Source organism: Quercus lobata, chromosome 1 (genome assembly GCF_001633185.2).
Source record: "Quercus lobata isolate SW786 chromosome 1, ValleyOak3.0 Primary Assembly, whole genome shotgun sequence".
NCBI lineage: Eukaryota > Viridiplantae > Streptophyta > Magnoliopsida > Fagales > Fagaceae > Quercus > Quercus lobata.
Window position 1 is genome coordinate 4,513,295 of NC_044904.1, and position 58,152 is coordinate 4,571,446.

General features: G+C 34.6%; 8 protein-coding genes across 9 annotated transcripts; 5 read left to right on the top strand and 3 right to left on the bottom strand.

The window, feature by feature from the left end:
• Positions 1-2,508: 2,508 nt before the first annotated feature.
• Positions 2,509-4,751, top strand: LOC115994016. The gene is made up of 3 exons (XM_031118031.1): positions 2,509-3,022; positions 3,468-3,751; positions 3,888-4,751. The coding sequence occupies exons 1-3, from the start codon at positions 2,509-2,511 to the stop codon at positions 4,533-4,535; spliced, it is 1,446 nt and encodes a 481-aa protein (XP_030973891.1). The 3' UTR covers positions 4,536-4,751.
• A 2,073-nt stretch (positions 4,752-6,824) lies between these two features.
• Positions 6,825-9,750, bottom strand: LOC115975306. The gene is made up of 3 exons (XM_031096041.1): positions 9,645-9,750; positions 7,328-7,437; positions 6,825-7,240 (listed from the first exon to the last, which is right to left on the bottom strand). Exons 2-3 carry the CDS (start codon positions 7,428-7,430, stop codon positions 7,095-7,097), a joined length of 249 nt encoding a protein of 82 aa, XP_030951901.1. The 5' UTR covers positions 7,431-7,437; positions 9,645-9,750; the 3' UTR covers positions 6,825-7,094.
• Positions 9,751-12,713: 2,963 nt separating this feature from the next.
• LOC115975316 (pentatricopeptide repeat-containing protein At5g11310, mitochondrial-like) lies at positions 12,714-17,348 on the bottom strand. The gene is made up of 3 exons (XM_031096052.1): positions 17,183-17,348; positions 15,285-15,923; positions 12,714-14,182 (listed from the first exon to the last, which is right to left on the bottom strand). The coding sequence occupies exons 2-3, from the start codon at positions 15,919-15,921 to the stop codon at positions 12,954-12,956; spliced, it is 1,866 nt and encodes a 621-aa protein (XP_030951912.1). The 5' UTR covers positions 15,922-15,923; positions 17,183-17,348; the 3' UTR covers positions 12,714-12,953.
• Positions 17,349-20,016: 2,668 nt separating this feature from the next.
• LOC115975324 (myosin-10-like) lies at positions 20,017-24,165 on the bottom strand. 2 transcript variants are annotated; one of them, XM_031096070.1, is made up of 5 exons: positions 23,314-24,165; positions 21,983-22,279; positions 21,289-21,456; positions 20,784-21,002; positions 20,017-20,559 (listed from the first exon to the last, which is right to left on the bottom strand). In XM_031096070.1, exons 1-5 carry the CDS (start codon positions 23,803-23,805, stop codon positions 20,146-20,148), a joined length of 1,590 nt encoding a protein of 529 aa, XP_030951930.1. In that variant the 5' UTR covers positions 23,806-24,165; the 3' UTR covers positions 20,017-20,145. The 2 variants fall into 2 exon arrangements, with proteins under 2 accessions (XP_030951930.1, XP_030951923.1); XM_031096063.1 differs by having other exon boundaries at positions 21,289-21,465.
• A 13,072-nt stretch (positions 24,166-37,237) lies between these two features.
• LOC115994027 (receptor-like protein 46) lies at positions 37,238-38,308 on the top strand. Its single transcript, XM_031118039.1, has one exon. It carries the CDS (start codon positions 37,238-37,240, stop codon positions 38,306-38,308), a length of 1,071 nt encoding a protein of 356 aa, XP_030973899.1.
• A 58-nt stretch (positions 38,309-38,366) lies between these two features.
• Positions 38,367-39,716, top strand: LOC115994036 (receptor-like protein 46). The gene has a single exon (XM_031118050.1). It carries the CDS (start codon positions 38,367-38,369, stop codon positions 39,714-39,716), a length of 1,350 nt encoding a protein of 449 aa, XP_030973910.1.
• An 11,906-nt stretch (positions 39,717-51,622) lies between these two features.
• Positions 51,623-53,250, top strand: LOC115994056 (receptor-like protein 46). Its single transcript, XM_031118073.1, has 2 exons — positions 51,623-52,462; positions 52,558-53,250. The coding sequence occupies exons 1-2, from the start codon at positions 51,623-51,625 to the stop codon at positions 53,248-53,250; spliced, it is 1,533 nt and encodes a 510-aa protein (XP_030973933.1).
• Positions 53,251-53,316: 66 nt separating this feature from the next.
• LOC115994063 (receptor-like protein 46) lies at positions 53,317-54,003 on the top strand. The gene has a single exon (XM_031118084.1). The coding sequence runs from the start codon at positions 53,317-53,319 to the stop codon at positions 54,001-54,003; it is 687 nt and encodes a 228-aa protein (XP_030973944.1).
• Positions 54,004-58,152: the final 4,149 nt, after the last annotated feature.

Genomic DNA, 58,152 nt, shown 5'->3' on the forward strand with positions numbered 1-58,152 from the left:
AAAAATAATATAATTATATAATTTAAATCTTTTTAATAAATTAAAATTTTCATTGTATTTTTGTTGATTTTTATTAAATGCAAAATACATTATACGTTCCATTACATAAAATTTATAAAAATATAAAATATTATTAAATAATACATGCACTATTTTAATCACAAATTTTACATTATATTCTTATAAAACAATCATATTATATTTGTATTGGTAACTTCCTGAAGTCTCCTTAACTTGTTATCCTTTTATATATCACATTTTTCAAGATATAATTATAAAGCAAAGCACATGAAAAATTAAAGAAAAGACAGATTCCATCATCAGAGGTCTAAACAAATCCCACGTTAGATTTACAATAACATCTCTGAACAAAAAAATAACTTAGTCTTATGAAACCCTAAAAATTCAAAAACTGGACAATAGAACTAAATAACTTCCCACCTAGCATAACACTAGGGTGACTATATAACATTAGAAGCAACAAATGACAACACAAACTGAAGAAATTAAGACTAATGCAGAGACTCCAAGTGAAGAAACTGCAACATGGGAACCAGATGATGATTTTCCGCCACCACCAGATGGAGACTCTTCCTCATGTGACATCACTTTTACGATCATCCTCTGACCCTTCTCGCAGTGCCCGGATACTCCACTTATGAAGTAGAAAGGACCCGGCTGATTCAACCTGAAAACTACAATTGATGATGCTTAAAAAGAGGAATACAATAATAAATGCTTACTTTTAGTTTTAAAATTATACTCAGTCCATCCCGCGACGTTGGCACTTATGGTGGTTTTATTAAATTTTTTTTACAATTTAAACTTAATTTAGTAATGAGTAATGTATTTCTATTATATTCTTTATTTATCATGAGAACAATCCCAAAATATGAAAAAAAAACGTAAACTAAAAAAAAAAAAAAAACTTAACAATGATTAATTGAACCAATATTAGGATAAAATTTTGTTTTTGATAATCTATTAAGGTTATTTTCTTTGTAGAAATTATAATTTTGGCCACCCAAAACATATTATCAAATAAACAGTTATTAGCAAAATCTAAGAATTAAATTTATATACATGCATTGTTATAAAATAATAATAATAAAAATAAATTTGCAAAAGTTAAAAATTTGTCACCTATCCAATTATTTTTGTTTGGCTAACCTTTACTTTTCTTTAAATGAATGACATTATAGAGTACTTCTAATATAACTATTAAGAGTATTTTGTCCACCACAAAAGATTAGAAAATAAACAAAAATTAGTAAAGTCTCATAGTCTAACATCTAAATTGAGCACTTTAAAAAATATGATATGTAATATAATAAATACCAAATTATCCAAATCATGCTATGTAATAGAATAATATTATATTTTTATATGCTATATTTAATTCTTTAGAACGCAATAGGATAACATTAACAATCAAAGAGAATAATTAACAAAAAAAAAAAAAAAAAAAAAAACAAAACAACAATTTAAAAAACAAAACTAAATTGCATTAACCCAAAATAGAGTTTTAAAGAATATAAAAAATTATCAACCTAAAGTAGAGATGCGAGAAAAAAAAATCCACCAAAAAATTTAGAGAGAGAGAGAGAGAGAAAGAACCATTTTTTTTGTGAGGGAAAACTATGCATAGAATAGATGAGATAGTGGCAAATTTATAGTAAAAGAGTGTGAATAAGAAGAGACAAAAATAAAGGAAGATGAAGGGAAAGAGGAAGAATGATATTAATGTAGATGGTAGTGGGGAGATGAAAAGGTAAGGGAGGGAGAAAGATTGTAGAAGTAGTGGGGAGATGAAATGGTAAGGGAGGGAGAAAGATTGTAGAAGTGTAAATATTAAAAAAAAAAAATTGTTAAAATAATTATAGGAAAATTGGAAAGGAAAAAAAAAAACCCTAAAGCTTGAAAGGCTTAAATGTTAATGTTTTTTTTTTTTTTTTTTTTTTTTTAAAGCTGAAAAGGTTCACATAAAACCCTAAAACTAAACAAAAAAGTTTCGGATTGGGCTTGATAGTGGAACTAAATAATTAACAGGTAGGCTGAATTAATTATATAAATTTATTATAGGGTGATAGTAGAAGTAAATAAATAAGTAATTGACTGTATTTATAGGGCTGAAAATTGTAAAAACCATTTTAAAATTGTTGGACAAATTATATATATATATATATATATAAAATGATGTGACAGCTGATATGGCGCAACGTGATAGCAACAATATTAAACGCTACTCTTCAAATTTTAGTAATATATAGATAGATAGATATATTGATTTTTAAAATATTATCCAAATTTTATTAAACTTGAACTTATCAGATAAATAAGTCCGAAATTTTCTAAGAATACGGAGATTGAATTAAATGTGGGATTATCACTTTATCATCAGAAATACTATCATTCCAAAGTTCTTTTCTAGGTAGGAGACTCTCAACCCTATTTTAGTGATATAAAAAGGAGAAAGAGAGAGTGTTTCATAGTTACGTTTTGGTAGCAATGTCTTCTTCTCCAGAGAGCGTTAGGGAGCTTGATCATGAGCAAAATGAGCCGCTTTCGATGGTTTCTGGTGTAACAAACCAAGTGATACACAATATAAACCATGCAACAGACTTACCAAGGCGCAATGCAATACACAATATAAACCATGAATCACCAAGGCGCAATGTAATACACAATATAAACCATGCAACAGAATCACCAAGGAGCAACGCAAGTGACTCGGTGGTTGATGCTGACGATGATAAAGAGCAAGAGGAAGAACTACAAGACGAGGAAGAGGAAGTTGCTGTAAACAGTAGTAGCATTCAGGATTTGATTCAACTTGATGACAATCCAAACCTAAATTACTGCAGTTTTGATGATCTTGATCCTCCACCTGGGTATAAGTTCGACCCAAGTGAGTTCGAGCTCATAATATTTTACTTAAAGAGGAAGATCTTGGGAGAACGCCTTCCTTGGAATAAGATTATGGATGTTGAACTATATAACCACAGCCCTGAGTGGCTTACAGGTTCTTTTTGTTTTTTTTTTTTATTTAGAAGTTTTGAATTGAATGTTGCATTACATGATGTTTAAGTTTCTTTAGCTAATTGTTATCATCCTAAACTGCCATATTTGATGAACTAATTAGTAATGTTGCATGATTTGCATGATTTTCATGGCTTTGATATTTGTTTTTACTCTCTTTTTTGCATGCATCCACCTTTTGGTACAGATTTGTTTCCTTGAATTCCCATTGTTTTTGTACTCCTTTTTTTTGCATCACAATAATTGATGTGCGTTTTGATATTGTAAAGAGATGGTACTCTATGTTTGGTACTATAAAAAAGTTATATTCATATAAGAAATTCTCTTCTTCTTTTTTTAATGTTTTACATGAACAATTTTTAGCTTGCTTTTAATTTTTGACACCATATTTAAAAGAACAAGTATAACATATTTTGGACGATTAACAGAACAATATCCGCAATATGGAAAACATGAATGGTATTTTTTTACTCCGAGGGAGCGAAAGTATAAAAATGGAATTCGTCCAAATCGAGCAGCTGGTGATGGATTTTGGAAGGCCACTGGAGCTGACAAGAAAATCAATTCCAAGACAGGAATCCTAATTGGGTTTAGGAAAGCACTTGTTTTCTACAGAGGAAAACCTCCAAAGGGTGAGAAGACCAATTGGATTATGCATGAGTATAGGATTAATCATCCTCCTCTAACTAAAAGGAATCCAGATGACATGAGGGTGAGTAGAACTTATCTTTTTGTTTTAGCATTTATATAATTATGTATTCTTTAAGCTTATGTATTTTATTTTTCCAATTATCATTGTTTTCATCTCCATTATTGATCTAACTACTATTGAATTTTGTGTCATCCAGTTGGATAAATGGGTTCTGTGTAAGATTTATTGGAAAAGTGAAAGCAACAAATCCAGCAAACCTCAACAATCTCAAGATGAGATTTGTTCCACATCTTCTCAAGATGGAGATAGAAAAGCTAGAAATGAGGCAATGATAAACCAGTCCCACCAAAATGTACCTAATCTTGATCATATGACCAGCAGATTGGCTAATCAGTTTCAACCAATGGGTTGCAATAATTATGGTCCTCCTCATCGTGCTCATATGCCAAGCAGGTTCTCTAATGAAATTCAAGCATTGGCGGGCAATCATGGAAATCCTCCTCAAGCTCCTAGCTTCCCTACTCAGCTTCAACCAATGGCTACCAATTATGGAACTCTTCCTCAGATGGGAGAACCATTGTACCCTCTATATGATGAGCCGCTTTCAAATATGGTTGATCACTTTCCCAATATGCCTTTTTCTGGGCAGTCGAACTTTTCTACAAATGAATTGAGCGGATACATGCATTTGATGCCTTCAGATTTGATGCCTTCAGACTTTCCTCAAAATGAACTGAGGGGATATCAAGAGACTTCAAACCTTATGGATTTATTCGACGATTATCACATGGATGATAGTGTCCCAAATAAGCGTATGAAGAATACAGATGATCATCATCCATGAAAATGATTATTTAGCAACTTAATTAGTGTCTCTTTGAATGTTTAGTATGATACTAGCTAGCTAACTAAAACATTCTTAGAGATTAGTTAGTGAGAGTCTTAGGAATTTCGGAATGGTTTATTTGAACATTTATTTGGTTTCATTTTCTTTTTATTAATTCTAGGTACTTGTTTGTTTGAATATTTCGCATGATCTACTAGCGAAATTAATGATGTTTTTAAAAAACTGGTTGGTACAATTAAATTAGGAATCTGAAATGGTACTTAATATTTACGCTATGTTGAATTTCGTTTTGCTTGTATAATTTTTTTTTATTTCTTCTAGATATATATATTATTCTTTTGTTTTTTTTAGATTTATGGTGCTGTAAATTTAGATGTAGAGACGCGTTTTGAAATATATGTTTTATTTACCCCGGAACACAATACTATACAAATGTATTTCTTTGCCTTAGTAGTAGTCTCTGTCTTCTTTTCTCTGTCGGTGTCTAGGGGGAGAGAGAGAGAGAGAGAGAGAGAGAGAGTATTAGCTTGTTGATGCCAAATCACTAATGGGCACAAACATATGTTAATTGAAGTTTTAGTGAGTTTCACTAAAATTGAAATGACCAAATTTATTACTTAAAAATTAGACTAGTTAAAAGTTTATACTTATATCAGAGATATTCAACAGAAGATTGAGTTGTATATTACACGCATTCTACTATTACATTCCACTACTAGTAAATTCAGAGGATCCAAGGCACCTTCAACTATATAAATAACTCATTACAAATGCACATTCAATGATTAAAGAAAAAGTTAGAGAAAATTAATTCATATGTCCAACTCAATAACAAGTTATTAGGTATTAGACTAACTTGAAATTTATACCTAATGAGAAAATTCTTTAGAAGATTGAATAGAACATTTATGGATGCAGAGGTATACACATTACAAATTAAAATAAATAAATATTCAGATTTACAAATATGCACAATCATGGATTGGAGAAAATATTTTGTACACCAAGAGAACCATGTCAGTAATGTCTAATGGTCCCTCCACTCAATAACATAATGCCATGCGTTCAAACAAATTGATACAGCTCCTAATCACAAACTTTTTAGCATCGGCAAAGTCTCCACACCACAGGTTTCTATCACTTGTTCTTGTGGGTCCTAGTCTCCCTCTTCTATCTCATCTTTCTGGAATTTACTCTATTTCTTTTCTTGAGGTTGTGTTCCAATGGAAAATTCCTTAAAATTAATGCGTACCAATACAAGATGTTGGCATGTATATGCTGTAGCACCTCAACAAATCGTTGGGTCTGGAGACTTGTACACTGTGTTTGGTTGGGGTGAAAATTGGATGAATGGAAAAGGGGAGGAAAAAGTGGAGAGAAAATTGATTCTTGCAGAGAAAATTGATTCTTGCATGCTAACATTTATTGTACTACGCAAGTCCATAATTATGATGCAATATCTCTCACATAATGTATGGAAAACATGCTAATTGACCCCAAACACATTCAAATTTTATATAAACAGACAGGTGTTTTCATTTATGGGTTCAAAGGGTGAAAGAAATTGAATACCTGCTTCACCCTTAAGAGACTTCTAAGCCATTTAACACTGTATCACTGTCGCATGCAAAATGCAATGACTTCATTACTGCCTTGGATGGTGTAACTCCAAGTTTGGCCCGAAACAACGAATGGGAGAGCGGGATCAGGTGTAACTAAATATGAATAATTTGAACAAAAGAAGAGCATAGGTAATACGAATTGGTACATCCCGTTTGAGTGTTTGCTCGTAGGTATCATATTTCCATGATATGCAGTTGGGAGCTTAATCATTCCACACAACTTGTTATTCTATTCAGGTACTCATAAACTCAGACTATATAGAATAAGAGCACGTGCTAGCGAGAAGTTTGTGTTTTAATGTACCCACAAAATAATAGCAACAAAGCTAGCCGTGCACTAGCTAATGAGGCTCTTACTAGACTAGATGATTTTACTGCTTGGATAGAGGAATGTCCTAAACAAAGAGCACATGCAGGGCTAAAAGATAACATATTGAAGAGGAAAAATGGGGTACATGTAATGTGGTAAAGTTCTGGATGGATGAAATTAATTACTTTCAATTCATAAAGTTCTATGCTTCCACTCAATAGAAGAATGGAATCCCTAATTTCCCTATCCAGCTTTGTAAATAATAGTGCTCAAGTTGGAGTTAGTAAATCCTGAAATTTGAAGCTAAAAGGTAATACAAAATCACATCCTATAGGAAAATAATACTTTCTGATGGTCAAAACACAACCTATGTAATAGACATATCCTGAAATTTGAAGCAATTTGGCTTACAAAATCAATTATCAAAGACCCAATAACATTAACAAGAAGATCATTCTGCCAAAGAAATACCCCGGCAGTGGTTATTATGATCAGAAAAGATTTGAAACACAGTCCAAATTACCAGATATAAGAGTGCACAATCTAATGGAATACAGAAGAATTTATAAGCATGGCTTTGCAAGGCCTAACAAGGGAAACATAATGAACAAACGATGTGCTTCACTATTCAGGTTGGGCCTTGACAATAAAATTCTGGCGACGGATGGGATTCATCACAACAGGAGGCCCTGCAACACGAGGCCAAGCCTGGAGCTTCTTATCAGTTTCTTCATTCCATTTCTTGTTTGAAACAGTTGAGGGGGTAGTACCTGGTTATCAAATTAATGATTTGATCAAACTGAATGAAGATAGATTGTGAACTAATTTATCAAGAAATTATCATCACCCAAACTGACCTCCAAATATCTTCTTGTCAGCCACAAGATAGTCGCAAGCATATGAAATTGCGAAGGCTCCAGCAATAGCTCCTGTTATCTTTGCTGCCATGTTTGCTGCCATGTTTTGACTGCACCAGTTAAGAATCAAACAAGTCATATAATGCGTAAAGAAGATAATTCCCAAAGACAGAATCCCAGCAGTCCCATTCAGTCAAGCATAAAAGTGAGTGCTGATATACAAGATTAAAATTTTAAGAATGACTGAACATAATAAAAAGGTTGAACACACACAGAAAATAATGCATAAAAGGAGAAAGATGCTAATGCAAATTGGTGCCATCTATCCTTCATCCAATCTCTTTTTAAAATGATAGTTAATAACCCATTTTCAAGATAGAACAGGTGTATTATATTAATTATACTTAATGGACAAAACTTGGTTACAGTACCTTAGGTGTCGTTCCTTAGGTTCTTCTATTAAGATTCAGTCATGTGGCTACTTAACTAAAAAATACACTTCTATCTCATGAGAAAAATTCACATAGCAGAATATTAAAAAGGGAACCTAAGGAATAACTCCTAAGTACTGTACCTAAGTTTTGCTCATACTTAATATATATAGCTTGGACTTAAAACATCTAAAACTAAAAGTAATGATCAAACAAGCTCCAAAAATAATTTTACTATACAATTAAAGAAAGAAAAATGTTGAACAGCCAGAAATCACCACATAAGATTGGAGTACATTGGTTCTAATATCTAGATGAGAAAGTCAGATAAAAGAAACATAATTCAAGGTTTTGGCAAAAGCTGTTGTGCCTTTAGCATACAAGAATGTTCTATAAAAAGATGAAAGAGCAAAATGAGATGTGAATAACCAAGACACCAGAAAGTTAACACAATGGCTTGTACATGTAAATTAGTTTTGATCAAAGCCGCTTATACACAAGTTTTTAGTTTGGCTTTAAAAAAGAAAAAAGAAAAATCCCTCGAATTTCAAAATGCGATCAATAGTTCAAACACATGTTCTATATATATGAACTTGAAGAGTGTAAATTGGTTCAATGAAGAGCCAACTAATCCAACTTGATAGCCCTTCAGCTCAATCATATACAAATTGCTAAGTTATGAATCATGAAGCCATATTCAACATCTCAATCACATAGACCACGTTATAAATCAATTTTTGGCTCATTTTGAATCTAATAAGTAAAAGATTTCTTCTTTCCCTTTTACACAAAAGGAAAAGGCGTAAAGTTCATAATTAAAAAAAAAAAAAAACACATACACGCACAGCATGTCAAGGACAGAAGCAAGTACATGCAGTACAGTTAAATAGAAAATGGTTTTAAAATGAGGCACATCTAATAACATACACAAGGAGTCAAGGAAATCACAGAGGATATGATTTTGCAGCAAACAGTTGACCTGGAGTTGGTAAAGGTGTTTATGTCACAAAGTCATTGTTTCATGTTGAATTTCCAGCTTCACACATACATCTTTTTAAATTGGTTTCTGTAGAACATATAAGCACTTTTCTCCAAAAAGCAATGATCCAGAAGTTCACAATATTGAAATATTTTAACCCGTCTTCACAAACTTCCCACCCCCTAATTTTTATTCTCTCTTTACTAAATTCATCTCTACCTAGGTTCCTTCTCCAGCTTCATAAGAGTTCACCTTCTATCTCCAATAATACCATGTCTTATCTATCCCCATGTCTAAAATTAGATACTCCAATACTAATAGCATCAATCAACATAGCATGACTAACATTTCAACAAAACCCCCAAGAACAGAGGAAGAATAACCAGAGATTATTAGATTAATGCTTTCAACTTATTGTGGTAAACAATATATTTGTCACAGACAACAAAATACTATTGCTTTTTAATCAGAACTCCAGACAAATTATACAAAAACAAGTGCCCTCCATTTATAACCAATAAAATACTAGAAAGCAAAATATGACAAAATGAATCTAACCCATCTGGAAATTTTCTAGTAAAAACCCAAACCCAATTTCCTCTCTTTGCTCACATTTTCTTAGCAACCAAACAGATAATTATTTGCCCGAATAAAGCACAATACAATAAATTCAAATAAAACCCATTTCAACTCACACCATAACCACTTGAATGCATACAAGCAATCAAAAACAAAAATTGATGGCAACCCATAAAATTAAATAAATCCAGTGTCTAATCAAACCCCAGAAAAAAAGAAAAGAAAAAAAGGCAGCTTATATTTAGACAGAGCCAAAAAAGAAAACCCAGAGAGAGAAAATGAAAGACAGAGTTTGAGAATCGAAATCCCAGGATGAAAATGAACTCACTGTGACTGGTTTTCGATCTGAAACCTGTTGCGCTTCAACGTTTGTGGGCTGAGTCTGGGTTGCTCAGCTATTCACGACCCTTTTTATAAGCTGTCAATGCAGAACTAAGTTGGCCAATCAGATTCGACCACGTGGCGAATCGGTTTGGTACAGTCCTACCTAATAAATGTGTTTTTTCCTTTTGGGTAATTCTAAAAATTTAAAAGAAAAAAAGAAAAAAAAAAAGAGTATTCGTTTGGATAAATTACAAAAAATAATATTAATATTAATAATAATAACCTTAATAATTTTAGTCGATTTATAATATAATTTTCTAAATTCTAAAACTGAACAATAAACTCCTCAATTTTCATTCAAAAATGTTTTTTTTTTTTTTCCCGAATACCTCTTAATAAATTTTAAAAAGTCTCTAACAAATAACTCCTTAATTGTGTATTCGAAAGTGATAATTAATTGTTATTGTTGATGACCATTTCGGAAGTCCAAGTGGAAGGGAGAAGCCCAGCAATACGGACAGAAAGGAGTTGGCAAACGGATAAAAAACCCATTAAGTTCAAGCGGGAGGAATAATGGATCACAGACCCATGAGATAGACAAATGGGTTTTGAAGAGGTAAATGATCTAAAAGGAACTCAGAAAGAGAGAAAAAGTAAATCATGGGCAATATATGATGTGGAAAAGTAAGAATGGATCGCGGCAGGCCCAAAGTAATGAAAGCAAAGAAAGTAAGGGATTAATGGGAAGCCCATTAATCCCAAAGATGAGAAATAACGTAATTGGGCTGGAGAAGCCCAAAGAATTTAGTAAAAGCCCATGGTAATGCGAAGTTAGAAAAAGGGTCAAGGAAGCCCAAGGAAAGCAAACGGGCCCAGGATGTCCAAGGGAAAACAAATGGGACACAGGAGTTCGCTAGTAATGTAACACAAGAACCAATGGCTTGTTGGGCCATTAGGGGAAGAATAAACGGTAGGCCTAAAGGGACCCAACCAAATTGAAACAAAACAATTTCGCAGTAGGAATGATAGAGTGGTATGACAGGAGATAGTAGCAAGAAGAAGGATGGGCTGAGGAAAAAGCAAAGCCCACCATCAAGTAAGGCCCAGGCTCGAATATGGCAAGTCATAAAGGAAAGGGAAATCAGAAAATGGTCAAGAATGGATGGCAGACTGTGCAGACCAACCGCGGCAGATGTATGAGCAGTAAGTAAATTTTGGACATATATGGAAGAGAGGCACGCCCAAGGCCCAGACCTTACCAGCCTGTACCCAGCCAATACAGGACACAGTGAGGTCACGGGTCAATGGTAAAAGGGCATGGTTTGGTGGTGGGGAGAGAGGAAAACCTATTTTGAGGTTCCTGTTATGGCTCTTTTGGGGGAAGTGTTCTGCTGGGATGACATACCACCCAAACGGGCAAAACTAAGCTGGAACCATTAGGTGCATGCCATAAGGGATAAGGAAAGAGAAGGCACCCACACCGTAGTAGGAAAGGGTGCCACAGTAGACAAACAAACAAAATAGCTTTCTTTTGTCTGGTAAAGAAGAATGGCTCACAGTTGGACCAGTGATGGTCGGCAGGTACACCCAGATTAGACAAAGGTGGTTAAGGGCTAAAATAATAAAATCCGGTCACAGCAGGTATTATAAAGAGGCCCTTGCCGTGTACAGGAACAAAAATAACAGTAAGCACCACGGTATTGAAAACTTGAAAGTCAGGAAATAGAAACAAGGATTAAAAAAGAAAAAAGATAAGAAAAAGGGGAATATTAGAAAAAGGAAAGAAAAAGATAGAAGGTTAGAACGGCAGGAATGCACCAATAGGTTAATTCCTTCTCTCCCTCTCAAAATCTTGCCCTCTGCTGGAAACGAAAGGTGCTCCTGTGTACCAACCATTTAGGTCAACTTCCCTCAAAGTGATTAATTTCCACGGTAGGATCTTCCTGAGAGATTATTCACTTTGAGAAGAGGTGTTCTTCCTACTCTAGTTTGGTCCTACGGGTTAGACTTGATCTAATTTATTTATTTTCTCAATCAACTCACATGCTACCCACTTGTTCCCCTTTACTTTTCTTATAAAATAATTGTTGTTAAAGCTGTGATTATTTTTTTCTTAAGTAAGGTTTATTTGTTCACCTTAATAAAGATCTCAAAGTCTTTGATATTATTATTATTATCATATTTGCCTGCCGCAACTCACTTGAAACAGTTTTGCCCGTTATAAGCGTGTTCCTGGCAAACGAGGCATAATTTGTGCACAAGCTGGACCAAGTTAAGTTGCAGTTGGGCTGGTCTCAACTCCCATACCCAGAACACTCGGGCCCAATACCGCAGAAGGCAGCCCAGTCCACTTTAACCAAAAAAGGCCCACCACAGTTATCTTTAATTGTGTATTCGGAAGTGATAATTATTATCGGAATTTGAGGTTAAATCAACATTTTAAATTCAACAATAGTTTTTTTTTTTGGGGTACCAAAAGAGATATGTTAAATCATTCTATTACAAAATACTAGCTCTATTGTTTAAAAAAACAAAATAAAAAAGCTCTATTAAATTAAAAGCCAATAGAGATTCCACCAAAGACGATGAGTTACCAAATACAATATAGTTAGCAAATTGTGTCGCACCGAATTTAGCGAAAGAGTCCATATATTGATTAGTTTCACGAAAGATATGCTTAATAGCTGAATTGAGATAAGTCCTCAGAGCCTCCGGAGACTCTTACAATCAGTGAGAAGAAGGTTCCATCATAGAATTGTTAATAGAAATGCTTTTGAGCAAATGTATTGTTAGTTCAACATCTAGCTGCACAACAGTGGATGAATATCCAAGTTGTTGAGCTATGGTAAGTCCATCCTTAAGGACCCAAAGTTTAGACATAGAACTAGGAGTTATCCCCAATGGCCTTGAGAACCAAGTGCTACCCAAGTTACAAAAAGAGGGGTCACATAAAGTAGTGGGTTTGGTCCATTTGAAGAAACATAAATCTTAAGTTTGGACAACTTATAGAAACGGGAAATAAATTTCTTCTTGTATTATTATTATTATTTTTATTTTGGAAGAAATTTGTATTCTTGAAATTCAAGCTCCAAATGCCACAGAATAGGTTTTTTCTTTTTTCTTTTTTTGGTGACAACAAAGCATGTTGGGAGACCTTCCTCTTCTCTTTTTTGGCATCCCAATTTCACTATCTCATTTATCCACAAAAGATCTCCAACTAGTTATAACAATTAAAAATATAAACTCATCTCACTGCATGTGTATTCACGAGTTAACTCAGGCTAGCTTTTATTTTTAAGTAGTAGTAGTAGATTCATGTCTTGTCGGCCTTTTTCTTAATATCCTCTATCAACAGGTTTGCACTTGATACAACATTTTCAGATGAATTACGACACTTGACAAGTTCCCTTGGATCTTTACAAGTCTTTAACAAATCAGACATTGCCTCGGCTTTTCGCATTATAGATGTTCTCCTTGCACGTGATGCATCTCCATCTCTGCTATATGTATTCGGCAACTTCATTGAATGAGGGACAGAAGACATCATGCCCCGTAGTTTCTGTGCCATTTCAATCATTCCTTCTTTCTTTAATGCATCATTCATTCTCTGAAAGGTAAGATACTGAGGAACTATGCCTCTCCGAATCATGTCCTCAAATTCTGTAAAAGCCTCTTCAAAACTACGCATTTTACAAAGCAAATGAACCAACATAGTACTTGTAGCCAAGTCCATATCACATCCCCTAGCTCTCATTTCCTTGCTAACCTGAACTGCCAAGTCCAGTCTCTCCTCCTCACATAACATTTTCATCAAAAGATGGTAAGTAAGTCGGTCTGGTGTGTACCCAGATTCAATCATCTTGGTATAAAGGTTCATCCCTTCCTCAATCTTCGCATGTTTAGAAAAGTACTTAAAGAAATAGTTATAGGTTGTAGGAGTCGGGACAAAGCCCCTACCTATCATCATCTTAAGGATCTTACTAGCCCCTGCAAGATCTCCTGCCTTGCAAAAACCCTTTACCAGAGAATTGTATGTCGAGATAGTGGGGCCTGATTCTAGAACCAAAAACCGCTCCAACATCCGCATTGCCTCCTTAAACCTTTGAGCTTCCCCTAATGCATCAATTATTGGATTATACACAATTGCATTTGGCTCAATTCCTTCTTTCCTCATCTCATGCACCAATTTAATTGCCCTTTCAGCATATCGCATCCGACAGTACCCTTCTACAAGAGTACCATATGTCACAACACTTGGTTTCACATCATCCATTTTCATCTCCTCCCAAAGCTTCTCTGCATGTTTAAGCTTCCTCGATCGAAACCATCCGTTCAACAATATATTATAAACCCTTACTGATGGAACCCAACTTGGTTCCAACTTCCTTTTCTGATCTAAATATTCTGAAGCTGCCTTTACATGTCCTTCCTTACAAAGGGAATCCAACAAAATCTCAAACAAGCTCATCTCTGAATGTGATTCACGAATTGGATCTAAATTACATGCAAATTCAAATGTCCGTATTGCAGGTTGGGTCATACCTACAAAAGTTTACCATAACATTAGGATCACAAATCTAACAGCTACAATTTCAATTCATATACCAAATGTCACCAATAAAAGCCTTTCTTAAATGCAGAATCAATCTCCCCACTAAAATAACACAAAAATTCAAAAATCTCAACTCAAATTTAATGCAAAATTTGGTGTCCTTATTTATATTACTTGTGAAGCCATGTGCAAATTGAGACCTAAAAAAAGCATAAATGTGGCACAACACAGCACAAGACACAGCATCAATGCAATTCTTGAAAAATTAGGACACGGCACAATGAGGATAAGATAATTAATTAGTTAGTTAATACATATGGTATATTTTATTTATTTTTAGGCATAATTTTTATCTTTATTTTAAGCTTAAAAAAATAACAACTATCAGAATATTTAAAAAAATTTTTAAAAATCATAGGAAATTTTTTTTTTTTTTTTTCCCAACACACTAGGGATGTGCATGCAATTTGGTGTCCTTATTTATATTACTTGTGAAGTCATGTGCAAATAGAAAATTGAGACCTAAAAAAAGCATAAATGTGGGCACAACACAGCACAAGACACAGCATCAATGCAATTCTTGAAAAATTAGGACACGGCACAATGAGGATAAGATAATTAATTAGTTAGTTAATACATATGTTTGGGTATATTTTATTTATTTTTAGGCATTATTTTTTTCTTTATTTTAAGCTTAAAAAAATAACAACTATCAGAATATTTAAAAAGATTTTTAAAAATCATAGGAATTTTTTTTTTTTTGCCCCCAACACACTAGGGACGTGCATGCAAGAGTGTCCTCGGCATGTTCAAGAGGGTTTGGAGTATCCATGCTTCTTAGATTGAGGCATACCTATACAAGGTTACATAACATTTCATAAATAGATCAAGCATATGTACCATCATAACAAAAATAGGTTAAAGAACATGAATATTTACATATCCACAATTGACCAGATACAGTACAAAAGGGTTAATTCTATAAAATGCAATGCTTAGCGAAAATTACATGACCAATTCAAATAAATCAACCAGGCCAAATCAATAGAAAGTTCAATCTTTTAACATTTGCAGTAAAGTAGATATATATACCTGCACGAGCATATCGTCTGATGATGATAGCAAATGTGTCACCTGAAACCAAAGCAGCCCGATCAAGAACCAGTGACCATGCGGAATCAAACTTCTTGGATTTTGCAAGCATATTGATCATTGAGTTGAAGAGAGTTGCAGAAGATTGAAACCCAGGCTGCTTCTCAGCCCAAAAAAAGAGTGTGTACAGTAACTTGGGAGACGAATCAAAATGGTCAAACAATGCCTGTAACAGAATTGGGTCTGGTTCAACCTCGGTCTGGTCCAAGGCAGCCTCAAAGGCTGGACCAGGAGAGACATTGGGGTCAGTAAAGAGGTTAGAAATGGTGGAGAAGTCATTTTGTGAAAATTTGGGGTCAGGGTTATGGATAGAAATAGGATTGGGGATTGGGTGGGATGGAGGGCAGTGTGGGTGGTGGGACTGTGAGGGCCACTTGATGAGGGGGTTTCCAGGAACAGAGAGCCATGATTGGTCAGAAAAGAAACGGTGAATAATGGTTTGAAGGTAGGTGGTAAGGTTTGGCTTGAATAAAATAGAATACGGAGAGAGAAAATGACGAGATCTGTGTGCGGGCGTTAGTGAGAGAGCCACTGTCAACTGTGAGTGAAGAGATGATGTTTTCAGTTTTGGAGGCATACCTGTCAATTTTATAGCAAAAGTAATTATTAGAAGAACTGATATCTCAATGTTAGTTTAATTAGGGGCTGCCATTGATGAGGTCCAAATTCATTTACATACACAACTAGCTCTTAATTCATTAGCTAGCCATAGATTAAACATCTCAATCACATAAAACCATGTTATAAATCAATTTGGGCCATTTTGAATGTTAAATCAAAAATCATTTTAAAAGACAATCTCCCCCCACCAACTAAAAACAAGGGGGGGAAAGGATTCTAAAAAGGGAAAAAGAGGTGCTAAAACTCCAGACCTAAGAAACACACTCCCCCCTGCCCCCATGGTGGCCCGACCCACCCACAAGAGAGAGAGAGAGAACCTCAAATGAAATAGTTTGCAAAGGTTTTAGAAACAGATATGGTTGATTCTGAGTTAAGACATTGACAATAAAAACTAAGGTTAATTCATTTGCGATTATAATCAAATGAACTCATTTAGCCTTTTTTTAATGGTCTCCTGCAACCGAATCCTATACAAATGACTTATTTTATATAATGCTTATCAAACTAAAAAAGGCCATGAGATTGGCTGAGAGCAGCATTTTCTTGGTCTGCTGTTAAATGGAAACAAAAATTTAGGGCTCAAAAGCCTTGAACATAATCCCATGGTGTGCCTAGTTATAAAAGTTGAGAGCTATCTTGTCCTAGTAGTCCAAAAATTGCCAACAAGCCTAGGTCAGTATTATCTCTGTGTGTGTGATTGCAAACAAAGTTGAGCCAATCCCAATACTTTAAAGGCTCAATATTGACAGTCTAATAGGGAAATCAAAGGTTATAGCTTTTACCGCTTGTTGCATTTCTTTCTCTCTCAAACGCTAAACTACCTTATTATTGGTGAATGACTGTTTATAGATGCTAAATGTGAGGCTTGCTTCCAGAATAAGATGTTCCTCAGTTGAGAGAAGAGTGTAAAGGCACAGCCCATTTGACAGCCTCTAAAGCTAGCTACTTAGCTATCCTTATAAAGCTTATTTCCATATACCGTGGTATTGTATTTCTAACTATGAAACTTACATAGTGTCTGTGTTATACTCGCATACACAAGCATATTATAAGCTTTTTTGCCAAACTGCTTCACACAGGCATTTTCACAAACAGGTTCAAGGCATAATTTAAAAACAAGGTTTCCCCCCTATATCTTATACACCAGGAACAAACTCACGCAACACCAATCCACGCGGAATGCCCGGAAAAACAAACATCTATGGAAATTAACTTACCCGGGATGGAATTTCCGGTGATATCACGGCTGGGTGTGATCGGAGATGCAGGCAAAGGTGGAAATTATAAAGTGGGGGAGTGTTCGAAGCCAGAAATGAAGACTGGGATTTGTATAAGAATAAGGGTCCACCTAACATGCTTGTTAATGGAATTTTTTTTTTTTTTTTTTTTTTTAAGTTTTAATACTATTTTCTTAAAAAATATAAAAAACACTATTAAAATCAGTTCTTTTTTTTAGTAAAAGGTTTTTAAAAATATTTTATAATCCAATAATCGTGACCCCGTCCGTCCCCATCCCTATCATCTTGTCAATCTTGTTTAAAAAAAAAATTTAAGATTAAAAAAAATTAAAAAATTAAGAGAGAGAGAGAACCAACTTAAGACAGAATTTTTTGCCATACCCATAATATTTAAATTGTTTATATTTATGGTGCACTTTCTTTTGTTCCTTCTTATAGTTTAGGGTGGATGTTTGCTTGACGAACTGTTAATTTCTATAGTAATATAGATGTTGGGTGAATATTAATACAAATTAACATTAAATTAGAATGCTGACTAAAAAATTTTGAATTTTGGGTATGTACTACAAATACCCCTATTGGTTGGGGTGGCATTTGTAATTAGCTAGTAATATTAATTCTCAGTACACAATTTTTTTTTTAGTAGTTATTGAGATGATAAGTTACAAAGGGAGATAGAACCAAAAGCTACAAAAAGGTTGGGTTGTACCAGCAAAGGTTTATAGGCACTCAAGTTGCCATTTTAGCTACAGACCATACAAGTTTAACAATGAGATGGGGCACTAAAAACATATTGCAGATAAGTCCTGTTTGAGTTAGAAAATTTAGATCAGCCAATCTAGTATTATCTAGCCAATCTGGTGCTTTTTTCTTCCTAAAGGCTTGGACTAGTCTTCTGCTATCACCTAAAAACAAAACTTGTTGGAACCCATGGTTTCTTGCTCTGATGTCAGCTTCCACCATAGCTTCAAACATTGCCCCACATGTTAACCTGTGGCTGCACTACCAGCTACTCCAAAGAAAATACTGACTTCCTGCATATTAACAGCTTCATTGGCAAAAGAACATCTTTTTGGCTTTTTGCATCTTGCTCCTGCCATCTTTATGATTAACTGCCATTGACCTGCTGCTGGTTGCTGTTCTGCCTTTGGTCTTCCTGGACTGACAGGACTGTTGTTATAGGTTGGCTGATCATAGAAGGATTCTTTGTACCTGCAAGACAGAGATTGTGCTGCTAGAATCACATCCATAGGATTAGGATTTATTCCTTCATGGACCACCCGATTCCTATGGTTCCATATTGTCCACAAAGTTGTAAAAATAGCCTGCAAGTATTCCATAGAGTGTGCTTCTCTCTCTCTCTTTTTTTTTTTATTTTTATATCTATTGAGAAGAGAAGCCAGCCATTGTTGGATTATTGTGTTGTTGAAATCAGATGAGTGAAGGGCTAAAGCTGAACCATGCCAGCAAGCTCTTGTGAAAGGGCATAACAGAAATAGATGTGTGGTAGACTCATCCTCTGCATTGCAGAAAGGACACAAGCTTTAGGTTGTGATTCCTCTATTATTTAGGCTAAGAAGGGTGGGCAATCTGTCATGCATGAGTTTCCACGCAAAGGTATTAATTTTCAGAGGTACTTTAACACCCCAAATCAATTTCCACACCTCTTCTTGAAGCTGAGTTTGCCTCTGTGTAGTAAAGCAGTCCTTTACCAAACTCTCATATGCAGATTTTGACCTTGTACTCTCCATCATTTGAATATTTCCAGAAGAGTTTTGTCTTGAACTGGCTCGTCACTAGTACCACTCTTATCATGTATCAACCATATCATGCAACCTGATTGTGAAAGAAGGTAGATTTTAAATGTTGCAGTGGTTTTTTTTTTTCTAGTAATGTTAGGTACACTAAAAAAATTTAGGTTAAATTGCTAATTTAGTCCCCAAATTATTGGATAACAGTTTAATTTGGTCCTTCACTATTAATTTTGTCAATTTAGTCTCCCAACTTTTAAAATTAAGTCAATATCATCCTTGGGTTTTCTCTCCATTCAATTTATAAAAATAAAAAAATAGTTGAATTGATTTTTTTTTTTTTTTTTTTGCTGAAAATAGTTGAATTGATTTAATTTTAAAATTTTCACACTTTTCACATAACACAGGATTCATTTGCAACATTCGTCAATTTTATTAAAATTTAAATGAAGATTAAATCTAATGATGAAATTGACTTGATTATGGAAGTTGAGGAATAAATTTAAAATAGTTAATAGTTTTGAGGGACTAAATTGTTAAAGTGGCATCAAAGGATCAACGGATGGAGGCCAAATTCCCAAATTTCCTTAATGGTCCAGTTAACGGGTACCAAGTTATTATCATCATCACTTGTTTCAGTATAGAAGAACATAGATTTAGCCAATGAATCGGTAGTCCTTTGTTCAACTTTTGCAGATTGTGAAGATGGTCACATGCATCGTTTACATGTAATAGCCTGAGTAAATAAATGCTTCTATTGCAACAATTTATTACACCTCTACTTGGAAGGATACATGTACATTTTCGCTTAAAGTTGACATCTTGAATATGAACCCAAACTAGTAATAGTTTTTCTTCTTTCAGCTGTCTTCACTAATTGCAATCGTATGCAGTTTTGAGATAGAAAATTTTCAAAATTTTAAGCATTTGTGAAACACATTTAACGGATTTTGTTAAAATAGCTTATCTTGCTGGTCTTGGCTCATTGAAAGGTTACTATTGCCAGTAGGTATCATCAGAAGGCAACAAGCAAAAAAAAAAAAATTCAACCAAAGAAGAAACTACCTGCAAACGATACCATCTCGGGTTTACTAGTAAAATCTTATAAGCTAACTATTTTAATGTAAATTGCGACTGTTAATATAGTTAGACAAGAAGAGAAGCTCCTAGCTGAATCCTAGTTACTGAGAATCACTCTCTCAAAAAGTTCTCTGTACTGGAAGCAAGGGGGGAATGCAGAGGGAAAATGGCTTTGCTATTTTGCCTCATCAACAATGATGAGTTGCCAATATCACGAAAAGGTGATCGTTTTGGAGCCATGAATCCACCACTTGATGTGTGTACTTTTCTTCTTCTATCCCTTGAGACCTCCTTACCGGCATTATCATCGGCTAAATGATTTTCCTTCAAGCGACAAACTAGTACTCTTTTCTCCATCTCATTTTGTGCATCCTGGGTAATTCCTGGTGAACTTTTGGCCCTTGTAACTACTGTGTTTTGTTCCTTCCTCATCCTTTCAAGTTCTCCACGGAGCACAGACATTTGTGCTTGTAGCTCATTTGCTTTGCTTTCAGATGATTGAGCCTTCTGTCTCCATTCTTGGACCTGGTGATAAGAAACATGGTATCTTGAAAACTATTTTAATCTGGTGATAAGGAATGACTTGCTATCTGCTGTGATATCTTAAGTTATTTTTCCCAATGAAATACATTATTGGACAGCAGAACGGCATAAGCAAAGAAAAGATCCTTTTGCATAAAGAATATTGGGATAGAAAATGAAACAAAACATAAGACAAATTGGCTCAAGTTTGTTGTACGAAATCTTACAACAGAGTGTAGGGATTGAATTTGATGATCAGAGTTGAGGGCTCGATCCTCCCAAAAGTCTCGAGAAGCCTGCAATTCTTCCATCTCCACCCTCACTTGCCCTAGCATCCCTTGCATCTGAGACCATTGCTCTGTCTCAACTCGAACTTGCTCTACAATTCTTCGCACTATAGCCTTACAACGTCCTGAGCACTTGTTGTCTTCATGGGACATTGTATCCTGTAGAAGAATATTTCCAACTTTAAGCAGGAATTCCTTTCCTATTTGTTTGTCATGAAAAATAAATTAAAGATATGCATGGAGCATTCACAGGTCTGATGCAATTAAAAGAAAACCACCTATTGTACAAAATAATTCCCTTTAGTTTTAAAGAACCTAATTGGCTTCATTAATGCTTATTTATCAGGTATTTACATAAAATTTTGGAAAGAGAGTGATCATATCATGTTGCATTAGTTGAGGCTGCAATGCCTAGGAAAGTAGTAATTGTAGAAGAAGGATGTGCCTGATCAGGTTGTCTTATTGAGGAAGAAGATGAATTATGAATTTCAATACGCTTGGAAGAGGATGCGGAACTGTTTGCCGAAGAGAGCATTGATCTATACTCCTCTTCCATTCTGTTTAACAAAATCCCCTTTGACAACCCCTCCATTTTCCTTCTTAGAATATCCACCTGCACAGTCTTGGAAAATTAATATTACCAATTAATAAATGGGATTCAATGTTCAAAATAGTTCAGAAAAATAATAATGATGATGAGAATAAAGTAGACTTAGGTTTGAGAATCACACTTTCCCTTAATTGAGCTTAAAGTTCTGTTTTATATGCTTTTGCTTAATTATATTAAACAAAAGGAGGATTATGCGAATTGAAAATGAAAATGCTATGCATGGTTATTGGTTGCTTAAAAAATGTACAAAAAGAGAATAACTCAGTGAATTGACCTTAAATATTCCATCACATGATGGCCTCGAGAACACAAAAAACTCCACTGAAATTTGTCTAATAAAAATTATAGTGCTCAATTAAGGATAACTTTCACTTTCAGAAAGCACAACAACATTATAAATTTTATTCAAAACTATGAGCAGCTTCTTTTTTGAGAAGTCAAAGATAAGAGTTATAATAATTGAATAGCATCATTGGGTATCAAAATATGGATTGATGACACCAATTAGTGAAAGGCAGATCATTCTTACATTGCATTTGCCACTTGAAACAAAGCTATCATCAACTCTACAACTTGTTTTAATTGACAAGCTTGCTTCTGCCATCTCCTGTATCTCCTTCACACATATCTCATCCGATGTTACTCCAAACTTCTCTAGCCGTCTCTGAAGAAGAGTTGCTTGTTTATCAAAATTACTACAGTTCCTAACTTCAAAATCCTTTAGTCCTAAGCTCCTTTGTAACTTCTCTAGTTTCTCTGCCAAGTCAAGGATCTCTTTCTCCAATACCACACTCACATCCTCTCCTTCACAAATCTTCTTTCTTCCCTACAAGGCAGAAACAAATCACCAAACCAAGATACCAGTTTAAATTCATGTTAATCAAATTTGGCATGCAATTTAAGCAATTAAAAGATGCCAAATAACTATAATCTATGTTTAATTGCAGAACATTATAGGAAAAACAAAAGAAGAGACCAGGCCTTGAGCTTATTTGCTAAATTAGGCAAAGTGGAACAATTTAAAATAATAATAATAATAATATAAAAAAAAAAGAATCAAAATGACCAGACTATTACTAGATAGCTGATGATTCAATATTCAAACTGCCCTGTCTTTCCCTAAATATATTTTATCAAGAAAATGCAAATGGTGACAAAATGACCCATCTGCTTATTGTAATAGGACAAGCAAGAAACTGATACCAACAGTTACAAAAGCAGGAACCAAGTAAAATATTCTTTTCAACCAAAAAAGGTTAAGCCAAAATTTTCAAAACCTAGTCATATCCCAAGTTCCCATCAACAATATTACTCAGATCGAGAGAACTGTTTGCACTTTGTTTGGTTGCTGAGAGAAAAGAAAAATAAAGGGAAATAAAAATACTTCAAATCCAATGCCTTCTAAATTATGCTCCTTTCAAAAAGCCAATACTGTTTCTTTCATTTTCAAAAATTTCTTGGCAAAACAATAGTGACATTAACTCAAACAAGGATTTTTTTTTCAGGCTCAAGAGTTGTAAAACACTATCCTAATTCCACCCGTGACACTGACTGAACAAAAATAAATAAATAAATGTAAATATATCCAAACCACCTAGTTCTTTACTGAAAAGTGATAATAAGCACAAGACTCCTACTTCTGCTAACACTAGAAAAGGTGATTAATAGGCAGTCTTACTTGAAACGTGATTGCTCTAAAGTTCAAACATGATAATTTAAAATTTTTATTGTCCTTACATTTTCTTATGCTTTTCCTACATTTTCCCAGTAACCAAACAAAATCCATATAATTAAGTATTCTGAAAAAAAAAACAAAAACAAAAACAAAACAGCTAGAGAGAGAGAGAGAGAGAGACTAACAGAAAGAAGAGTCTGAACAGAGGATCTCAGAGTCTTCTCCATCTTCACCCTGTTCCTCTCCAACTTCTTGACAGCAATGTCTCTCTCCATTCTCAGCAAAGTGCACTCAGCCCTTAACATCTCCGCTTGGAACCTCCACTTCTCCTCCTCCATCATACCACTACAACGGCCACTACTCTCGCTACTGCACTCCTCAACTCTCGCTCTCCTCCTCTCACTCTCACCGCCACTAACATTACCACCATTATAGTCCAAAAAAACTACTGGAATCCCAGTTCTTGAAAAGGCACGCTCTTGATCAAACAGTGTCTCCAGCTTGCCTTGAATACGGTCACGCCTGGCTTCCACACAGGTGGGTTTTGAAGCCACGGTCTTGGAGTTGCGGTGCTGTCTCCGCCGAGGTCGGCGTGGCAAGTGGAGGATTCTTGGCGTTGGCGCCGGTGGTGGGTACTGCCATTTCGCTCTCCTAAATGCTGTAGTTGTTGTTGACATTCTCTCTATACGCCACCAACTTTTGTTTAGCTTTTGGGTTGGTTTGAAAAAGAGAAAAACTTATTAAGCTTTGTGTTTTTGCAATGTATAGTAGGATAGTTTGATGAGAGAGTGAAACAGTAACGAAAGTGAGAGTTTGGACTTAAAGGGGTTATAGCTAGGCTTATAGTATAGCACTCCGAAGTTTCAAACTTTGATCTTTTTTGGGTTTGAAAGAGAAAGGTTCATAATAATAAGTCTTTTTGTAACGCTGGAGAAGCTCACAGAGAGAGAGAGAGAGAAGAAGCTTGAGGAGTAAAGAGAGTGCTAGGCGTGCAACCTCGTGAAATGAAAGAACAGGGATTTCAAATGAAAGCTGCGTGTTCTTCTTTTTGCATACTAATTTACTACCAACCTTGGACCTTGTTTGTTTATGGGAAAATGAAAAAGATTTGTACCAGTAAGTAGTTGCAGTTAATGTCTGTTCTCCCCTCATGACCATTTTGCCCTTCTTCTTCATTTTTAAATCCACAGTTCTGTTCGGATCGTTTTGTTTTGTTTAGAACTTATTTTTAAAAATATTTTATAAGGAAATGATAAATCAAGCTTTTTAATTTTTCATAAAAGTATTATTAAAACTTTTCTAATATAGTTTAGGGTCATGCTAACAAGTATCATTTTTTTTTTTTAAGGCAACGAGTACCCTTAGAATAATAGTTAACAATCTATTTTAAAAAAGTTTTGACACCATTTTTATGGGAAATGAAAAAAATTGTCAAAATATTAATTATTTTTTTTATTTTAAATTTTCCTATAAAAACTTTCTTTAAATGGATTATTAATCATTGCTTTAAGGGTATCCGTTAGCATTTCTTGTTTAGATTATTAACAATTGTCTTAAGGACACCCATTAACATAACCCTATAAAATATTTATAATCAAAGTTAGAGTATTAGCATTAATGGTTCTAAAAAATTCTATTCAACATATCAAAAATTTACTCTATCTATTTTAATATAGTATTTACAATATATCCTATATCAAATATTTTATTTTAACACATCACCCATTAAAAAAACATCCATCATCTATTAAAAAACAAAAAAGTAAAACTAGAGAGAGAGAGAGAGAGCTAGTATAGAGGAGAGATAAATTATTAAAAAAATTTAGCCCATAGATTATAGTTGTGCGCTATATATTTTTTTAAAAATTTAGCACATCCCATGGAGGTTAAATTTGGTGTTTGATGTGCTAAATACTAAACATTTAGCATTTAGAACATTTGACGTTAGTGCTCTTATTAATACCATTTCATTTACCACTAGTTTGGCTATCATCAAATCAATATGCTATGTGATATGGACAGTGCACTTGAGCAATGGACTTAAGCTTTATCCGTATGATATATCCTTAGTACCACTTTTTTAATTCAAGCTTGTTTCAATTTTTTTGAGTCATTGTTGGGAAGTGCACTATAGGTTCGAGTCGTTGGTCTAGTTTTAGGGAGGTTTTTCGACCACACCGACCTCTTCGGTGCTCTTAAAAACTTGAACCATGATGGCACCAAGGATCAAAATTGCAATTACATCAATGGTGATTTCGGTTGGTGTAATATGCGAATGCTGACTACCAAAGTCATAAGAAAAGCATATCTAGCCATGTAGGATCCCAAAAACCCAACCACATCAAAGATCATATATCCAAAAGAGAAATGTTATTTGATTAATCCAAACCCACATGCTATCGAATCGAAGCTTCAATCAAATTAAAGTTGACCCAAACCCACACGCGATTGAATCAAAGCTTCAATCAAGTTAGAATTTGAAGCTGAAACATGAAATTCAAAACTTTAGTCAAGCCCTACCTACAATCAAATTGAAGCTTGATGTTGGAGCCAAGAGAAATAAGATTTGAGGGAAAGAAAGAAAGGAAATATTTGACTAACGAGAGATAAGGAGCGAAAGGCAAATTACTTAAATATTGTGTGTATGTACACCTTCAATGCAGTGCTATTTTTGTCAAAATTTTGAAATGAAAATCAACAACCGCACTGGCCGAATTGTGGTTTCCTTAAAAAAAACATTGATTGTAAACCCTTTCATTGTCGACAACAATCAAGAGTACTGCGGCCGATTCGACTCCAGTTGATTTCGGTTGGAACATGAATAGTCCTAGTCATTATGATTTCAATTTTTTTTTAAATATTGATGCATCTATTATTTGATTTTGAAAATAAAAAAGGCATGAACCTATTTTATCATCTAGTAAAAAACTGTATTGTATTTATTCATATATTGACAAGTTGATCTTTGTGTGTGCATGTGTTTGTATGTAGTGTCTGTTTGGTTGCTCAGAAAGTGAGAGAGAAAGAAAAAAGAAAGTTTCAAGCTCCGAAAATATACTTGACGCATTAAAAGCAGTACAGTTGAGTTTGAGACTGGGTTTTTTTTTTTTTTTTTTTTTGAATCTCGCATTCTGGATTTTTGTTCTGTTTTGATCGTTTCCTGCATTTTCTCGACAAACAAACATAGCGTTTGTTTGAATTGTCATGGAATTTGCTTGCTTTTAATTTTTTGGAAATTTAGATCTATGCTATAGGTTTTTTTTTTTTTTTTTTTTTTGTGTGATAGTGACCATATGGGTTTTCACTTTAATGGCATTTTGGTAATTTTGATAATTGGATAATTGGATAAGTTAGGGTTTATCCAAAATAATTGGGTTAGGTTGGATTTGGGTTAAAAATAATTAGTTAAATGGGTTTTATATGCCCAACTCAATTATGCCCAACCCAAACCCGCCCATTTGACACCCCTATGACAACACACACAGGCAATCTTGAAGCACTATGTTGTAATAGACAAGCATTGAAAATTCCCGCCTCAATAACTAAACTAAAGTTGTCACTCCTCACTAGTATATATTTGATAATTTTGCTCAGAAGCCCAACAGAGGCAAACCCTACATATATAGTATCTTATAATTATTGTGCTGCTGGTTGGTAGGTATTGCAACAAGCCAACAAATCAGGTTTTCAATTCGATAAAGGGAAAATGAGTGGTAGGCTGGAGTTGTAAGAAAGATGTAGATGCAACCCTTTCAATTTTAGGATTTGAATTGGAGAAAGTAGAGTTGTTGTCATTACAAAAAACCTGAGCTTTTATGTTTGGTTTCCACTTAAAGCTGCGTTGCGTTTGGAGCTGCGTTTTGTTCCCTTTTTTTTTTTTTTTTTTTTTGGTTTTCACGCGTTTTGGGTTATTGCGGTTACTGTTCAATGAACAGTAGCCGCAACTTTTGACCAGTTTTGTGTGAACAGTGCATCCGTGCACTGTTTACGGACCCACAAATTTCATTTTTTATCAATTTTTTCATTAAATATGGGTCCCACAGCACTATTTACACATTTAAAAATTATTTTGCTACAGTGTTTTCAGTTTTCAGTTTTCAGTTTCAGCAAAATAAGTTCTATCCAAACAGACCCTTAGCTGCGTTTACAAAAACGCGGCTATAGACAGGCTTTGCACCGCGTTTAACAAAAACGCAACTACACCAGTTACACATGTGATCAACTAAACTTAAAATGGGTATCACCAAATCTCAATTAATTAGAACTATGGATGGAGACTTGGGTTGAATTTTTATATTTCTTTCTCCAACATTTGTGAATGAAAAACCATGTGACAAATGGTTTCAAACTTTCAACTATTACTCTATTTGCATTGACATTATATGAAAGAGGAATTGACTATATACAGAATTAGTACCCATTGTCTAATTTAAATATTTGTCTCTGACACCCCATTTGTATAATGGGGAATTGCCAATGTTTAGTAACTTTTTAGCACATGGTTTTTGATTCATGAATATTTAAATAATAAGTCATTCGGAATCATTAAACAGTAATTCTGTGACAAATCTGACCCTCATCATCCTTGATATTGTTCATAGCTTAATTGTACCTGCTTTTTATAATAAAATAACTTAATTGTACCTTTATTTTTTACCTATTTTGCTGAAACAACTTAATTGTACTTGAAATTTGAAAACTACTAACCTTTTTCCCTAAGCAATCAACTTAATTTCATGGCCCCTATTTCCCATCACTGTATTTATGTTTTGTACGTGCATGACAACATGAGTACATTTGGATAAAAATCATTATTAATTTTCTTGTACTATTCACCAATTAAAATTTCCACTTTAACTCTTAGCAATTGCTTGAAGTTTAAATTTTTAATTTTCAGAAAATTTTAAAAATAAAAGTTGCAAAAAATTTAGACAAAACTCAATGCTTTTTTTTTTTACTAAATAAAGACGTCTTTAGTGTGGATTCGTCGACCCAACGTCATGTAACGGTAATAAGTAATATTATATATATCACCAAAGTTTTAATGGTATTATCGCTTGAACCACTCACTAAATGAAGCAATTCAAAACTCCTACTATCTAGCTACGCCTTACGCGCGTGCGGTGGTATCAAAACTTAATGCTAGTCCTAGTGTGAGTGACCACTCTAATAAAAAAAACTTTTTGATAACAGAAATGTTAACAAATACTCTAAAGGTATTGATTTAAGAACAAATTTTAGAAATATATTATGGAAAAATGATCAAATAATTAATTTTTTTGACAATATTTTATATTTCTAACAAAAATGATGTTAAAATTTTCTTATTATTATTTGTTAACAATTGTCCAAAAAACAGCTATTAACTTTTAATAATTAGACATAATTATCAGTAATTAGACATAATTATAAAAACTTTATGCTAATCCGAGTGTGAATGACCACTACTTTTTAATAATTAGACATAATTATTAAAGCAACTTTTTTCTCTCTGAATGTCAGCTTATGTTTAAAGAGTCTCACACAAAACAAGGTACGTGAGTGTCACTGTCTAATTTTACTTCACATTAATAAATGAAGTGGTCCGTGCCGTTGAAGATGTTGTGTCATGTGTTTGGTTCTTGATTGTTTAATAATAATGAATTGAATTGATTTGTTTTGTTTTGTTTTGTAATTTTCATTGCTGACATTTTATGCATTCCTGAGTCTTCTTCTTCTGCTCCCATATCTCTCTTTTTTACTCTGCAAAGAAAAAAAAAAAAAAAGAGTGTGATTCTTTGTCTCGGTCCTCACGAATCAAGTACTGTTTGTGATTAATTGATCATCGTTTTCAATGGTACCCCCTAAACTCAAAGCCCACAGAGAAGCTTTCAGCTTTGTTGGAAAGCCAATATTAAATATAGATATCAATGCTCTTGCTATGGAGTGAAACATGCACCATGTTTGAATCAAAGAGTTGGATTGGATATTCAAGGACCACTTACCGAAAATAGAATTGCTTGGTTGCATGGTTTCATTTAGTTTCACATTTATTTTGGTTGTTTGTGAGTCTGGAGAACTTGGCCAGTTTCACATTTATGATTTATGTACAACTGGACCAATACGTTAGCGTTTAGACTGCAGGGTGCAGAGCAAAATTCCGATTAAAAAAAATAAAAAAATTCAACTTAAGATACATTCAACATTTCTTTCAATAATAATGTATTTTTATATATGCTTTTGAAAAAAAAAATGTTTTGGTTAATTAATAACTTTAAGACATTTGTTAATGTGCCACTTTAAGAACGTTTTGATATTATTTTTATAGTAAATATAAAAAGTTGCCAATGAATTTTTTTTCTTATAAAAAGTTTTTAAAAGTATTTCTTAAATCAATACCATTAAAGTATGTCTTAAAAAAAATAAGCACAAATTAGGAAAAACACACACCATCACTTTCAATTTGTGTATACTAGTTAATGAATTGTTGTATTTATGCATTTTTTTCTTAATGCTTATAATTGAATATTTATTATTATTTTAGCTCTTTTTGGTGAACATTTATTATTAATTAAACTCTTTTTGGTGAACATTTATTATTAATTAAACTCTTTTTGGTGAATATTTATTATTATTTAAACTCTTTTTAGTCAATATTTAATATTATTTAAACTATTTTTAGTGAACATTTATTATTATTATTTAAACTCTTTTTGGTTAACATTTATTATTATTTAAACTCTTTTTGGTGAACATTTATTTTCATTTTAACTCTTTTTGGTGAATACTTATTATAATTTTAACTCTTTTTGGTGAATATTTATTATTATTTTAACCCACACCTTCCATTGATGCTAAAAAAAAGGACTTTAAAAAAAATTATAATTCGATAGTTAAAGTAATAAGGAGGGTATCGATAGTTAACTACATGGCTCTTTAGCATTAATTTGTTTTGAATTTTTTTTCAAAATTTATTTTTATTTATTTATTCTCTATGTAATTATGACATTTGAGCTCCATCATTCAAAGTTCAAACATGACTATATCTTTTTTTGAATTACAAATGCACAATAGGCTTGGCTTGGTTTACTTTAAGGACGTACCCATTGATTGGCATAAGATAGTACACATGTAAATTTTATAATAATCGAAATTAAGGAGTTAAATTCATATCACAATGCCAAGCAAAAGAATCTACGTCGAAGTCTGGTATTTTGATCAAGTTGTAGTCTAAAATAACTATTTCCTTTCCAATATAGTCTCGCAATTTCATGATTTTATCGTTGTAGGGGTGTACTATATATGCAATTAGAATCTAGACATGAATTAATATTTGATTAAATTAACAAACCACAAGTTCCAATACATTTTTTTAAGTAATTGTTTGTTTATTTCTCTGATTAAATTACTTTGGGAATACTTTGCAAATAGAAGCATCCAGTACAAGTCAAGTCAATGTTATATTCATCAAGAATTAGTCCAGGCAGAAGCAAAAGATTGTTTTGTCATACATGGTTGAGGTTATGTATTTGTCTAGTATATTCTTCTCTATTTTAAGTTTTGTGGATTGTATTTGTACCTACTAGGCTAATACTTCAAAGGAGGTCCAACTACTCTTATCTATATATATATATATATATATATATAAAACCGAAGCTTTTGAAGTTCCCACAATTTTTCACGTCAGCGCAGTATTAAAAAAAAAAAAACTTTTTAAGACTAAAAAAAAAACCGGCATTATCAAAAAGGAAAAAAAAAAAAAAAAAAAAAAAAACACCCAAAAATTTCAAACCGGCATTATCAAAAAGGAAAAAAAAAAAAAATTTAAGACTAAAAAAAATACCGGCATTATCAAAAAAGGAAAAAAAAAAAAAAAAAAACACCCAAAAATTTCAAACCATTTATACCATTTATTGGTTTGGTATATAATTTATACCATGATATATATATATATATATATATTTTTTTTTTATATTAAGTTATTAATAGCTTTCCTGTGCATCGCATGGGTTAGCGACTAGTTACATTAATTTATAAGAGTTTTGTTTTGGCACTTATTTTAAAGTATTTTATATATTTGTTTTAAGAGAGAAGCCCCATAAGACCAATAGTAATAATTAGCAGAAGAATATAAAATCACAAGACCACGTGTGATTCCAAAAATTGAATATCAATTGGAGATGACTAGACGAGTTATTTTTTATTTTTTATTATTTTTTTTAAGTAATGGAAAAGACAAAACAAGTTTAATATAGTAATTTTCATAATAGTTGAGTTGAGAAGTTTTTATTTTGACTTAATATTAACATGACTTTTTTAGTGAAGAAACTATAGCGATGAGGCTCTTTTTTATTTTTTATTTTGAGTTTAGTATCATAATTTTTAAATGTGAGATTAAGATAGTGTTTTAATTTTTAGGATCTTTCTCTATGTGAGAGTTAATAAATGTTTGAAAATTGAATTTAAAATAAAAAAAAATGGGTAATTTAGATTGGAGAAGAGATCGAAAGGAAAAAGTTTAAAACTTAGGAAATTTTTAAAAAATAATAAATTAATCTTTTAACTAGTTTGTGTTTTTTAATTTAAAATTATTTAACTGAAAGATATGAGTATTTTAGAGAGTTTAAAAATTTGTATAAGAATATTTTAATACGTAAAATGATGAAACTCAAATAGGAAATCCTGTTATTAGTACTTAATAGTATAGATAGATAACAATTTTTTACATCAATTATTGATTAAAATTGAACATTTCACCTTTGATTTGCATATAAATTAATTTGGTAGTCATTGGATAAGGATTAAGGAGTTGAAATCATATTTTTATTCAAATAAAATTAGAGTTTGCAATGGGAAAGTGAAAAATAAGAACAATCGTTTGGCCAAATCGAAACTCAAAAGTAGTTATTTAAATGAAGTTAAAAAATTTTATCAACAATTTTTTTTCTCTACTTTATTACAATCCAAAATAACAAAAATGAATAAAAAATTAAAATTAAAACAGTTTCATAGTTTTAATTCTTTGGTAATTTGATATCGAAAACGAACGATTTGAATTTTGAATATTTCCCTTAAAAACACGCAATCAACCAATATCACATTTTTTTTTTTTTATTCACAATGAGTCAATTTCATAAAATTCAAGACTTTAATTAATAAATTTAAAAAAAAAAAAAAAAATCTAGTGAAGAAACTACCTTGAGAGATTTTTATTATCACCTGAGCTGTTTGTTGTGGTGGGACAAGCGTGTGAAGATACAGTCTACGACCTCGGCGCGTTACTCGCCGGTTATTTTCTGATTCTCTCTGGTGATTTGACTGTGACATTAGCAGATAACAAACACTATCAGAATCAGTGAATATCCGCCACGTGTTCATGGTCATGTGGATATGTGGGTCCCGTAAACCAAGAGATTCTATCTGGTGGTACCCACTTAGATTGATTTCAACCAATAGGATCAAAGCGAGCCTTATCTACTTTCACTTTTGTCACGAGGGGCTGTAACGCTGTACTTGCTTGTGGACCTTTGGGCCTTCATTCATGGACTTATGGTACCTGCTCTTATTTATGCATTGATTTAGTTGTTGAATCATTCAAAAAAAAAAAAAAAAAAAGGTGAAAAAAATTTATTTGGGTTAAATTCTACTGTTAATTTTTAAAATTTGAAAAGCTTTTTTACTCATAAAAAAACTATTGTGTATTTTTAGTCCTTAAAAATTATCATATATGATGTGTGCATTGTAAAAAAAATTGAAAATTTCAATATGATTACAAAGAAACTACCTAATTGCCACACTTGTATGGCTCATGTAGCCTAATAACATATGGGCTGACTATTTATACAGCAGTCACCTACTGACGACAATTGCTTTAGCTTGGGCCATGGTCGAAAGGCTATGAAAGTTCAATTTTTGAACTTGGGTCGTGTCAGGCCCAAGTACCATTAATTCTATTTGAAAATTCTTGGTTCCCTCAAAGTGCATTTTGGAAAAAACCTGAAGTTGTAATTTAAAAAAAATGGTTATGGAAGGGAAAGTCTAGCCTATAATAATCATGCACTTATTTCGTACTCTACGAGTACAGTGACGTGATATCCTCTTCTCTCGTAGAGCAGTGAATCTCACCAATTAAATTTATGGTGAGATTCATCATTATTGTGAGAATGATGAAGTATCACGTTTTTCTACTATAGAAGATATCTAACAATTTCATTGTATAAAAGAAATTGTATGTTTCCATTCGAGGAAGTACATACAACAATAAGTTTTAGTTTAAAGTTTAAATGAGGTATACATGGTTTATAAAAAGAGAAATGATATGTCTACAACATTTTTACAATATTTTTACAACAAATCCTAAGTGGCAGATTATTACTGGTTGTTATTGTTAGGGCAAAAAAGTAATCTTAGTATTAGTTTCAAATTTTAACCAATAACAACTAACCACCTGTAATTTGTTGTAAAAATGTTGTAGATGTAGCATCTCTCAAAAAGAGAAATGAGTGGATAGTAAAAAAGCATATGCATTGAATGGTATTTATATACTTTGTTGAAATATACCGAGAGTTTTATAATTTAATCGACAACTCCTAATCAATATTTTATATATATCTAAAAGCTGAAGCGTAGCATTTATTGTTGTTACACTTCAGTTGAGCCACATTAGCGTTCACGTCATTTTTCTTTATGATTTTCCTATAAATTTTATTTTAAAACATTTACTCTTTTTAAAAAAAAAAAAATAATATTTACATTTTCTCCAACCTTTTTCTATCTCTTATCTTTTCATCTCCTCACTACTTTCTACCTTAATATCACTTTATATCTCCCCATTACCCTCTACCTTACCTTTTCATCTCCACACTATCCTCTACCTTAACATCACTCTTCATCTTTCCCTTCATCTTCCTTTTTTTTTTTGTCATTTCTTATTCACACCCTTTTATTATAAATTTGTCATCTTCCATTCTTTACATACTTTTCCCCCCCCAAAAAAAAAAAAAAAAAAAAAGGCTCTCTCTCTCTCTCTCAATTTTTTGGTGTTTTTTTATTTTATTTTATTTATTCATTTTTTTTTTTTTTGCATCTCCGCTTTAGGTTTAAATTGTTGTGTTCTTTAGAACCTTATATTGAGCTGATGCGATTTAGTTTTGTGATTTAAGTGTTTTTTTTTCTCTCTTTAATTATTAATTTTATTACATGTGTTATTCTTTAAATTCTTAGTTTGGGTAGCTTTGGATTCACCTATTTAGTTGTTCTATATATGTTATTTTTGTACAACATGACATTTGTTCTACGAAATTCCTTTTAGACTTGATATGTTATCTTTTCATTTTATTATATTTTTTTCTCTCCTCGAGTGCAATGATTGATTTCTAACAAAAACTATTCTATTTATAATTTAGAAATCTATTTCTTCTTAATTCCAATAGTTTAAATTTTGTATGGGCCATAAGGAACAAAGGGGTTCATAATGCATTCATGTTCTCCTCATATTATGATAAATCTGAGTAGTTGAATAGTATTATTGTTTAATTTACCACAACTACATATTTTTTCCTGGAAGCTACATACCATCGATTGTAACACCAAATGGATATTTTAAAGTTCATTTGCATGATTACTTTGTTGTGTGGTAAGTTGAAACATTGTTGAGTAATGATGTACGTTAGATTGTATGTGTAGCATCTTGACTTGCAAAGGGTAAGTACTGATTTATGCTGAGTTTTTGTTATTGGTATTCTTTAGAGCTATAATGGTTGATAGGTCTAATGAGGCTCCATTAATTTATGCGAGGCTTCAATTTCACAAAAATGACAAGTAATAACACAAGGCAATTCATGTTCAGCTTCAAGTTTATTCTTTTTATAATAAAAAAATGCTTAGCTTTTTGGTAATCACAAATTCGTTTTGTTAACTCAACATCATAAACTAACTTTAATTTAGTTATATGGATAGGGTTTATCATTTTTCATGTAGCAAAATATATATATTCAAGCTAACACCAATAGCACTTCTACAATTAACCATTTAAATTCAACCATATCCTTCATATCATTAAATTATTAATATTTTCTCTCATTTTTTCAATTTTTAAAAATTAAACATACAATTTTTTAATTAAATACAAATAAATAAAAATTTCCTTATAAAATCATACTCAATTTTTTTAACATTTACACTTTTTCCAACATTTCTCATTCCTTTCACATTTCATCTCCCCACTACCCTCTACCTTAATATCACTCTTCATCTTTCCTTTTATCTTCATTTATTTTGTTTCTTCTTCTTCTTATCCTCCTATTATAAATTTTTCATTATCTTTTCTATCCTATATTTTTATGCATAATTTTCCCACACAAAAAGGTTATTTCTCTCTCTATCTCTCTCTCTCAATTTTTTGGTGGATTTTTTTTTTCTTGCATCTTTGCTTTAGGTTATTAATTTTTTGTATTTTTAAGAACTCTACTTTGAGTTGATGCAATTTAGTTTTGTGTTTTAAGTTTTTTTCTTTTTTCTTTTTTGTTCTCTTTGGTTGTTAAATGTTATCCTATTGCATTATAAAAAATATAATATTATTCTATTACATAATATGATTTGGAAAATTTTAGCATATAAGAATTTTACATAAGTTACATAGACAATAATAATAATAATAATAATAATATATTTATGAGATAACTCTAAAAAAATTATCACGCGCAACGCGCGGGTCTACGCTAGTAATTATAATAGAAGCGTCCAAGATTCAAATCTCCCTCTTCAACATTTTTTTTAAAGAAAAAAAAAAACATTGTTGAAATATGATGGTATAATTGGTTCTAGTTAGTTCAATAACTATAGTTTTTTTTTTTTTTTAAATAAAATATTTGTCATGCCCTAGCAATATACAGAATACTTTTGATACAGAATACTTTTGATACTGAAATACTTAGTGTTTCAGACTATATATATTATATGGAAGTGCTGATAGCCAACTCAAGTAATTTCATAATTTGGACCTATTTAGGCCATCATTATTGATGCAACCAGGCTTTCTCCATACACCTTTATGGTCTTTATTACATTTTTGTACTTATCTCAATTATTCCATGGTGATTGGCGGGGCTTAAGCCCACTAACTTGAACAGCTATAGAATGTTGTATGGTACAAAAGAAGAGAGTTAAAGGATAGAGAGACTAATATCTATATAATATTTAAAAATTGAAGTGTAGTATTTATTGTTGATTCGCTTTTATTAAGCTACGTCGGCATGACATTTTGATCAAGTTTGGTAGTTTTGGTTCACTTCATTCCACTTTAGTGTTTTTGGTCCACTTCGGTCACTTTGCTGAAAATAATGTAACAAAATAATTTTTAAATATGTGAATAGACGCGTAAAACCCATTTTTAATGAAAATTTTGTTAAAAAAAGATGTTTGTGAGTCCTGTAAACAGTACACAAGACCCACTGGACCCATTTTCTAATGTTTGAAGCGTGCTTCACAAAAAAAAAAAAACACACACACACAGACGCGCTCCTCTGTAGACGTGGGTCCATTTGGATACAACTTATTCTTACTGAAACTGAAAACTGAAAACTGAAAATACTGTAACAAAATAATTTTTTAAATGTATGAATAATGCCATGAGATCAATTTTTAAAATATTTTTTTTGAATAAAGTGGCTGTAGGTTCTATGAATATGTAAATAGTATTTATAGTATGTGAACAATGATAATTGTCTTCCTGAAACGCATGAAAAAGAAAAAAAAAAAAAAGGAAAATGCTGAACAGTGAAAACCCAGATGCCCGTGAATCCAAACACACACTAGTCCAGACGCGTACTTTATTTTTATGGATTGCGGTGAAAAATGAAAAAATATCTAAGATTTGTCAAACTAAAGTGCCCGCAATTGCAGCAGGAAATGAATGAAGTTAGTTGGTTCCTTTATTTGATGAGCCAATAACATATGGACAGTAGTAGAGCAGGTGAAGAAGCTCTTTTCCTTCCAGACTCTTTCCTAAAGTTTGTTGAGTTGACTAGACCATGGCCGTGACCAGTTCTCATTAGTAGTCAGTAGTGCACAACCGAACCTCTATTTATATTCATCTCACAGTAAGCCAACAAAGAACAAAGAAACACAACAATGGCCAAACTCAGCCTACTACTACTACTGCTGCAACATGTACTTCTCACCTTTGTCACCACTTCTCTCTCTTGTCCTGAACATCAAAAACAAGCCCTTCTCCACTTTAAAGCCTCCATCATCAATGCTACTTCTTTAACAAAAAGTACTCTGTATCGGTTAGATTCATGGAATTCCAGCTCAGATTGTTGGCACTGGGATGGGGTCATTTGTAGTTCCCGCTTTGGTTCCATGACTGTGCTAGCTCTATATTTGGATGATATCATCGCGTCGAATTCACAGGAGCCAGTGTTGCCTTCCACCATCTTGACACCACTCTTTCACATTAGAAGCTTGATGCACCTTGACTTGTCCAACAATTCAATACAAGGAGAATTGCCACGTGATGGCTTTGGCAATTTGACCAAATTAGTTCATCTTGATTTGGGTCTTAACCTCTTCAATGGCTCCTTTCCCTCTCAACTTTTTCACTTGAGGTATCTTCAATATCTTGATTTGAGTTTCAATTCATTCCATGATACTCTAAGTGGAGAAGTAGCATCTCTTCAAAATTTGAGGGTATTGAACCTGAATTATGGTTTTTATTGGGAAAATAACCTTAGGGAGATTCCTAAGGAGATATGGAATATGACAAAGTTACATCAATTGTCTCTTGCTGAAAACAATTTCTTTGGTAAAATTCCATCTTCAATTCTAAATTTGAAGGAATTGAAAATATTGGACTTGCGCTACAATTCATTGTCAATGGAAATTCCTATTGATATTGGCAATTTATCTAACATAACAAGTTTGGTCTTGAGCAACAACAAGTTGATAGGTAGAATCCCATCATCCATACCGAAATTAACAAAGTTGGAAACACTTCAATTGGACAATAACATGCTTGTTGGAGAAATTCCATCCGGGTTGTCCAATATCAAGGGCTTGAAGATTCTTGTGCTTGGAGACAATCATCTCACTTGGAATAACAATGCAAAGGTAGTGCCAAGGTTTATGCTATCTGAGTTGTCTATGATGTCTTGTGGTCTCGTAGGAGAAATTCCAAACTGGATTTCTACACAGAAGACTTAAAACTTTGGACTTGTGTGAGAACCAACTAGAAGGAACGTTCCCACAATGGCTTGCTAAAATGGAAGTAGAATATATACTTTTGACAGGTAACAATCTCATAGGTTCTCTCCCACCTTTTCTCTTCAACTCTCACAATTTAGTTGTTCTTGCCTTATCTCAGAACAACTTCCATGGAGAACTACCAAGCAACATTGGTAATGCCACTGCACTTACAATTCTTGGGTTGGATAACAAGAATTTTTCGAGGAAGCTTCCGGCATCCATTGTCAATATTTATGCACTCATATTATTATGTTTGTCGAATAACAAATTTTCTGGCAACACTTTGCCAGATTTCAGGTCTAATGAGCACCTCCAACTCATTGATTTATCTTCAAATGAATTCTCAGGTGAGATTCCAACAAACTTTTCCCATCATACTAGAATTCTTGCATTGGGCAAAAATAATTTTTCTGGCAATCTGTCCAGAAACCTTATTCATCTGAGCAAGCTTGAATACCTAGACATACATGAAAACAAAATTACAGGTGAATTGCCAAACTTTATCTGCCAAATCTCCACCCTTCATACCCTAAATTTACGAAACAACACTCTTCATGGTTCAATCCCTAATTGTATTTCCAATCTTACTAATATCCAAATTCTTGATCTTTCAAACAATTGTCTTGTTGGAGAAATCCCTGCGAAGTTTGGAAATCTTGTTGGTATGGAAACAACCATCAATTTTTCATATCTCAATCTTTCATATTTCGTTGATTCTAAACATTTAAATGCTGATCTCATCACCAAGAAAAACAACATTGATGATGTGACTATCATTTGGAAGAAGTCAAAACAATATCTATCATTGGATAGACTCAAGATCTACTATTTGTTAGACTTGTCAATGAACCAACTTTCTGGTGAAATTCCAGCTTCCTTAGGCAATTTGAAAGCTCTAAAGCATCTCAACATCTCACACAACAACCTTTATGGGAGGTTACCAACAAGTCTTGGTTGTTTAGAGAACCTAGAGAGTTTGGACTTATCACATAATAATAATTTATCAGGCTCAATTCCGCAATCACTAGCAAAATTGCAACAACTGACAATCCTGGATGTCAGTAACAACCAGCTTACAGGAAAGATTCCAGTTGGTAGCCAAATGGATACAATGGATGATCCAAGTTTTTATGCCAACAACAGTGGCTTGTGCGGAATGCAAATTCGAGTGCCATGTCTAGAAGATTTATCACCAACTAAACCACCAAGGGTTGAAAATAAGGAAACATGGTTCTCATGGGAAGGAGCAAGAATTGGATACGCAATTGGCTTCTTTGTAACAGTGGGAATTCTATATCTTACTGATAGTTTTGTCCCTACAAAACCTCCAAATTACCACTGTCAACAAAGAAGGCAAAGAGTATAAATGTCAAGTCTCTTACAAGTTATGCATGCAGTGGTCAAAGATCTAAATCCCAGAATTGTAAAGGCTTTCAATCAAGCAAACGGTGACAAGTAGTCATTCATAAGTATCAACAAGTAAGTTGGCTTGTAAGGTTACAATTTATCATATATGGAGGGATAAAAAAATAAAAGTTCTCAATGCTAAAAAGAGAGTTGAAGTGGAGTTTATGAAAGTTATTACTTTTGTAAACACTGTTCAGTGAAGGATCCTATGCTGTTAGTATCCCTTCTATGTTTTTTATTGTTAAATTGTTGTTTTATGTTGTAGTTTAGTAGCCAGTGAGGCTTATTTCTCTTTATATTGGTGTTGTTGCTTTCTGGTTAATTTAATTTCTTTTTTGGGAAAAGTTAACAAATGCCTAAAGATATTAGTTTAGGAAATAGTTTTTTTTTTAAATAATAAAAAAGAAAAAAAAATGTATCTAGCTTTTTTAACCGTTTTTTTTATAAATATTTTCTTATGAAAGCGGTATTAATTTTTTTTTAAAATAGTCTATTAATAAATACTCTACAGACTCTCATTAATAAAATCCTTCTTTTTTGGACAACCTTGTTGATAGTTGTTATAGTTTCTATGCGTTCAACATTTATTAATGCTGTTTCTTCTTCACCATAGCTACTATAGGCTCTCCTTCACAATCTCGTACAATAACATTTTTTTTAATGCACGATTACACAATTCCTATTATTTCGTATGTTCGAAGCTATAAAAAATAAAAAATTTTAAATGAAGCCAAGTATTTGAATTGTTTGGTATTTAAAAAATAAAAAAACAAAAAAAAAACTATTTGACTTTTTTTTTTTTTTTTTATTGGAAAATACTAAACTTTCATTCAAACCTCTGTAAGACTAGTACATCATGTGCACAAGCATGTGCTATTTGACTGGGACAGTCCTCCAGCCAAACCTCCATATTCTCAACATTCTGTGCATGTTGAGCTAACAAGTGGGCAGGGGCATTCCCCTGCCTTTTAACATGTAAAAAATCAAAAATTTGAAAACCTTGAGCTTTCCTCAGCACTCCTAGAACGATGTTCTGAACCGAAGCCTCAGCTTCAGCGATGCCGTGGATGGCGTTGATAACCAGCTGCGAATCCCCCTCGAACACCACATCCCTAAGGCCCACGTCCTCAGCGAAACATACACCGATCTCCAAAGCCTTCGCCTCCGTTTCTAACGCTCCGAGAGGTAGGTCCAATTTCCTGGACATGGCCGCTATCACCGAACCCTTCTCGTCACGCACCATGACACCCACGCCGACTTGTTTCAATCTTGAGAACAGAGCGCCATCAACGTTTACCTTGAAAGAACCCGGTGGTGGAGGCTTCCAATCAATACTGGCCTGGTGATCGCCTTTCGGACTGCACGTCTTCTCCGTAACTACAAGAAAATCATCAAGGGCTTTCAACAAGCTCCTCAGTATAACCCGACCTGGTCTAGTTTTTCCCCCGTGCCGTACCTCATTTCTACTCTTCCATATGCCCCAACAGATCGATACCCATCTCTCCAGTAACCCCGGTTGAGCGTCCCAACTAGTCCTCAATCTGTTAAAGGTGTCCACAAAGCTCCAAGACTTTTGGATAACGCAGGGCAGGGCAAGCTTGCTTTCCTTCCAAACCTCTGTTCCACGTTTGCAAAAACAGAGCACATGCATGGCAGTTTCCTCCTGCTTACCACAAGCCTCACATATTTTGGAGTCCGTGATCTTCCTACGATAGAGAGCATCTTTAGTTGGCAAGATACCGTTGCATGCTTTCCACACAAAATGTTTAATCTTGTTTGGCACATTCATGCTCCACACCCCCTTCCAAACCCCATGCACCATAGATTGGTTCGAGCAACCAAAGCTGCCCCCCTTTGCCATGCACTCACGAGCCAGCCTACATGCGCTCCTAACAGAAAACTTTCCTTTCTTCTCTTCAGCCCATACCATTCTGTCCCTTGTAGTCGCCACACTAATCGGAATACTAAGGATTGCCTCCGCATCTTGTGGAAAAAAGAGGTTCCACACCAGTTCTGTATCCCATTCCAAGCCGTCCTCCCTCAACAGCTCCTTAACCATGGCAATTTGGTTCCCAGGTCTCTCTGGAGTGACTACCCTGTAGGTACTACGGGTATTAAGCCACTGGTCCTGTCACACCCTTATACTCCGACCGTCACCAACTTGCCATCTCAAGCCCCGTTTGACTATATGCTGGGCAGCCATTATGCTCCTCCAGGCAAAGGACGCTTTCTTCCCAACCTCAGCATTCATAAAATTCCCGTTGGGGAAGTATTTGGCCCTATAAACCCTCGCAAACAGGGATGAGGAATTCATTTGAAGTCGCCAGCCCTATTTAGCTAGTAATGCCAGATTGAAGGCCTTTAGGTCTCTGAAACCCAATCCCCCATTTTCCTTCGGAAGGCACATACGATCCCAGCTCATCCAAGCCACTTTTTTCTCATTCTTGACCTGTCCCTATCAAAATTGTCTCACCATTCCGGTCATCTCATCACAGAGCCCGTTGGGTAGCTTGAAGCAGCTCATAGTGTACGAAGGAACAGCCTGTGCCACTGCCTTAATCAGAACTTCCTTACCCGCATTAGACAGAAGCTTCTCCTTCCAACCCGCAAGCCTTGAAGCAAGCTTATGTTTCATTTGAGCAAAGGTGTTTTTCTTAAACTTTCCAATCAACGAAGGAAGACCTAGGTAGGATTCATGAGGTTTGATCACCTAGGCCCCAAACCTAGCCTTAATAGCCTCCTGAACATGAGTGGAAGTGTTTCGGCTGAAAAAAAGAGCCGTCTTATTCCTATTTAGTTGCTGCCCCGAAGATGCCTCGTAGACTTGCAAAATTCTCTGCACTTCCGCCCCTTCCTTCTCTGATGCCTTGCAAAATATCAGACTGTCATCCGCGAAGAATAGGTGAGAAACACGCGGACCCCTAGCCGAGGCAGCCACTCCTTTCAATGCATTTCTCAGCGCTGCCTTATGCAACAGTGCCGACAAACCCTCCGCATAGAGGAGAAAGAGGTACGGGGATAGAGGGTCTCCCTGTCGAAGGCCACAGGATGGGATGATCGTCCCAAAAGGATGGCCATTAAGTCTAATAGCATATGTTACCAAAGACACGCATTCCATTACAATATGAATCCACCGCTCATTGAACCCCAGCCCCTCCATGATTTTCTGCAGACACCTCCATTCCACCCGGTCATAAGCCTTGCTCATGTCCAGTTTCAATGCCATTTCCCCCTCCTTACCCTTCCTCTTCTTATTGATATGATCCATTAGTTCATGGGCCACAAGGACATTATCCATGATGAGCCTTTCCGAAACAAATTCACTTTGGTTCTCGCATACAATGTCCTTTAATATCACCTTCATTCGGTTGGCTACCACCTTGGAGGCAAGCTTATAAGCCACGTTACACAAACTGATCGGTCTATAGTCGGTGACTCTCGAAGGATTTTTTGTCTTAGGGATGAGCACAATGTGAGTTTCATGAAATTTAGGGGGAGTAACACCATGATTAAGAAAATCAACAACAGTTTGAGTGACTACAGAATTAACAGTGGACCAATAATGCTGAAAAAATAAAGGAGGCATACTATCAGGACCTGGCGCCTTCAACGGGTGCATCTGCTTAAGGGCTTTCTCAACCTCTGCTGCCCGAAAATCCTACATTAGGACCTCATTCATTCTGTCAGTAACTTTAGGTTGAATAGCTTCCAGCATCTCATCACTGACTGTTGGGCCAGCGGACGTGAATAGCTCTTGGAAATACTCAACTAGAATATTGCCCATCGTCTCCTCCTCATCCTGCCAGATACCATTAGCGTCTTTTAACCTAGAGATGGTGTTCCGTTGATGCCTTTTTGAGGCTTTCTCATGAAAAAAAGAAGTATTTCTATCCCCAGATTGTAGCCAACAATTCCTTGACCGCTGCTTCCACATCACTTCCTCTGCTGAGAGCAACTTATTTAACTCCACTTTTGTCGCATAAATCTCTGCCATGTTGAGCTCACCCCTTGGTAAGCACTCAAGCCATTGGAGCTTCTTTGAGAGTGAAGCAATATTTCGGCCTACGTGGCCAAATTTTGTATTGTTCCAACTTTGTAGAGAGGAACGGCATTCAAGCAAGCACCTCCCAAACTGATTTTGGCTTTCAAGGATCCGACCTCTTTCCCAAGCGTTCTTCACTACCTTATCACATTCATCCTCCTTAATCCACATCGCCTCAAACCTAAACAAACGTTTCCTTCTTTTATTTCTACTCCTTGGGGGGATAGCTTTCAGGATTAGCATATTGTGATCTGAGGAGTGAGTGGCCACGTTGTAAATTCTTACATGAGGGAACAAAGAAGTCCAGTTTGTAGAGACTAAAGCTCGGTCCAACCTCTCCCGTACCCACCCTCGTGCCCCCAGTCTCCTACTCCATGTGAACTCAGGCCCCACAAAGCCCAAGTCACGGAGCTTACTTTTATTAATGGTAGAGTAGAACGCCCTCATCTGCCATTCCGGTCTCTCTCCACCCCCAGCCTTTTCTCCCCTATGGCAAATCTCATTAAAATCTCCCATACAGACCCAGGGAAGCGCACTCCTTGTGCTCAAGTTCACAAGAAGCTCCCAAGACTCCTCTCTTTTATTAGTTTCAGGATTGCCATAAAAACCAGTAAAGCGCCATTTCCTATCTCCTCCGTCTTCCGAAACAATTGCATCAATGTGCCTAGGAGAGAAAGTTTGCACATCAACTGTCTGCGATTCCTTCCATAGGAGCGCTAAGCCTCCGCTCCTACAAACACTAGAAACAATCATGCCCTGACTTCTTTCCAACTTACGCTTAATTTCAACCATTTCCTCAACATTAAACTTGGTTTCCATGAGAAAAACCAAGTTGGGATCTTCCTCCATAACCGTTTTTTGGAGCGCTCCAACTGTTCGAAGGTTCCTAAGCCCTCGACAGTTCCAAGCTATGGCACTCATTGTTCCCGGCGGGGCTGCACCGCAGCCGCCGCCGATCCCATTTGTGTGGCTAGCAACTTACCAAAAATAGCAACTTCCGTCTCTAGCTTTGGTCTTTTCCTAGCCTCAACAATCTCTGTGATTTCTTCCAATGGATCACGGGTTTTCCGTTTTGCACCTGCATTTTCCTCCTCCACCTCCATACATGTTATCTCCATCCTAGATTTCTTCTCCGTCGCCTTGGATGTATCCCCTCTCATATTTTCTTTCCCAGTCTTGCTTGCATGTGCATGAGTTTTTCTCCGGTTTGGGCTCTTAGTTCTTTTATTCATTCCTTGCTCCGCATCACTCGAATCTTTAGGCCCAGCTTGGAAAATTTGTGGCCCTACCTCAGCAAGCCCAGGACCTCCAGTTCGGTCTAGCAATCCATTTAGCCCACAGTTATTATCAACTATCCCTATACCTTCCAACCGGTCCAGCCCACCATTCGGTCCATTATCTTTTATTTCATAATCTTCTATTCGGCCCATTCACCAAAAGCCCACTCCCAACCCCCTGCGTAATGTCTTCCCCTATTTTAACTTCCTTTTTGCTTTCTGACATCATTACCTTAAACCCCAGATCCCTTTCCATGTTAAACTTCTCAACTTGACAATCTAAATCAGCTTTTCCTTCTTTTCCATCCATCTGTTTCGCTGACTTCTCTACCTCGGAAACCAGTTTCCTTGTCATGGGAACCTTCTCCCTGTTACATCCTTTGTCAGTTTTGCCTGAGATTTCTGCATCAAGCACTCTTAGCTGCTCCTCGAAGTTCGGCTTTTCTGTTTCCCCAGGCACCTTTTCCTTGAATCTCTCACTTTCCCGTGTCCAGCTTTCCACGTCAGCCTTATCATCGTTGGTATCTGTTTCTTTGTTTGACTTGTGGCGCACATCGGCAGCCACCTCTTGCTGTCTCAGTTGCAGGTCATGTTCCGGCAGCCTCGCACCCCACTGGCCCAGTCTTGTACTCTCCCCAGCGCGCTGTCCGAGCACCACATGCGATTTCTGCAGCCGGTTTGGGGTGGCGCGCAGCCACAGACCGAACTGCTTGTTTTCTGTAGTGATCGGATCTGCACTGCTCAGCCACACAAGACACTCCTTCTCATCATGGTCCAATCTGCCACACAAATAGCAGAACACCGGTAGGCGTTCATATTTAAACTCGACCCACCGTGAATCCGATCCCCCAGCGCGCACTATCCTGCCCCTGCTTAATGGCTGCGAGATATCCAGTATAACTCTAACTCTTAGGTAGCAACCCATACTAAATCCTTTATCCCCTACATCCACCTTGACTACCTTCCCTAGGCTTCCACCAATCCTTATACCCACTTCCCTTGTCTGACTCAAAGTGGGTAAGCCATATATCTGAACCCAAAAGGCAGCTTCTTGGAAGGTTAGTGCAGATATTGACTCACCCACCTCAAGCTTATGCAGCAAAATGATGTACTTGTCGAAGGACCACGGTCCTTGCAACAACACTCTGTCCAGGTCTTCCTTTTCCTGAAACAAAAACAGCACTCTATTTTCACCCATATCACTAACCTCAAAATCACTCTTAGTTCTCCATACTGATCTTAATGCCCTCCCTATAGCTTCTAGATTGACTCTTCTTTTGGTGCAGAACTTCCCAGCCAACACCAAGCCTTGGTTTACCCCTGGGGGGTCTATATCTACTTCACATCCCTCTCTTTCCGACAATTTGAGTTTCGCCCACTTGTTTGTGATTGCCTCCATCTGAGGAAGCTCTAAGTTCTACCGACAAACGGAGAAAGAAGTTGCCTAAAGGCAAAAAGGTTTCACCCCTAGACCTCACCGAAGTCTAGAGAGAAAAAAATTGCTAGGTAATAAGGTTTTACACCCAATCCTTTTAATCATTGATGTTTGGGGTGAGTTTGAGACGATGGTATGGCTTAACCCATCTAATGGAGCAGCTGTAGCACAATTAGAAAAGTTTTTTATTTTTTATATGAAACTCTTAGAAAAGCATTAAGATTATTTGACTTGTTTGCAATACTGATTACTGGAGTTTTGATTGCTGTGTTTGTGTTTCCAAGTTAATTTTAGCGGAGCAAGAATTATTGATCACATTAGTATCTTACATCCATTGCACTAATCTTCAGATATTGCCCTTTCTTCTTTGCTAATTTGCTAATATATTGGTATAATGATTTCATTTTGTAAATAGGGCCTTTTTTTTTTTTTTTTTTTTTTTGGTGGCGTGTAAACATTTTGAAAATGCAGTGAGATCCCTAATATTTGCCACTAATTCTTTTTTCTTTTTCTTTTTTCGATGCCACTAATTCAAGCAAATGAAAGTACATATAAAACCAATTTGTTCTACCAAAAAGTTTTCAGTAAGATAAAAAGAACACGTGGCCAAAACCCATTTGTCCAAACATATCTTAGGATAAGGAAATGGATATGAACTATGAAGGCCTTGTAAACATGCGATCACCATATGCTATTTGCACTTTTATCTAGCATATAATATTCCTAGACTACTCCATATGTAAGATTACTTTGACAACAACAAAGAGAGTACTCTGATTAGAGTATCAGACTGCAAAGATGGCTTCCATGACCATGACTGCGTCATTCCTAGCTGGTGCGACCTCAACCGTGACCAAACAACACCCTTCTTCCTCAGCTTGCCGTGGCCTAGTTGTGGCCAAGGCCTCAGTGATGAAAGATTTAGTAACAGAGAACTAAGCTTGTGTAAAGATCACAGAGAGAACAAGTGAATACAAACAATCACAGGAAAAGAAAGTCTGAGAAAATGAGAGAAAGTGCAAGAAAGTTAAGGAGAGAGAGAGAGAGAGGAAAGAATGAAAGAAACTTCTATTCAATTACTGAGAATTTTCACTTACATTACATTTATGCTTACAGAGCGGTTTATATACAACAAGATTAAGCTAATCACTTAACTGATAATTGAAACAGAGTGATAAAGTACCTGAGAGAGTCAACCCATAAGTAAAAACAGTGCGTTTGATTGCCCAGCACTATTTAATTTTAAATGAAACAGTGTGTTTTAATCCTCTTCACAAATAGCCTTCTTCTTCTTCACAGGTCTAGAATTGGAACTGTGTTCAACATCCCCCCTCAAACTGATGGGGGAAGAATCAACCAGCAGTTTGGCGCAATGAAAACGAAACAGAGGAGCAGGAAGAGGTTTAGTAAAAATATCCACAAAATTATCTCGGCCATAAACAAAACCAATTTGCAATTGCTTGTGAAGAACCTTCTTATGAGTGAAGTGATAATCTACCTCAAGGTGTTTGGTGCGAGAATGGAAGACAGGATTAGCAAATAAGGCAATGGCTTACACATTGTCACACCAAATCACTGGAATATGATGAAGAAAAATACGAAGTTCTTTGAATAAGGTACGAAGCCAAGACAATTCAGCAGCTATGGTAGCTAATGCATGATACTCAGCCTCTGTGGAAGAACGAGACACAGTGCTCTGCCTCTTAGCAGACCAGGAAATGGGATTGGGGCCAAGAAATACAAGTAATCCAGTTGTGGCTTGTAAGGCTTTCAATCAAGCAAACGGTGACAAGTAGTTATTCATAAGTACTGATTACTGGAGTTTTGGTTGCTGTGTTTGTGTTTCCAAGTTAATTTTAGCAGAGCAGGAATTATTGATTCCATCAGTATCTTACATCCATTGCACTAATCTTTAGATATTGCCCTTTCTTCTTTGCTAATTTGCCAATATGTTGGTATAATTTATTCTTAAGTTTTGGTATAATGATTTCATTTCGTAAATAGGGCCTTGAATTTATTTATTTATTTTTTTTTTTTCAGAGCTTGAATCAACATCAGGGAATCACCTTCCAAAACAGAATCTATAATTCCTAACTCAGCAGCAAACTCTAAAGCCCATGCAGCAGTTAAGACCTCAACCTCCAGGGGGGGCAAAGGCTTGGTGAAATTTTTGCGAGAGAAAGGCAATAACAAAACCTTGATGGTTACGAATCACCACTCCAGCACCGGAGCAATTGGAATCAGAAACTACCTAATTGCCAAAAAAATATGTTTGGTCCTTAAAATTATCACATGTGATGTGTGCATTGTAAAAAAAAATTTTGAAAATTTCAATATGGTTTTGCAAGGTATCACTAGTCACTACAAAGAAACTACCTAATTGCCTCACTTGTATGGACCATGTAGCCTAAGAACATGTGGGCTGGTATCAGTTTTGACGATTTATATAGCAGTCACCTACTGATGTGCACCTGCTTTAGGTTGGCCCATGGTCAAAAGGCTACGCAAGTTCAGTTTTTAAACTAGGCCCGTGTCAAGCCCAAGTCCCATAAATTCTATTTCAAATTTCTTTGCTCCCTTCAAGGGACATTTTGGGAGAAAAAAAAAAACTTAGAGAGCGTTTAGTTCGATGTGATGTTACATTATACTGTAATATTATATTATTGTAATTTTACATTGTTGAAATATTTTAATATTAATTAATTAAAATGATTTTATATTACAACATAAATGTAAAAATGTGGGAGTTAATATGAAAGATAAGAAGTTAATAAAAATGTTTAATCTCACATTGAAAAAGAGATAGGCTATTTCATTCTTTTTAACTGTGGTAATTAATGAACTAATATGAATTAATTTAGATATTAGGTTAGATACGTGCGCAAGAGGAGGTGAAGGGAGGAGGTGTGTATTTTCCTTCTTTTCAAATTAATAATATTCAGAAGTATTATTTAGTTTTTCTTTGTTTTATTTCCATTATTATTTTGTTTTGCACCAACATACATTAATGTAATCTCAAAACAAGAATACAACATTACATTATTTAGGAAGGTGATGTGAAATATTTTATAGTTTTAGATTATGGTAATGTTAGAGAAAAAAAAAAAAAAAAAAAACTAGAAACCTTAATGTCATATCATCGTAATGTGCATCACATTAAGAACTCATCATAGCGAACCAACACGCCCTTAATAGTTGTATTTTTATTAACAAAGAAAAGGAAACATGAATGAAGATATTTTTCTTTGTTAAGAATCTTATAATTCAACTAGTCAATATTTCTTAATGTTTCCAACTGAAACCATTTGAATTTTTTTTGGGGGGGGGGGGGGGGGGAAGTTTACTCCCCTCTATTCTCTCTCCCTCTCCCTTAATCGAAATGGACCATTTAAATCCCTCTTCCCTAATTATTGAATTACAAAAAAGTAGATTTTTTTTTTCCAAAAAAGAAAAAGGAAAAAAGATGAAGATATCAAACTTTAATGGGCTTAAGGAGCCTAGGCCAGGCGGGAAGGAATGTGATTATGTGGTGATTAAGGGTGTTCACCAAACCGCATAAACCGCACAAACTGCAAAAACCGCACCAAAACTACCCACAAAATAGCATAACCACACCGCACCGCAAATAACAATACACCACACCACATGGTGCAGTGCGGTTTGCGGTTTTATAATAAGAAAACCGCACCACACCGCACCCTCTCTATATATTAATATATTTATTTGTTTTTAATATTAAATATATTATTAATAGTTTAATAACCCTAGTTTTCAAAAAAAAGTTTGATAACCCTAGCAAGTGTTGACTAGAAAAGCCAACCCAAAATAAAGAAAAACTAGAAAATAATTTAAAACTTGGCCAAAAAAAAGGGAAAAATTAGTTTTGGGATGGGTAGGAAATGCCCAAAATTTAAAAAATATACCAACTTCAAACCTCATATTATATATAGCACCGCACATGTGACCGCAAAAATGAGGTGCGATGCGGTTATGATTCTGGTTAAACTCTAAACCGTACCACACCGCACATGTGACCGCAAAAATAAGATGCGGTGTAGTTATGATTTTAGCTAAACCACATTGCACCACACCGTGAACACCCCTAGTGGTGATATATCAAACTACAATTTGTTCCCATTCGTGGAAGGATTTTGCCAAAACCTTTATTTACTATGGAGGTGAATGCATCAGTCTTTCACTACAAGTCAAATCAAACATGCTTATGTGGGTTTCAATTAACCCAACTGGTAAGTCTCTGATAGTTGAATAAGAGATTTGGGATTCAATATCCGCTTACGCAAAAAACTTTTTGATGTCTAGGTCTAATGATAAATAACTATCATTAGGAGTGGATGTCATAAATTAAAACTTCCTAAAAAAATCAATCAAGCTTCTCCTTATTTAATTTTTTTTTTTAAATTAAATTTTCTAAATCATGTTTCTCTTTTTAAAATTAAAAGAAGTCGCCACCACTCACAACGTGAAATTGGACTAGACGTTCTTCACCATGGTCAGTAATCAGTGTTGCACCCATTAACTTCTTCGTGAACCTTCTTCCCATTAACTTTATTTGACTAGACGTTCATCACCATGGCTAGTAATCAGTGTTGCACCCAGCAACGCACTCCTCCCCCAACCCAGCCAATCCAATCCAAGCCCAACAAAGTACAAAGAAACACAAGAATCACGAGTCATAAAATTCAGCATACTAGTACAACTCATGACTCATGAGGTTTGTGAATACGGTTTTAAATTAAAAAATAATAATAATAATAATAAAAAAAAAAAAAAAAAAAAAAAAAAAAAAAAAAGTGCAGTAGTGGCTTTCTTGGTAGACGACATACTGTTCTTTTCAAACAAAGCAAACTCAGGGATTGGTGTAGTTTTTTGGTTTGTCAAACATGCTTCTCTCCGGAATTGGAAATAGATCACAAGCCAAACCATCGTGCCTTAACCGGTGACTTGACTTGACTTAGGCCATGATCACAACTATTTTTATCCCACGCCCACAGCTAACCTAACTCCACTCCTCCCCCAACTGCTTTTTTTTATTTTTTATTATAAGCATCCAATTCCAAGTCCAACAAAGAAGAAAAAAAAAAAACCCAACAATGGCCAAACTGAGCCTACTACTACTACTAGTAATACTTGGACTGGTCATCTTCTTCACCCCTACTCTCTCTTGTCCTGAATATCAAAAAGAAGCCCTTCTCCACTTTAAAGCCTCCATCATCAATGCTACTTCTTCAACAGAAAGCACATTATTAAATCGGTTACAATCATGGAGTTCCAGCTCAGATTGTTGCAACTGGGACAGGGTCAGTTGTAGTTCTAGCTTTAGTTCTAGGATTGTGATTGCTCTATATTTGGAGGACCTCATCTTGCAGAAGGATCCCATGATGTTGACATCCACCATCTTGACACCGCTCTTTCGTATTAAAAGCTTGACGTACCTTGACTTGTACCACAATCGAATACAAGGAGAATTGCCAGGTGACGGCTTTGCCAACCTCACCAAATTAACTTATCTTGATTTGACTGGCAATGACTTCATTGGCTCCATTCCCTCTCAACTTTTTAACTTGAGGTATCTCCAATATCTTAATATGCGTTATAATTCATTCCATGGAAATATCCCTAAGGAGATAGGGAATTTGACAAAGTTGCAAGAATTGTGTCTTCAAGACAACAATTTCTTTGATGAAATTCCCTCTTCAATTCAGAATTTGAAGGAATTGAAAGTATTGGAATTGAGTCACAATTCATTATCCATGGAAATTCCTATTGATATTGGCAATCTATCTAACATAGTCAACTTGTGCTTGATAGACAAACAAGCTCACGGGTATAATCCCATCATCCATACAGAAATTGACAAACTTGGAAACACTTCAATTGGAAAACAACTTACTCCTTGGAGAAATTCCATCCGGGATTTTCAATATCACAGGGTTGGAGACTCTTTTTCTAGGAGGAAATAATCTCACCTGGAATAAGAAAAGCAAAGATTGTTCCAAAGTTTGCGTTATCTGTCTTGTCTATGAAGTCTTGTGGTCTTAAAGGAAAGATTCCATACTGGATTTCTATGCATAAGACTCTGGAATTTCTGGACTTGAGTGATAACCAATTAGAAGGAATGTTACCACACTGGCTTGTTGAAATGAAGATGCAATATATAATTATGTCAGATAACAATCTTACTGGTTCGCTCCCACCTGGTCTCTTCGACTATTCAAATTTAGTTCTTCTTTGCCTGTCCCGAAACGATTTTCATGGAGAACTGCCAAACAATATAGGTAATGCAAATTCAATCATGGCTCTTATGTTGGATGGAAACAATTTTTCAGGGAAGGTTCCTGAATCCATCAACAACATTAGTTACCTCGTTTTATTAGACTTGTCAAATAACAAATTTTCTGGCAACACTTGGCCAAATTTTTGGTATTCAAGCCCTGAAATCATTGATTTTTCTTCAAATGAATTCTCTGGTGAAATTCGAACTAACTTTTTTGATAAAACTAGAATTCTTGCATTGGGCAAAAATAAGTTTTCTGGCAACTTGTCAAGAACTCTTACTAATATGAGGAAGCTTGAATACCTAGACATCCATGACAACAAAATCACAGGCGAATTACCAGATTTTATCTGCCAAATCTCCACCCTTCAAATCCTAAATTTAGGAAACAACTCCCTCCACGATTCAAACCTTGATTGTATTTCCAATCTTACTAGCCTCTGAATTCTTGATCTCTCAAGCAACCATCTTGTTGGAGAAATCCCTGCAAAGTTTGGAAACCTAACTAGTATGATTGAAACACCTAATGTATTTTCGTACTTTCTTGATATTGGAATTAATGGAATTAATGGTTTCATCCTAGATACCAAGATTCATGATTTGATTGTGAATTGGAAGAAGTCAAAACAAGGTCTATCATTCGATAACCTCAAGCTCTATTCTTTGTTAGACTTGTCAATGAATCAACTTTCTGGTGAAATTCCAGCTTCATTAGGAAGTTTGAATGCACTAAAGCTTCTCAACATCTCATTTAACAACCTCTACGGTAGGTTACCAACATGTCTTGGTTATTTAGAGAATCTAGAGAGTTTGGACTTATCACACAACAATTTATCAGGCTCAATTCCACAATCACTAGCAAAATTACAACAGCGGACTATTTTGGATGTCAATAACAACAAGCTTTCAGGTAAAATTCCTGTTGGTAGCAAAATGGATACAATGGATGATCCAAGTTCTTATACCAATAACAGTGAGTTGTGCGGAATGCAAATTCAAGTGCCATGTCCAGAAGACCTGTCACCAACAAAACCACCAAGAGTTGAAAAAAAGGAAGCATGGTTCTCATGGGAAGGAATGGGAATTGGATATGTAATTGGCTTCTTTGTAACAGTGGGAATTCTGTATCTTACTAATAGTTTTCTCCCTACAAAACCTCCAAATTACCTCCATCAACAAAGAAGGCGAAGGATATAAGTGTCAAGTCTCTTACAAGTTATGCGTGCAGTGGTCAAAGATCTAAATCCCAGCAATATAAAGGCTTTCAATCAAGCAAATCATTACAAGTAGTCATTCATAAGTATCAACAAGTAAGTTGGCTTGCAAGACTACAATTTATCATATATGGAGGGATAAAAAAATAAAAGCGTTCTCAATGCTGAAATGAGAGGTGAAGTGGAGTTTATGAAAGCTATTACTTCTGCAAGAGCTAGATGAGCAGCTAAAATTAAGGTATCGTACAGTGAAGGATGTTCTGCTGTTAGGATCCCTTCAATGTTTTTATTGTTAAATTGTTGTTTTATGTTGTAGTTTAGTAGAGAGTGAGGCTTATTTCTCTTTATATTGGTGTTGTTGCTTTCTAGTTAATTTGATTTCTTTTTGGCGAAAAGTTAACGAATGTCTAAGGATATTGGTTTAGGAACTTTTTTTTTTTTAATTATAAAAAAGAAAAAAATGTAACTAACTTTTTTGACATTTTTTTTTTCACGTGAAAATAGTATTAGAATTTTTTTTTAAATAGTCTATTAACAAATACTTTAAGAACACCCATTAACAAGCCTTTTTTTTTTTTTTTATCTATGTGTATGTGAGTGCTCTAAGGATTGAAAAGAAAATCTTCAAATCTAATGGATTAAAATAGAACTTAACCTAAATTTTAAGGACAAAATATATTGTTTCAGCAAAAAAAAAAAAAATTTTAAAAAAAGACAAAATATATTGTATTGTCAAAAAATATGTTTAGTCCTTAAATTTATCACATGTGATGTGTGAACTGTAAAAAAATTGAAAATTTCTATGTGGTTTTGCAAGATATCACTAGTCACTGCAAAGCAACTACCTATTACCTATGACCGATGTAGCCTAATAACGCATGGGCTGGTATCAGTTTTGATGATTTATATAGCAGTCACTTACTGATGTGCACCTGCGTTAGCTTGGCCCATGGTTGAAAGGCTATGGAAGTTCAATTTTTGAACTTGGGCCGTGTCAGGCCCAAGTCCCATATTTTCTATTTGAAAATTCTTGGTTCCATCAAAGTGCATTTTGGAAAAAACCTTAAAGTTGTAATTAAGAATATGGTTATGGAATGGAAACTCAAGCATGTAAAAATCATGTAGTAAATTTTTTTTATAGAAGAAAATTATTTAGTACTCTTCTCTCGTATAGTAGTGAATCTTATCAATTAAATTTATGATGAGATTCACCGTTACTATAAGAATGATGGAATATCACGTCATTTTACTATCGAAATACCTAATGATTTCAATACTGATGGTATAAAATAAATTGTATATTTCAATTTAAGGAAGTACATACAATAATATGTTTTGGTTTAAACTTTAAAGTTTAAACAGTATACGAGGTATATAAAAAATAAATAAAAAAACAAAAAAAAAAACGAGTGGATAATAATAAGGTGGTTGGTTTAAGACTAAAATGTGCATAAACTTACCAATAAAAAAATAAATAAAAAATAAAAAACTTATGTATGAAATGGTATTTATATACTTTGTTGAAATATACCAAAAGTTTTATAATTTAATTGGTAACTCCTGATATTTATAATAAAGACGTCTAATATTCAAATTCTCCTCCTCAACTATCGATTAAAAAAAAAAAAAAAAAGCACTGTTGAAATATGATGGTATGATTGGTTGTAGTTCAATTACTATAGTTTTTTTTTTTTTTTTTTATATTAAATAGTTGCCCTTGCAATGTACAGAGAATACTATAGATACTGAAATACTTGGTGTTTGAGACGATATAAATTATATGGAAGTGATAGGCTGATAGCCAACTCAAGTAATTTGAACCTAATTTGGCCGTCATTCTGATGCAACCTGGCTTTTTTTATATACCTTTATAGTCTTTATTACATTTTTATACTTACTCATTTCTTTCATGGTGATTGGCTGGGCTTGAGCTATAACTTCAGCAGTTGTAGAATGTTGTAGGGTGCAAAAAGACAAGTCAAAGGACAGAGAGGCATATAGCATAGAGTATATACTATAAACTTAAACTTAAACCCACTTTTATGGATTAAATTGTAATTTAAAAAATTAAAGTTTGGAGTAATTTTAATTTTACCCCTAAAGTTTTAAAAATTAATTTGAACCCTTAAAATTATATTTGGTTACTAAAATTGAATAACTTAATTGGAAGGAAGCATCACAGCCCTATACATGAAAACTACTGAGAAAGTTCAATCAACCGACGGACCCATTAAAATATCTGATGGAGCCTGCAGTTGCTGCAGATGACCACATCCCTGAAAGGATTTCCCCAGAAGCGTTGTTTACATACTAAAAAAAAAGTAACCAAAGAGACAAGTCAATGTATTCTTTCCCACACATCTTTTCAAAGAAACTTCTACTAACCATTTACTACATTATTTGATGAGACGAACATGGTCTGTAGTGGAGCACTTGAAGCTCTTAAACTTCCAGCCTCTTTCCTAATGCTTGTTGAGTTGACTAGAGACGGCCATGCCGTGATCAGTACTCAGTAGTCAGCAGTGCACAACTGAACCTTTATTTATATTTATATTCTTTCTAACATCTTTTCAAAGAAACTTCTACTAACCATTTACTACATTATTTGATGAGACGAACGTGGTCTGTAGTGGAGCAGTTGAAGCTCTTTAACTTCCAGCCTCTTTCCTAATGCTTGTTGAGTAGACTAGAGACGGCCATGCCGTGAACACTACTCAGTAGTCAGCAGTGCACCACTGAACCTTTATTTATATTTATATCACAGCCCACTCCTCCTAGGCTCCCACCCAACAAAGAAGCAAGAAACACAACAATGGCCAAATTTTTGACTTTTTATGACCTTATAAAATTTTGACACATAAACTTTGCAAGTCTCACAAATTTAAACCTTATTATAATTTATCAACGTAACAAAGTTACCATAGTTTAATCTTTTATTTGTTTTCTGGTAGTTCAATTTTGAAATTTTTACTTCCTTCACCACATTTTTCACATATTAATTTATTTTTTTTCTTGCTCCTTTTAACAATAGCACTAGCAATTCTTTTTATCTGATAATTGGGAGAATTTTGTTTTGTTTTTTTTTTCTTGATGGGATTTTCCTTTGTTCTGAAATTTTAACAGATTTGAGATTTTTTTTTTTTTTTTTTTTGATAGGTAAGAGGATTGGGATTAGGCTAGAGGAAATATTTTTTGCTTTGAAGGTTATGAAATACCTGTCTCATTCTATTTGTCCTTACTACAAGGAAAATATTCAGGTAACACATATCATTTGTCAAAGTTTGGTTAGACATTATCAGATCATGCAACGTACAACAGAGCAATTTGAGGGGATGAGCTTAATTTTTTATTCTTTTCAATAATAAATAATTTTAGTGCAATCGTGGTGATAATTAGAGGAAATACAACACGTTCATATTGCTATAGAGTCCATAATGGCAGAAGCCAACTTTCTTTAAGCACTAGCATTGAAAAATGCTATCCTATACTATTATACCATCCCAAAAAACCACTTTATTACTTATACCATCCTATTTTACAATACCTCTTACATCGTAAAACTCTATTCTTATTAAAATATTATTATTTAATCTTTTTTTATTATTTCTTTTTAACCAATTTTTTTTTTCAGTTCTACTTTCCTAGGCTTTCCAACCGTTTCTTTTTTTTTTTTTTCCTCAGCCTCCCTCAACCTCCCTCAACCTCTAGCACCAGCTCCTCTCACAGAACCACACAGACCCATCAACAGAGCCACACACAAACCATCAAACTAGAGCCAACAACGGCCACCCGCCAACAACGGCCACCAAACCCCGGACCCAACCACCACCCACAACCCCTTTAAGCACCGGTCATAGCCAGAAAAAAAAAAAAAAAAAAAAAAAAAAAAAAACAAAACAAAACAAAAACAAACAAAACAAAAACAGAGAACCAACACAGTGACCCACACACAGCCACACACAAACCATCAAAACTAAAGCCAACAACGGCCACCAAACCCCGGACCCAACCACCACCCACAACCCCTTTAAGCACCGGTCATAGCCAAAAAAAAAAAAAAACAGAGAACCAACAGTGACCCACACACAAACCATCAAACCAAAGCCAACAACGGCCACCACACCCACCACCG

Bases quoted from the DNA above. Each gene is read 5' to 3' on its own strand.
- LOC115994016 (XM_031118031.1), top strand. From the start codon at position 2,509: ATGTCTTCTTCTCCAGAGAGCGTTAGGGAGCTTGATCATGAGCAAAAT. The intron at 3,023-3,467 runs GTTCTTTTTGTT...GACGATTAACAG, and splicing joins CAGCCCTGAGTGGCTTACAG to AACAATATCCGCAATATGGA. The intron at 3,752-3,887 runs GTGAGTAGAACT...TGTGTCATCCAG, and splicing joins GGAATCCAGATGACATGAGG to TTGGATAAATGGGTTCTGTG.
- LOC115975306 (XM_031096041.1), bottom strand. From the start codon at position 7,430: ATGGCAGCAAACATGGCAGCAAAGATAACAGGAGCTATTGCTGGAGCC. The intron at 7,241-7,327 runs GTCAGTTTGGGT...TTTGATAACCAG, and splicing joins TGACAAGAAGATATTTGGAG to GTACTACCCCCTCAACTGTT.
- LOC115975316 (XM_031096052.1), bottom strand. From the start codon at position 15,921: ATGCCTCCAAAACTGAAAACATCATCTCTTCACTCACAGTTGACAGTG. The intron at 14,183-15,284 runs GTATATATATCT...AAACTTTTGTAG, and splicing joins CAGACGATATGCTCGTGCAG to GTATGACCCAACCTGCAATA.
- LOC115975324 (XM_031096063.1), bottom strand. From the start codon at position 23,805: ATGTCAACAACAACTACAGCATTTAGGAGAGCGAAATGGCAGTACCCA. The intron at 21,466-21,982 runs GTAAGAATGATC...TAATTTTCCAAG, and splicing joins TTTCAAGTGGCAAATGCAAT to ACTGTGCAGGTGGATATTCT. The intron at 20,560-20,783 runs GTAAGATTTCGT...TCTTATCACCAG, and splicing joins TTCAATCCCTACACTCTGTT to GTCCAAGAATGGAGACAGAA.
- LOC115994027 (XM_031118039.1), top strand. From the start codon at position 37,238: ATGGCCAAACTCAGCCTACTACTACTACTGCTGCAACATGTACTTCTC.
- LOC115994036 (XM_031118050.1), top strand. From the start codon at position 38,367: ATGGAAGTAGAATATATACTTTTGACAGGTAACAATCTCATAGGTTCT.
- LOC115994056 (XM_031118073.1), top strand. From the start codon at position 51,623: ATGGCCAAACTGAGCCTACTACTACTACTAGTAATACTTGGACTGGTC. The intron at 52,463-52,557 runs GTTGGAGACTCT...TTGTCTATGAAG, and splicing joins GGGATTTTCAATATCACAGG to TCTTGTGGTCTTAAAGGAAA.
- LOC115994063 (XM_031118084.1), top strand. From the start codon at position 53,317: ATGATTGAAACACCTAATGTATTTTCGTACTTTCTTGATATTGGAATT.